We start from the raw sequence: 72,089 nt of genomic DNA, 5'->3' as shown, positions 1-72,089 counted from the left end.
TGATTCGTTTATCTATTCCGATTGTTCTCTACCATCGCTACGTTTCGGAATCAATTGGTACGTTGAAATCCCTTTGTTTTTGATGCCGTTTAGTTCATCGCTTAGCATTCTTGATTTCTGCCGTTTTATGGAAACCTCATGAGCATGGAATTTTGTCAATGATAGGCCCTGTTTAGCTTGGCAAATCGAACCTCATCCCATCTCTGAATCATCAAGCTTGTTGTTCTCCAAACGGTACGTACCAAACTCTCGTTTCGTTGCCGTTTCGATTCCGCCGTGTTCATGTTATGTGGCTGCCGTTTCTTGTGTTTTAGTTGCTTCTATTGATTACGGTTGATAAATAATCATTTAATTGTTTTGCTTTACGGATGCAACACGGTTTCGTTGCTTAAGTTGTTAATCTCGGCTGCCATTATTTTGCTTATGTTCCTTATTCTTGGTTTATGTATAATAGGTTCTAATATGTTGTTACTGCATTTGGCAGATTATGGCTAGAGGGAAATTGTGATTTTGAAATATAAGAGATGGTTAAATGGCTATTATGGTTGTCACTTTGTTTTGCTTAAACCTAATAATCCCTCAAGTTTGTTTATCTATTATTATTGTTTTAAATTTAAACTTTTGAATTAGGAATTGATTTATAAACTAGTAAAGTGTAAACGATAATTATTTTACAACATAAGTCATAATTACTCGGATACTTACATTAAATTTCGACTAATATTCCAATTTGGCTAATTTACAATTTAGCCCCTAGAGTTCTAAAAACTTGTTCAAGTTAAGTTTTATCTATAGGATAACTTTTGGATTGTTGTTTGTTTTATAATTTGGTAAACTGAAAACGAATAATTAAATTTGATTTCGAAAATCAAATTGGCTAAAGTACAGTTTAGCCCCTAATTGGCTAAAGTACAGTTTAGTCCCTTAAACTTTATAAGACTTATTTGATCAAGTTTTCGGGTTGTAACTTAGGTTACTTAATTTTCAAGATATTGAATTCCACTTTAAAATGGATAATTATTTTATTAAAATATTTTAAGTTATAAACTCGGGTTTATAAATTTAATAAGTTTTATTTGGGTTAGATTGTGGTCGCCCGACAAGTGGGAAGAAGCTTGGTAGTTTTAAATAACTCGGCTGACTCACTGATACGGATTTTAACTTGGGTTTATTTAAATTATTTTACGAATCATTCTAAATATATTTACATGATTTGTATGTACTGTATAACTTGGGTTATTTTTGGAATGCGTTTAATATAGATGTTATTAAATGTGACTTGGTATTGTGTTGTGCTAGTCCTACGTGCTGTCTAGTACTCTTTAGAGTTAGGGTCTAATTTTAATTATGATTTTAATATTGTATTTAGACCCGTCGACTGTTCGTACTTCAGAGGCGAACCAGAGTTAGATTGCTTGTCAAGTTTCACGTGGAATAGCAAGCAGTGAGTTTATATCTCTATTTACCTCTTTATTAAGCAAATGTTATATTTTGTATATTTATATGTATAAACAGCTTTCGAACTGTTTTCGGCATTGTGGATTTGATTTGGAACGTGCTACTCGATGGGCATCATCGGGATTGTGTGCGCACCGGTAATGATTATGGTATTGAGGTAGGTTTGAGATACGTCTCACCTTAGTGAGGGCACCGGTGGAAGATACGTCTCCTGAGCTCACTATTTATTAAGTGATAGTCGGGGATCGGTTATTGAGATACGTCTCACCGACACGACAATGGATTTAGAATTGTGGTTTAGGGTTTCATTGATAATCCATAATGAAAATGTTTTATTAAACGTTTTAAAGGTTTTTAACTTAATAAATGTAAATGGTTATATAAACTCTACTCAGTAAATCTGACCCCGTTGTTTTCCCAAATTTTCCAGGTTTATGATTTGAGCGTTTGGTCGATCTCCGTTTCTTCATTCTCGGAGGTTCTTTATTTTATTTCAGAATAAATGAGTCGAACTATTTTTGAACTCTTAGACCGCAGTAGTAGGATTGGTATTTATGCCTTAGTCTTATACGTTTATATCTTAGACTATTGTTTGTTGGATTGGTCCAACTATTACCTTATCGCTTTTGGCATGATTACAGTGTTTATGGCATTTATATTATATTGCCATGTTGGAGTTTATTTGAGATTAAGCGTACTTAAATATATGTTGTTTATATGTACTGCTAGACTAGGTTGGAGTCTCGGTTGCCCCCGAGCATGTGGTTTTATGCAGGTACATTGTTGTGTATGGTATTTATCTGTTATCCGCAAGGCTTGCTACGGGTTTTGGTACGACCATACCCATACCCTAGCGCCGGTCACGATTCATGAAAATGGGTCGTGACAATAATTTTATTTTACCTTTTTCCTTTCTATTTATACCAATTAAATAAATCCACGTCATATAAATTTATGATTTATTTCAAAATGATAAATAACAAATAATGAGGGAAAATAATTTTTTTTAATATTATATATAGTACACGAATGAAGTATATGTATATATTATATTATTATTTTCAGTTAGTATTATAATTAAATTAAGGTTCTATTATATATTTATTTATTAATAAAAAGAGATCATGATATGTATATTTATTTAATAGTCTTTGTAATTTTTTCAGCTACCTACTTAATTAATTATAAAGGAAAAATTAAATTTAGATTATATAATTATTATATATGTACTCTTTTTATATTTACTATTGAAAAAGTATAACTAAATATCATATAAATTTATATTTTATTTTATTTAAAATTTCCTTATAACTAACATATCATATAGCATATGAACTAAAACTAGTATAAACCTAAAATTTTGATGACGGGTTTGATTGTTAAAATAAAGAAAAAACCTAACGATGTATAAAAAAGAAAGAAAAAAAAAACAGACAAACAGAAAAAATTAAATCAAGAATCAAGCAAGCAAATCAATCTTGTCTTTCATCTGGGTAATAATGAAATGACCATGATAAGTTGTAAGACATGATGGCATATACAGTATGACTGTACATGTATTTAATTCGTCCAAATTTCTTATCTAATTTTTTGCGATCAATTCAACCATCCAACTTGCACGAAATATTAAAAAGGTCCAACTTCGTAAAATCAAATCAATTTAACCTATAACTATATCTGATCGGATCAAACATATTCTCCCTCACTCTTACCCTAGAGAGTGTAACACACTCTCTATTAACAAACAATAAAATAATTAAAACAACCCCTCATATTCATTCCATTCATTATATTAGCAATCAAATATCGATTATAACTCTTATATTTTAAAACATGAAAAATCAAATAAATCTTTAAATAAAAGTTGGGGGATTGTTTTAAACTCTTTTAATCTTTTATTTTTAAATTAGTTCTCAAGCAAATTACGTTGAGACCCCTCACATTTATCATAATTCACAGTTTAGTACCTCTTGTTTGAAAATCAAACGATTTGATACCTCAGTTTTGATTTTTTAAACTGTAAGGCCCTTCTGTTAGTTCCGTTAATAATTTAATATTTACTTTCAAACGATTTGATACCTCAGTTTCAATTATGTAAACGATTTGGTACCTCACTTTTAATTATGTTAACGATTTGGTACCTCATTTTCAAACGATTTGGCACCTCACGTTTCATTCCGTCAACAATTTGGTACCTATATTTAACATAAGGGTCTTATAATTTACAAAATCAAAGCCGAGGTACCAAATCGTTTGATTTTCAAAAAAGGGGTAGCAAACTGTGAATTATGACAAACGTGAGGGGCCTTAATTTGTTCTTAATTCTAAATCTAAATTTTCTACCTCGTCATTTTCTTCTTCGTCGTCTTTCCTCCATTCGCAATCTTCATTTCTTCTTCTTCCATTCACCATCTTCGTCTTTCTTCTTCTCTCGTTGCCGTTAATCATTCTTACGCTGGAATCCTTCCTATCGCGTCAGCTAGGTTCAATAATGGATTGTTTCTGAGAGCGGCAGCAGAGGTTCTTCTCCACCGACATCGATCCCCAGCAGCAGCACATATGTTTAAGTGCTAGATGGTTGGAAGCTTCTCGGGAGATGGCCAGTGGCGGAGCCACATGGTGGATAAGAGGGGCATTTGCCCCTCTTATTTTTTTAAAAGTAAAAATTTATTAAGTAATTTCTGTCACGACCCAAATTATTGAGCCGAGACCGGCGCTAGGAAATGGGAGTGGTAGTTCCGAAACCCGTAGCAAGCCTAAAACCACTATTAATTTTTCGCATTTAAAATTATAATATCATATATAAACCTTTTTAGAAAACTCTTTTACATAATATAATTGTAGATATTAAAATAACATATTACAGTTTACATTCAAAACTAACTATTTGAAATCCAGATGTCTATCTAATACTGACATCTACTGACTACTGCAGCTCTAGGAACTCATGCTTGTGCAAGTCCAATGACTTCTGGCACAATGGAGATGGTTTGTCTGATCCGACTCTGCTTACCTGCAAATATCAGAGTGAGGGGTCAGTATTTGGGAAAATACTGAGTGAGTTTGCAAGTTACTTATAGTATTATTAAAATATAGCGTTACACGCTGAATACATATATAAATTTATGATTTAAACAAACATTATTAATTTTCAAAGTGTGAGTCCAACTCACTAGATACGGGGACTTCCAGACTACACCGTAGCCGAGTGCTCACTCGTATCGAAATCATAAAGTGTGAGTCCAACTCACTGGTGGCCCAGCCACTGGTGGGCCCAGCCCACTAGATACGGGGACTTCCAGACTACACCGTAGCCGAGTTCACTCTCGTATCGAATTCATAACATATTATGCATAAACATATATTACCTTACTTCTTAATTACAAAGTCAGACACTCTAGACTGACTCACTAATGATCACACAGCCTATTGACACCCAATAGGTAGTTGGTCTCTTTGGACCGCACATTAGACATTCATCTTCAAACAATGAATACAAGAAATTCATATTATCAAATCTATCAAACAAAACAGCTTATATGAGCAAATCATATAGATACGAGATATTTGATAACAATACTCGTAATATAAGAAAATAACTTTTATACTAATAATACGCGAAAGTAAATTTGCCACTCACAGTGACCGCTATCCAAAACTGCATTATTATAATCCCGCAAGCGTAAGCTCCATGCGTTGTCCAATCACATGCCCACTTCAGCTAAATGACTTGGTAGCTTGTCGGTACGTCAGTTACTTAATCGAGTTACCTATACGTTTAATCCATAAACGTGGGCTTAGTATTCAAACTCCTAAGTTATAAACTTAGGTTAACATAATCGTATTTCAAATACGACTCTTAACTTTGATAATCTCTTAAGCACACTTTTCTTTTAAACGTCCTAGTTTACGTTTTGATATTCAATCGAATCACGATTGATTACGCGACTTAAAATTGTTTGAAATCAAGTTTCCGCGTTGCGTCAGGGCTCTGGAAGCCAAAATCGTCGATTTCCGCTAACGAGGGACTGCACGTTCGTGCAGCAGTGTACTGCACGAACGTGCAGTACGCTGCACGATCGTGCAGTTGCTGTGCTGCACGATCGTGTAGCACTTGCTACACGTTCGTGCAGCCCCGGGGTTCATTCCCCGGGCCATTTCCGACGTGCTACGACATGCTAAATCGATCCGTAACGCTTAATAACATCAAAAACTCAAGATTCAAGCTTAAAACGTCGAATTCAAATTCAAAATCATTAAAACGGTAAAACCGCTCAAAACCCTAAACCAAAACGTCAAGCTTACCTCGATTTGAAGCTTAAAGATGATGGGGAATTGAATTCTTAATCCATCGGCGCGAGAATCACTCGATTTGGACGAGAAACGGCGAAACCGCGACGGATCGTAATCGTTCGTCAAAAACCCTTCGTCTGATACTCTTTCCTTCTCTGATTCTCACCTTTCTTTTTTTTTTTTTTGACGAGTCTCACCTTTCTCTTGATTCTTATATATATGTATTGGTCAAAAGATCATTTTGATTCCTCACTTCTTTAACTCAAACCATTTTGCTTTTAAACTTTCTAATTTAACTAAACGGTTAAATTATTCTTTTATACGTATTATTTATATCCACTTAAATAATACTTGGCCCGAAATTATTATTTTCCGTCAATACTCTTTGAATTGCTATTCTCGAGACTTACTTGGCTAATTTACATTTTGGCCCTTGAACTTTTCAAAAGTTACAATTTAGTCCAAAACGTATCCGCGTCCAAATTTTAAAAGGTCTCCGATTGACCCGAAACTTTTACCACATATACTATAAAACGTTTCGCGGACCTTGGCGAAATAATTTCCATTTTGAGTCATAGTGGCTAAATTACCACTTTAGTCCCTGTACTTTATTTTGCAACTTTCTTAACATACTTCCTTTCTAATTCCAATTCCAACTCTAAAATTGAAATATAACGTTAAATTCTTTGCTATAATCTCTTTTAATACCGATCTACTAAAATTTATTTATCTTACTTTTATCGGAAGGCTTTCCGATATCGCCACTCTGGCGACTCAAAACTGGACACGTGGTCCAATTAGATAATTAAATATTTTGGGGTATTACAATTTCTTTTAACATTTGTAATGTTATTTTGACGATTATTAATTATTGACCCCCTTAATATCAATAAATTTTAAATTTTGTATATTATATGAATTTTTTTCTATTTTTTCCCCCTTAATTTCGATTCCTGACTACGCCCCTGGAGATGGCATCAGCAAAATTTAGCTGATTAAGTTGAGATAGCAGCGACATCAGACGGAAGTAACTATGACATTTGACATCAGCTGCAGACACTCGGCGGCAACAACGACAGTTAAATGTAAACAGAGATGAAATGTTGTTTTTTTATTAGAAATAGTTTACTCTTTAAATACATAAATTGTTGAAATTTATTCTATGAATTTGTTTATCGTTGTTGGCGGCGGTGGTGCTGCGTTTCCAGCAGGTGGTGCTACGTTTCCGGCAGGTGCATGTGGTTTAGGTTTAGGTTTAGACTTTTAATTTAGGTTTAAGTGGGGTGTTTTTTCCCGATAACTTTTGGGATTTTTACCGATATTTTGAACTTGGGCTTTTTTACCTTTCGTGTCAAGTTAAGGAGGTGAATTGATTCTTTGTTCTATTTTTAGCCTCATAATATTTTTAGGCAAAAACCCATTTAGGCTCCTTATACTTTAACACTTTCATTCATAAGCTTCTTACTATTTTTTCTCAATCTTTATGGTCCTCATATTTCCATTGTTTGGATTTTAAAGTCCTTACGGAATTTGACAAGTGCATCTCACTTTCCGTTAGCAAGAGTTTAGGAAAAAAATGCTGATATAATTGATTATCCTTAAGTCTACTAGCCAAGTAGAGGTGGAGAATTCTTACTCAACCTAAATGTCTCTTAAGTAAGATCAATAATTGTAAATAAATTTTAAAAATATAGGATTGGCAAAACAAATCTCAATATTTCATATTCGTAGATATAATCATAATGTTCAAACCATTACAAAATAGATTCCAACCTTTTTTTTTGTAGTCCTGTTGGTGATTTACCGCAAGTATACGGGTTGCCACAAGTAGTAAATGGAATAAAAGTCCGGGTTGTCGGACCCACGAGATATGAGAGGATAAACGAGAATGAAATTAAGACAAAACTCAATTCGTTTAGCACACGACTTTGGATTTCAATTAACATTTACGTAACACTAATTGAAAGTAAAAAGGCAAAACTAAACAATTAACTAAAGAATAAAGCGTCAAACAATCACGGGTCTAAAGCAAGGATTAAAAACGTCTAAGGGTCGCTAGCTATTGCCAGTAGAATTCTAGATGTCGGGGTTGCTATTGGGCATTGGTTCGAGTCGAGCTATTCTAAAGCCTCAATTCCACTCTCTCGAGTCTAAAGTTAAGAAAATCGTATTTGATTAACGAATCAAAATCTAAATTGTATGTGATGAACAACATTATGTTCTAGAGCTGCGGCGTGAGTGAAACTTGTGCGATTAGAGATGGAATTAGCTTGGAAATGGGTGCTAACATAATTTCCTTTGTGATCAAGTCATATTCAAAGATAGTCGTAGACACCTTCACTAATAATTGTTTGTCTTATAATGAGGTTAGTTTGATAGCACAAGATTGTTTTACTTTGACTGATGGTAATATGTGTAAGGGATTTCATGATATAAAGAGGAGATCAAATATGGTAGTTTTCTAAATGAATGAGGTATATCCATATGTAAATTATTACCTACTTATTAGGTGATTTATCAGCTTATTGATTAATGAATTTTTTCATTCCAAAAAATAAATTGATATTTTTAGAGAATAATTTTTTTTGCAAATAAAAATTAGTATTTATATAATAATATTTTTAGAGAATCATTGGGAATGCTCTAATAATAAAAAAGATCAAACGCTTATCATTTTTACCAATTCTAACCAAATATTTTAATTTAATTAATTATAATCTCATTCAAAGTATTTTATTTTAATTGAATAAATCAATCATGCTTTTCCTAACCTATCTGCAATTGGGTGATGGTATTTATTTGTGTTTGTAATTTTATTTCATTGGATAGTTTTGCCTTTATTAGGTCACCATCAGTGTTTAAAAATCGAATCGGTGGCCGAACCGGTTCGGCCACAGGTTGAACCAGTTGAACGGTTCAATGACTGGTTCAACTAGTTTACTAAATATAAAAAAATTAAAGAAAATTGTAATTCGCCGGTTTTTTACCGGTTCAACCTCCGGTTCACCGGTTCAATCCGGTTCAATCTGGTTCAACTAAAAGATTCCATTTTTGCGGTTTTAGACCGGACTACTGGTCGGTTTCCGGTTTAACCAGTTCAACCGGCCGGTCCGGTCTGGTTTTTAAAACACTAGTCACCATTTAATAATTTCCATATGAGCAAAATCATACTTGAATTATTTATTTAGAAATTTGGATACAATTAAAACAAAATCTTTCAAAATATATAGACTATAATAAACAATAATAAATGATTAGGTTAGAATTGCTAAAGGCGACAAACATTTGAGTATTTTAGATTGTTGTCAAAAAAAATCACGCAGTTTAAATTTTGTCATTTTCATGCACGAACTACCATTTTTTTCAAATTCATACACGGCGCTGAGATGACACTCATTCATTGGTGTAAAATGACCTCCACTGCAGCGAATTACACCAAAAGTATACGAAAATCGTACTCAAAAATAGATTTATACTTTTCGAATGAAATGTGTATACTCTTTGTATACTTTGTTCATAATTTTCGAATGAAATACATATATTTTTATATATTCTTTGCATACTTTTTGTATAATTTATTTATAAAATAGAATAATACATTTCTAGTATAATCTTATATATGTAATATAACATATGTATACTTTCTGTATATTTTATAATATTTTGAGACTGAAATAAAATACTTTTGTACAATTTATTTATATTTTAATATATGTTATAATATGATTTTGTGTATATATAGTATTACCTTGTATACTTTTTGTATACTTTGAATATATCGAAGTTACATTATTTTTCATTTCTCTCTCTAACTTCTCTCTCTACCATAAATAACATAAAAATCACAATATTTTGAATTTAACATCGTCGATGGTTTCGCTTCTTTCGACCTCAAGAGTGATAAATTATATTTACTTGAATTGTGTTTTTCATCATATCGAAACTATCCACATATCTCTCTCTCTCCGAATTTAATTGAATATAACACTCGCAGGTGACCGAATTTCCGATCAAGAACAAATTCCTTTCCATCCAAAAAAACAATGACCCCATGTATATCAGCATCGGTGACCGTGCGTATGGTGTTGATGTTGAACAAAGATGGATGAAATTAATTACGTGTTGTAAGAAAGAATTAGTCATTACGTGATTATTATAAATACTGTACTTGATTTAAGTATATATGCAATAGTTTAAATTAAAAAGGTGGTGATCCCAATAAAAAGAGCTACCACGTGTTGGATGTAATTATTTTCAGCTTTCACGTGATACATCTAATTTCCTCAAATTTAGTTTTATTTTTGTAAGCAAATTCGCGAATTAGACAGCATGTATTAACGTAAAATGTATGTTCTTTGTCAGATTATCAAGTTTGATTTTTTTTAATTTTTTTTAAAAAAATTGTAAGTATAACTGTTTTAATTTGCTTTAATAAAATTTAATGAATAAAAAAATTATGAAATTTTCATGTTTAAATGCAATAATTTGAAATCATAGTGCAAAGTCTGAGGAAGAAGGCATGATGGAACGGTGATAAATTCAGGAAATTGCCATATCAAGCCAAGTCCCTATTATTATACTGTTTGGACTGCCACTTGTTCATTGAGTCGTAGCATTCTTTCTTTTTGAATTTGTACATCCAAATTTATGGGTACATATATATATATATATATATATATATATATATATTATATATATATATATATATATATATATATATATATATATATATATATTATTGGAAGAGGAGTGCTCGAATAAGGATTTAAACTCATAATCTAGCCGTCTATTTATAGGGGTCCATTTTACTGCAACATACCTTTTGATAAAATAAATAAAAACAATATCTTACAACAATAATATTAATACAGTTATAAGTTTTCATTCAAAAATAATTTTAAACTTTTTTGACAAAAAAGCCATCTAGAGAAAATTCGAGTAATCAATGTTTCCGCAGGCTTTTTTTTTTAATAGTAGAAATGTATAATTTGAATTTTTGATTCCATATAATCTAAAAAACTAACTTTAAGAGATACTGATTTAATATATGTTCTCATAATTAAAAAAAACTAAAATAACTTGTAAAATAGAATAAATAGAAGAAAGGGAGTTATTACGGGGTGTGTTATAATGAGAATGTGACTATCCATCTATATACAAAAACTCGAACTATACTAAAACATTCTAGAATAATAAACTAGAAAATATACTGGAATATTTTATATATTTTACAATTAATTTTATTAATAATATATTGAAATAAACTATTATTAAAATATTCTAGAATATATATCATCCTTCTTAAAGTCAGGACGGAATATATAACTTATTTTATCCATAATTAATTAAAATATTCTAAAATATATATTATCGTCCTCAAAGTTAGGATAGATGAAAATATGAAAGCTTGATTTTGGATATAAAATATAAAATTTAGTAGTAAAGTGAGGCTTAGTGAATATATAGACTATATGAGGCTAATAATCAACCACGAACCCTCTACTTAGACCTTTCTATCAGTAAATCCCATGTATTTTAAAAAGTTTTTGTAAATCCCCTGTACTTATTGCAGCGGTCATTCACGGCGCTTGTGGATGAAAATACCCCTGCCGCCGTCAATTTAAAAAAAAATTGGCGGCGCCACCTCAGCTGACACGTCACCAAAAATTTAGAAAAAAATTAAACACCCAAAACACCCTTAAAAGAATTTAATCAAATTAAAACCCAACCACACTCAATCCAACCAAACCACTCATCCAAACACACTAAATTCGACCAAACCATCAGGTCAACCACCACCCACCGCCGTCTGCCGCCTGTCGTCGGCATCTTCTCCGGTGGCACTCTGTTCTTGGAAGAACATATGTGAATCTGTTCTTAAGAACATATGAGGGAAAAACCCATGAGAAGACGAGGTGGTCGTCTTCTCACCTGAGAAGATGACCAGAGGCGGCAGGTGGTTTGGGTCGACGAGTGGTTTAGGTCGGTGGGTGGTTTTGATTTGAATGGGTGGTTTTTGGTTTGGTTGTTTTGGGTTGGTTAAATTTTTGTAAGGTGTTTTGGGTGTTTAAAATTGTTTTAGATTTTTGGTGACGTGTCAGCTGACGTGGCGACCTAATTTTTTTAAGAATGACGGTGTTAGGGGTATTTTTATCCACAACGGCCGTGAATGAGTGCCGCCATAAATACAGGGGATTAGTGATATGAAGGTCTAAATAAAAGGTCCATGATTGATTATTAGCCAACTTTCTGATATTTAAAGGACACATGATGTAGCCTAATTGTGTCATTATGAAATAATAACGTACAAAATGGCAATCAAATTCAATTTGAATCAAATTAACAAAAACCATACTATGTGTTTGGTGCGTTCAAAAAATATCATTATGAAAAATCCGCATAACATTTTGATTGTTACAATAAAAAGAAGTTAAGAGACGAAGAAAAAATGCCTACACTTTAAAGCAACTAGTGAAGCATAAAAGTTTCAAAAATTGTGTCACTAAGAGCTCTACGTTCGCCTTCAATACTAGATCTAGAGACAATAGTTGGCCTTTGGCTTTTACTACGATAAGAAATAAGTGAATCACTAAAAAATAAGCAATAACCTGTTATAGATCAACAAAACTGAGGTGAAAAAATGTTAATTTAAAGCTAAAAAGGTAAAAGGAGCCATAATACAGGTTCATGGTAACTTTGTTCCAAAAACTTTATCTTAGTAAACCTTTTCCAAGCTCAGAGGAAAATCAGGCTAATAATCACTCATGACCCCTAAGTTTAGGATCCGTTTACAATAAACCCCCTAAGATTCAAAATCGGTTAATTAGTAAACCCCCTAACATTTGTATGTCTAGCCTGTAAACCCCCTTCCGTTCAAAAATCCGTTAACATCATCAAACATTATTGTTGTGGCATCCAAAAATTTAAAAAAAAATATAAACACTCATTTGCCACGTTATTGAAATTTAAAAACTCTAAAATTCAAAATTCAAAATTCAAAAACCTAACCAACACAATCCAACTCATAAACTCTCCATTTCAACTCCTAACCACTGCTCACCACCACTCTGTCGCTGTTCATCAACGCTAACCACATCATGTCGCCCACCGTCATGAGGATGAAACAGTTCATCCTTAAACAAATCCATTTGGGTTCGTCTAAGGACAAGCTGACCTGCTCGTCCTCAGGCGAGGACCAGTATCTCGTCCCTATGCTCGTCTTTGCCTAAGGACGAACTAAAGGCCGTCCTTGGTGGTGGGTGGGGCGACAATTGGGTTTGATTTAGATTGAGTTTGGTTTGGTCTTTAATTTTTAATTTTTAAGATTTAATAACGTGTCTGATGAGTGTGTATGTTTATTTAAAAAAAAAACTAGATACTGCATTAGTAATATTTGACGGTGTTAACGAACTTTTGAACGGAAAAGGTTTACAGGCTAAACACACAAATCTTAGAGAATTTACTTTCCGGTTTTTAATTTTAGGAAAATTTACATATTTACCTCAAAATAAAAATATTTGTACTTTTTACCTCAACACGGAAAAGTTATAAAAACACCTCACGTTTTCATAGATTTATATTTTTACTCCGGGTTTTTAAAATAAGGCCTAATCACTCAAAAACCCCTCACCTTTAAACTTTTTTTCAATTCCACCCCGACGTTGAAAATTTGTCAATTTTACCCACTTTTGAATTTTCCGTTTTCAATTGTACCCCAATATTTTAATTTTTGTTAATATTTTTACTTAAATGATGAAATCATTCAATTAATTAAGTCTAAACATGAAATTAAATTCTTTTTTATTTAAAAAAAGTACAAATAAGTCCTTTATTTTTAAAAACTAACTAAAAACCATAATCAAATTAACACTAATTTAAATTCTTAATTAATTTAACTAAATTTAAATAAATTTTAAAAATATACAATTAATATATGCGAGACATGAAGAATGTTTTAAACAAATTTCCAAACGCAAAAGACGTTAATTTAATTTTTCAGGGTACAATTGAAACACAAAAATGTAAAATAGGGTAAAATTGACAAATTTTCAACGTCAGTGTAACATCCCGTATTTTTCCGACTAGTTTCGTTAGGCCTAAACGGTACTTTGGGTTCGTTTGAGTGGTTCGACCACTTCGGTTCGCGGTTCGAATGTTCCAAACCTTTTAAAATGTGTTTTAAGGTGTATTAGAAGTAACCTTGGAGTTTGAAACGTTTTCGATTTCATTTTCAAAATCTCAATTTTTCATCGGAGGCAGTAGCTTTTCACGGGCGCGATGATTCATTCATCACGGGCGCGATTCATGTTTCGCGGGCGCGAAGGATGTGTAGCGGGCGCAATGTATGTATCGTTCATGTTTCACGGGCACGATGGAAGTGTAGCGGGCGCGACTCGTGCACTGTTCAGTTCGCTGATTTCTATAAATAGACCCCTTAAGCGACCTAAATTCATTTCTCTCGTTTTCTAAAACCCTAGAACGGCCTATACTCTCTGAAATTCATATCCTAGCTATTCCTAATCCATTGGTGATCATTAGTAAGTATTCTAATCATTTCCTTAAGGTTTAATTAGTGTTTTATCATATAATTGAGTTGTGTGATCTTTAGCTATCGTATGGTTTGTTTGTAGGCTGATTTTGGAATTATATTCTCTGGGTTTTCCATTGATTGTTGTCCTTAATCTATCTCAAGAGGTTAGTGGATTAATCCCTTATATTTGTGTGTTGTGATTGTTGTGGCTCGATTTGAAATCGATACTTTGGGTGGTTTGTGATTATATTCTGTTTTGTGATTGTTTATAATCTGAGATTTCATTCTATGGTGTTGTGATTGTTATACCTTGGATGATTATTCTAGATGGCTTTGAGATTGGTGGTTTCGATTAATGGCATGAAAGAATTGGTTTATAAATGAATTTAAATTCTGTTTTTCTTATGATATAAAATCTGGAAATTTTGTTAAGTTAATCTAAGGTTGTTTTATAACTATCAATACATTGGGTGGATTGGAATGTTTGTTTTGAATTAAAAACTTATCAAATTTCTAGTTATTTTGGATTATAAATTCTGTTTTCAAACTTTATTAAAATCTGGAAATTTTATAAATATGAATCATAGGTTGTTAGATGTCTAATGTTACTTTAAATGGTTTGGGTAAATTGCCTAATTGATTTAGTATAACAAATGGATTAAGTATTTGAGTTAAAACTGTTTTGAGTAATTAATTAAAAGCTGGAAATTTATTTGTGATGTTAAAGAAGGTTGATTTCAACAACTATACTTTGGGTGATTTGAGACAAATGTTTAAAGATAATTTATATGTTTAATATGGATTTCTAAAGGGTTGAATCAATGTTTTGAAATGATTGTATTAATGGGAATCATTTACAAAAGATGAGTTTGGTATTTCAAAGGTTAATTGGTATTTTATGGTTAATGATTTTAATCAAAGATTGTGGCTTTGTTAAATGCCTACTTAGGATGGTTTGATCTTGTTTTAAAGAACGGGAAACTTTGTTTATAAAATGGTTTGAACTTATTTCAAGGATGTTATTATTATCTTAGGTTGTGGATTAACTTGTTTAAACAATATGAGGCATATAAGGTGTTATACGTTATGTAAGGTTTTGATTGAGTGATTTTATTCTCAAGTTGATACTTGTTAATTGTTGAATCATTTTAATTCTATTTAAGGTGACATATTTGATTATACTTTGGGTGTACTTGTCAAGTGTTGGCAAGGTAATTGATTTGTTACTTTGGTGTTCGTGGTAGTATTAAGTTAGGTATGAGTTCTTATTTAAAAATACTTTGGTTTCATTTAAGGATTTATTTAAGACTTTGGTTTTAAACTTTGGTTTATGGATGGGTCGGGTTAGACGTGGTCTTCCGACATGTGTTGTTGAGCTATACTGCAGTTGAGGCTAACACACTACTTTGGGAAATCTCTTTATTTTAAATAAAGTATTTAAGCTATGAAAGGACTTTGGTTTTGTTTTAAAGATAAGAACTCACCTAAGCTTAATTTGCCTAACTTGTTATATGGTATACTTTGGTTATGATAATACGTTGGTTATGTTTGATTACTTTGGTTGTGTTTGGTTGTGTTTGAGATACTAGTCCTATGTGGTGTCTAGTAATCTTAGAGTTAGGGGTTGAATGGATTTTAACTTATACCTTGTTTTAGACCCGTCGTCTGTTCGTGCTTCGGAGTCCGCTCAGGGTTAGCTGTTTGCCAAGATATTCACGTGGATACGCAAGCAGTGAGTTTATAGTGTTATTTACCGCTTTATTAAGTACCGCAAATTATTTTAGTATATCAAATGTTTGTGAACTGTTTTAAGGATTATGGATCTGGATTGAAACGAGCTACTCGATAGGCTTGTATCGAGACTGTGTGCACCGGTAAGTACTTTGGGATCGGCAGACTAATGTCTAGCCTACTTTGGGATCGACGAGGATTTGTTCCCGTCTACTTTGGGATTTGGTGATGATACGTCACACCTACTTTGGGATTTCATTTCAATATTGTCTTCCATAATCAAATATATATATTAGTATAAAAGGATTTGTTTTAAGGTTTTAATCTTAATAAATGTAAATAACATTATGAACTCATCTCAGTATATCTGACCCCGTTGCTTTCCAAACTTTTCCAGGTTTATGATTTTGAGAGCGTTGGTCATCTCCGATCTTTTGGTTCCTCGGAGGTCTTTTTATATTATCAGACTAGTCAACTGTTTCACTTCTTAGACCGCAGTAGAGCTAGTTGTCTTTATTATTATACTTTGGTTTGTCGTTGTGGTACGACTGTTATGTTATTTATACGTTGACATGTTACATTGGATTATTGATTTATGAGGCATGTTTCTAGTTTCGGAATATTATCAATTGGTTGTAATAGAATTGTTATATAAGTTGTTAGACTTAGGTTGGAGTCTCGGTTGCCCCCGAGCATTGGTTTTCTTGCAGGTTTATTTTGATTATATGGTTTTCCGCGAGGCTTGCTACGGGTTTTGGTACGACCATACACATACCCTAGTGCCGGTCGCGATCCATGAAATTGGGTCGTGACAGTCAGGGTATGATTGAAAAGGGGCTAAAAGGTCGGGGTTTTTTAAGACATTAGGCCTTAAAATAATTACCATTTTACCTTTGTTATCATCTGATTAACATACATTATAATGCTAGTATCATGAATTCTTCTGTAATTTATTTTTTACGTATGTTATCATACGGTTATCATAACCTTATCATCTTCGTTATCATCGAGTTATCATATTGCAGTGTTATGATAACAATATAATAATGTATTGATACTGACATGATAATTAGACACTTTTATCCATAGTTGTCAAATCCGAACCAGACCGGCTGGTTTGACCGGAAAAACCGGGAACCGATCATATTGCCGGTTCGGGCTGCACCAAATAACCATAATATTAGAAACCCTGTTTTTTCTTGCCAAACCGGTCGGGTAACCCATAATGCAGCGGTTAACCCGCTACTGGTTCGGTTAGAGAGTGTACAAATCCTCATAAAAAGATAAAGAAAGTGTGGGACTCAAACTCTGCCCATTGATATCTCTTGTGTGCATTGTTAACCACTAAGCTAAATTCTTTCATTTGAATGAAATCTCTATTTATATTATATATATTATATATATTTTATAACTACAAGTTTCATCAGTAAAATATATCCATTTTCTTTGAATTATTATTCTAATAATACGTTATAATTTATAATATATACGGTTTATTTTTTAATAAATTTAAATTATATAAAATATTTGATTCTCCTAAAATTATATCAATAAATATTAAATATACTATTATTTTTAAATACCGGTTCAACCACGGTTCAACCCCGGTTGAATTTCTAACCCTTCATCTTCTGTCTTTACTGGTTCAATGGCTGGGTCGGGTTTGACAACATTGGTTTTATCATAACATTATCATAAATATTATCATAATGTTATCATAACATTATCATATATATAGTATAAAACATTATCATCTTGCTAATATATGATAACGATATGATAATATTATAATAATAATATGATAATTAAATATTATTTTTTAAAAAAGTTTTTTTTACAATATTATGATAACGACATGATAATCAAATTTTCTGTATTTTTTTTTTGTAGAAATTCATTTTTTTCAGCTGAAAATAGTAGTAAATTCTAGGTAGCACGGAAACGGAAACGGGAAATGGAAACGATACGAAACGGACACGGGGAAACGAAAGTTTTTCAAAATGAAGGATACGAAACGTGGGGAAAACGTGCAAATAACAAAAATATAGAGATATATTTATAAAAATATTATCTAAATATTTATGATAATTAACAAAATAATTCATTTTAATATGCTAAATATTTAAAATTTTATAAATATATAAAAAAATATAATATAATTCAACACAAATAAGTATATTTGATGTATTGTGGGCAATGCGAATGTAAAATTATGGGTAACTAGTTAGATTTTTTTATTTGTGGGTAATAATTTTATTTTTTTTACAAATTTTTAATTTTTATTATTTACGAAAACGGCCCGAAACGTTTCGTACGGGTGTCCAAGAGTTTCCGGTTTCCGAAACGTTTTCAAAACGGAAAACGCAACTTTATCGGAGTTTTCGTGCTTCTTAGGTAGTAATATAATTGAAGTGGGCCAAATTTCTGTTTTTAAAACAAGCAGTTAGATTATTATTAAAAAAAATTATTGAATAATTATATGATTGGTGACAAGTCAAGTTGCACGAGTCACTACTGCCACTCCCCTGAACCTTCTGCACTTGTACGATTCAAGTGTACTCTCTCTCTCTTGTTTCTTTTTGATTCCTTTTCTCTTTTCTTTTTTTATCTTTTTATTATGAATTTTTTTTATGACATGGTGCTCTAGCTGTTCTAGTGTGGAAATTGACAAGTAAAATTATTTCTTCCTAATTTGGATATTGTTAGAGAAATAAATGGGTTTAAAATTTTCTGATAAAATTAATTGAATAGATAGAAAAAATTACTTTCATTTTTTTTGGATTAAAATTTATATAGTCTTATGTACTTTTTTATTAGAATTTGCAAAATTAGTTTGTTAATAAATTAAATCTAACAATATTGCATATAGAGAAGTTAAATTTAAAGCGATTGGCTAATAATTCAGAAGGGACAAAAGAATTGGAGCAACGCTGTTAAGAAAAATGTAATATGTATATAGATTAAAAAATTATATTTAGCAAACTCATTTTTTACAACAAATATATATAATCTATTAATTAATTCTATAAAAAAATGTGATAACTTACTCGCATGCTGCAATAAAAATAGCTCTATAAAGAAGAAAAAAAATAGCAACCCCATAATTAAGAGCTCTACCAAAAAAAGGTTTATATTTCTATGCTACTAATAAAAAATTAGCACGTCGACATTATGTCAGCACGTGCCAGCACGCCTTAGCCTTGCATCAACGTGTGTCGGCGCTAGTCAGCTCGTGTTACAAATGAAATAATTATGTATATAAAAAAAAATACTCAAATTATTAGAGATACTGTGTGTGTGTGTGTAAACCTCAATATTAATAATTATATATACAAATGAAATAATTATGTATACAAACCTCAATATTAATGAAAGAATATATTATATATAAAATATATGTGTGCAAAAGTTTTAAATTAAGAAATAAAAATAATGAAATGGGACCATTCTAAAGAAGGGGGAAATAATTACAAAAAAGAAAGGAGGCATGTGATGAGTTTTTCCAATCCAATGAGAATAATGGTACGTACCAACGGGACGGTGTTTGATTATGAAAGGTAAGGTTGTCTTTTTCCGTTTTGTGGGTCACTTTTACAGCCTGTTCCACTCCCCTACTCTATTGTCTACTGCCAACAAAAATTCATTTGGGCCGTTTGATTTCGCTATATCGAATTCGATCAACAGTCATGATGGGCCCTCTTACAACAGCATCTGTCTCATTTACAAGAAAATGGGCCCAATCTTGTTCATTATTTTGTCATTTTACTGTTACTTCTTTTTATTTTTGTTGCTTATATATTTAAGTAATAAGAGTTAATTATAAATTAAATTTTAAAATTTGGTTTCGTAAGTAAAGTACAAATATTTTTAGTTTTAGAATTTTATATATTAGATTTCAATTTAAAATACCAAATACTGATTAAATTTTCATTACATTTGTGCTTATTTTATTTATTGATTTCTCATGTCCACATCATCAAAAATATATCAAAAATTCAATTGGTATTTTAAATTATAAAAGATAAAAACTGATATTTCAAATTATTAAAATTTAAAATGTCAATATAATTATCAAACATGCTAAACTTGGTTGCAATTAAATAAAGTAATAATAATTCATAAATGAAAGAAAGGAAATTGATAGAAGAAAGTGAACTATTTGATGGATTTTGAACTTTGGAAAGACATCATAGGTAATCAATTTTCACATTTTTTTTGTCTACGAAAAATACATCATAGATATATATTTAGTACTTTAAAGAGTGTGCAAAATAAAAAAAGCACATTTTAGGAAACATTATCCATTTTAGACCATTTTTGTAAATTTTCCATAAACATTTTGATATGCTCATGGGTATAATTTAGAAAGTACAATTTATATGAGAGGTTACAATCAATTCATAATGGAATTGAGGATAATTTTTTAGATAAACTCAGTTCAACATGTCATCTGTGAACTGAGTCTATTACCTTATGACGCTTCATTAAAATGATGACAATATTATATTTTTGTTTGTTAATTTTATACATATTTTAACAGTAATATTACTATTGTCGATATTTATAGTTGTATTCCACAATGTGATATTGTATACTTTTCCTTGATGATATAATCTTTTTTTCCAAGATAAAATTTATTAAATATCATTGAAGTATAAATATAAAAATAAAAAGATTGAACATATATATGATTTTGTAAAATCTAACACATAAATATAAAGCAACAAAAAACCATAAAATAATAAATGAAACAAGGTGAATAATATTGTGGGTCTCGCCAAAGTTCATCTTGGACTATAAAAATAAAAAATGAAAATGTTGGTTTTAGAATGATGATTAACAAACTCGTTTGATTAGACCGTTTTATGATTTGATCTTTTGAAGTTTATATTTATAGAACCCCTAACACACATCCCCTTACACTGCGAATATTCACAATACATTTTCGTTGGTATACTGCGGCTGATAATGAATAAACTTTTTAGAAGAAAAAAAACATTATCTGATAGGGGTGCACATACGGCCGGTTCGATTAAAATCGAACTATAATCTTCTAAACCAATCAACACGAAAATCTTCCAGCATAAAATTAAAATCGACCAAAGTTATTTTTTAATGTAAACCGATGCGATTATTAAAAAATTAAAATCAAACCGAACCAAAAACTTATTTTTTTAAATATAGGTCGGCTCGGTTAAACCGGGAAAATATAAAAAGAAAATAGAATTTTCAAATATTCGGTCTGTTCGGTTAATTTCATGTTCAAACCTAAATCCAAACCAAATAACTAAAACTTAAATTTTAAAACCGAATCGACCTTAATTTTAACTGAACTTAATGAAAATTACCGGTTTGATCGGTTTAAGAGATCTGTCCAGAATTTTGCTCTCAGGGAGAAAGTGGATTTAAGTGGCAATATGTTCCCTATACTTGTAAGCAATGAGCAATTAAAACATAAATTAATTTTGTGGGCAACTCAGTACACGAACTTGATGATTATGGACAATTTGTCCCATTTTGACAATTTGCCCTTTAATTTGTAAGTTAATTATATTTTAAATTGGCAATTTGTCCCCTAAACTTGTGAGTTAATTTTCCGAAATGAGTTAATTATCCATAATTGCCAAGTTCGTATATTAATTTGCCAACAAAATTAATTTATATGTTAATTGCCCATTGCTTATAAGTTGAAGGGGCAAATTGCTACTTAAGTCGGAGAAAGTGTGCTGAAACTATAGTAAATGCGGACATGTGTGTAATCTCTTGAATGAATCAGACCCATGAATGTTGGCTGTATGATGATCCCACATTCATGGGTAAATTATAAAATATTGGGCCTGTAGCCTTTGGGCTTTTTCCTTTTCAGCCTTTATGGATCTATTAAACCCAAAATCAAATCTATCATTTTTCAATTATTTATTTGAAAAACAAAAATTACAAATGATAAATTTATTGTCTGATTTTTTCAATTATAAATTTTTGTGTTAAAATTGCATCAAATAAATTATCTTTTCCAGTTCAGTTATTACTTATTATTGTCATATTATATAAAAGGATATAGGTAAATATGAGATGTTTATATATTTAAAATTAAATTAGCAATTTATGTCAATAAAAGTGAAATCTATTATTAATAATAATACTAGATAAAGAAAGAAGGAAATCTCTTATTTAAATCGAATTTATTACATCCTATAGTAGGATTTAAAATAAAATTTAAATAGTGCGATATATGTTAAATTCTTATTAGCTAAATATAAATACTGAAAATGTGTATCAATTATTGAACCTAAATGAATTTCATACTTTCACTAGAGCATAGTTGAAAATTGTGAGATCTATGTAGAAAAGACTTGTCGCTTTTTGATTGAAAATTTTATGAGCGATTATGCACAACACGCGTCATAAGATAAAGGGTGAAGCCAGAGACGGAGAGAGGATAGGGTCAGGCAATGCTTAAACCTACCTCAAAAAAAAAAATAGGGTAAATTAGGATAAATATTCTATTTTTAAAAATAATTTAATTTTCTACCTCAATAAGAAAAAGTTAAAGAAAATACCTCACCCTTTTATTGTTTTTATTTTTTTTACTCTAACAAATATTTATATTATAATTATACCTAACTTTTATTATTATTTTACTCTAGTCATAATTTTTTTATTCTCAAGTGACAATTAATAACAACTGTCATTATTTTTTTCTCTCTCTTTTTTTCTCTCTCCTCTATCCTCTTTCTTTTTCTTCTTCTCCTTGTTCTCTTCTTCTCTGTTTTCTTCGCCATTTTTTTTCTTCTTCTTCTTTATTTTTCTTCTTTGATTCTTCTCTTCTTCTTTGCTGTTACTTCATCGGTCGTCGTCGCTCCGCCATCACTCAACCGTCGCTCCGCCGTTCTTTTCATATTTGATTTTAGTTTTTCTTAAATTCGTGTTGATTAATACAATTTATATTAACTTTTATATCTAAATAAATTACTCTTTGATTTTTTATATTTTAGATCTAAAAATCTGCATCAAAAACTATTTTATGACGAAAAAAATGATTTTCTGCACAAAAAACGATTTTCTGTATAAAAACAGCATCTGATTATCATATGAGTACCACTGCATTATTATAACATTATCATAACACTGCAGAAAAAAAATGATTTTTTTTTAAAGACAACGTCTGATTATCATATGAGTATCACTATATTATCATGTTGTTATCATGACACTGCAAGAAAAAAATTATTTTCTAGAGAAAATAATGTTTGATTATCATATCGTTATCATAATATTATCATATCGTTTTCATAATATTATCATATGATACCGAGATGATAATATTTATGGTACCTAGATGATAATGTTATGATAATATCTATGATTATGTTATGATAAAACAATGTCTGATTATCATGTCAGTATCACTACATTATCATGTCGTTATCATAATATTGCAGTACGATAACTAGATGATAATGAAGTATGATAAGGTTATGATAATTGTATGATAACCTACAAAAAAAAATTACATAAGTGTTTATGATAATCAGATGATAACGGAGTAAAATCATAAATATTTTAATACCCAGAGTAAAAACATAAATCTGAAAAAAACATGAGGTATTTTCTGTAACTTTTCCGTGTTGAGGTATAAGGTGCAAATATTTTCATTTTTGGAATAAATACCTAAACTTTCCAAAAAAATATAAATTTTTTTTTAAATAAATAAATAATACTAAGACATTCTACATCTAATTATTAATAATTATATTTTATAGTATATATTTATTATATTTAATTTTTTTATAATTAATTATTATTACACATGAATTTTGGTCTGAAATGTTTTTTTTTTCTCTCAAAAAAAGTTAAATATGAGGAGAAAATAGTTTTTTTTTTAAATAATTATGGATAAATAACATTTTGGATGAACCTCATGAAAATAATATAATTAACGTTTTAAAAATCAAATTGTACCTTACCTGAAATTTTAGTCTAGTTTCGCCTTGGATGAAACTATTCTTCAAATACTCCTATTCCACATAATACCATCTTTCAAATACTCCCTCCGTCCCAATAGAGCTGTCCAATTTGCGAACTTTTTTTGTCCCACAACTCCTATCTACTTTTAAAAAGGGCTTAATTGCGCCAAAAATCACCAACTTTCGCGTGTTTTTGGTATTTAACATAATCTTTTTTTCTTGGCATATTTAACACAACTTTCATTTTTTTGGCATATTTTTCAATGAGACCATTTTGGATGAAAAACGACGTCGTTTTGAAGGTAAAACGACGCCGTTTTGAAGGTAAAACGACGCCGTTTTGCATCCAAATCAGCCAATTTTTCAAAAAAAAAAAACGCAACTGTGGACAAATATGCCAAAAACTGAAAATTAATGTTAAATATATCAAGAAAAAAATTTATGTTAAATACCAAAAACACGCGAAAGTTGGTGATTTTTTGTGCAGTTATGCCTTTAAAAAGTAATTAACTTTGCACGCACGGGTTTGGTCTAGTGGTCTAAACCTCAGCCATCTGGGCGCTAAAGGTTGTGGGTTCGAACTCCGGCTACGCCCTTTCTTAATATGGAGTGGTTGAGGCTGGGTTGCTGGCCATTATAGCCCGGATTTACCAGGTATGTGGGCTTGCGGGCGGTCCACATCCCGGGATTTGACAATGATATTGAGTTTCGTCTCAGTAGAGTGAGTACTCATCACAAAAAAAAAAAAAATTAACTAATTTTTACACTTAATTTTTTTATATTATCCCTATTTAAAATCCACTAATTGATAGTTAGCAGAGGGGGGAGCCATATGGAGCATAACTGGGGCAGTTCCCCTCCTTAATGCATTATGTCTCCTTTAATTTCAATTTCTGACTAAGCAATTGATTGTAGGAATGGAATAAGCTACATAATTTTTAACTAAGGTGTCATTGCCAACTCTAATATTCTAATTTTTTTTCTGAAAAAGAAGTTAGAATTCGAATACCTTGGAGAGACAGAGAGGAATTCCACCGAAATTTTATGATAAACTTTGTGAAACTTAAAATAATACAGTCATTAAACAAAAGCTTAGCATCCGATGCTGGAAAAACACATTTCCAAATTCCACAGCAATAATTAGACTTTTGTAAAGGTTATAATAATAATAATAATAAAGCAAAATGTATTTATCTATCTGCATTTTTAGCTCTTTTACCGAATATATCATATCTTAAAAATTGTGTTATATATACTTTTTCTTTTCGACTTTTGTTAAATATATTCACAATCGCGCTTTGAAGATGTTATGACGCAATATATACACGCCATTTATGATTAATCTTATATACCAACGTATAGCATCGCGCTATATCAGATGCTCGCGACACATATGATCCAAACTGATTATAGATACTTTAATAAAATTAAAAAAGATGATGATAAAAAATAATAATTTACCAATGAATTATAACTGAAATGGTATAAGCATTAAGCAGTATTCTGTTAGATCGTGGGATCGATTTCTCTTATAAACACTCTCTTTCCCCAATTATCAAAAAAAATATGACAATTTTAAAAGTATGATATATTTGACAAACAGACTAATTATATATAGATAAATATATTTTGCCTAATAATAATAATAAAAGACAAATTTTCCTTTTTTTTATACGTGATTGCTTATGGGAGAAATACAGGATATCTTTAGAATGAGAAAATTGTGACTTTCACTTTGATTAATTTGTTACCTAATTTTTCAAATATTTATTTTGGCCTCTATATCAGTAACAAATTTTGTTTGCTTCCATCTCAAAATGTTTTATGCTAGGTAATATACATAGATATACTATCTCTATTCTAATAGGATATATGAATTTTGGATCTAATACTCCATCTTTTTAGGAATAGTAGTATTAAACTATTTTCTTCCCAATTTTTAATTCATTGAAACTTTAATGAACTATACAAGCTAAATTAATAAATAGTTTATTCTCTTACATTCAATATAAAGATGATAAACTCATATCTAAATAGATAAATATACTCGTATAGTAATCTCTTTTTATAATGCTTTATTTTTATTTTTATTTTAATAATTGGGAAGGGGGAGCGTTTGTGCGGAATTGAACCCAAAACCTAATAAAATAATGTCTAGCGTTGATACCATTTGAACCTCTACACAATCCTAACTGGGGAGAGAGTTGGAAGAACCAGTAGTAATATCATGTGTTCTAGGATAGTTAATAGTTGTTGGCATTTTGGTACAAAAAGGCAGAGGAAGCAACATAACATAGAACATCATGTTGTGTTCTTCCACGAGGACACAATTAATTTCTATGTAAAATTGATACAGTCATGTGAGATTGTTTTCTATCATAATAATAACTTGTGCACATTTTTTTCTTTTTGAGAAAAAACTTGTGCACGCTTATTTGTTGTGATATTAATCATTGGCAAAAAGTGTAAGTATATCCTTAAACTTTTAATGAAAATTATTTATATTTTTATATTTTAATTTAATACAATATAGTTCTAAATCTTATAATATCAAAAGGGCAAAGAGGTAATTAGAAGAGGCGGTACCTAGTAAATAGGGGCGGTATATAATAAATTCCATTAATTATCCTAATTTACCTAAATTAATAGTCGGAAGTAAAGTACTAGCTTTTATTCCATGTATGTAGCTAAACTAAACTTGAATCATTTGATATTAAGTTGGTGATGACATTTATTTTTTTATAAATATAATATAATATTTGATATTCTTTTTTTAAAATAACTAGACTGACCCAATAGAAGTTAGACAAACGTTCTATATAAACAATCAAAAGGCATGAAATATCAATGTCATATGAATAAAAATCTCTCAACTGATGTATCTGTATGAAGTTTTTTTCCTTTCTTTATGGCAAATACATATACAATCCACGCGGTTTGTGGGATCGAACGGTGCACACCAAATACCGCGTAATCTTCCTTAATGATCATAAAAATAAAATTCAACTTTTCTTTAGCTTAACCTCAAATATTTCTCATCAACTACGTCTTTATCTTTATTCTTCCTTTGTTTTTCCTTCTTTAAACTTCAAGAAAAATGTTCTTTTTATTACTAGTCTTGTTCTTGGCTGGTTTTCTAAATCTTTACTTCTTTTTACCTTCCAAGAAATTATATGCATGCCTCCAATCTTTTTTCTTCAAGAACAAGAACTCTTCCAAAGAAGTTGTAAGTACCCAATTGTTAGTTTTGAAAAAAGAAAATACTTCTTTGAAAAATAATGATGAGCTCAAGAGTGTATTTGCTACTTTTGACAAGAATGGTGATGGGTTCATTACCAGGCAAGAACTAAAAGATTCACTCAAGAACATAAGAATCTTCATGACTGAACAAGAAGTTGAAGAGATGGTGAAGAAAGTTGATTCTAATGGAGATGGATTAATAGATTTTGAGGAGTTTTGTCTACTGTGCGAGTCTTTGGCTATGACTTCATCAAATCAAGAAGAAGAAGAATTAAAAGAAAATGATCAAGATGAGAATTTGAAGGAGGCTTTTGAAGTGTTTGATAGGGATAAAGATGGGTTAATTTCAGTACAAGAATTAGGGTTGGTGCTGTGTTCTTTGGGATTAAGAGAAGGAAAAAGAGTGGAAGATTGTAAAGAAATGATTAAGAAAGTTGACATGGATGGAGATGGAATGGTTAATTTTAATGAGTTTAAGAAGATGATGACAAGCTCAAAGCTTAAGCTCTAGTAAGGCCTTTTTAATCTCTCTTGGCATCTCTTAATTAATTGATGGGTGGTGATCATCAATTGCTAAATTATCTAACATTAGTATAGTTTATTACAATTGAAGCTTCTAAATAGACTCTATCAATTACGTTATTCCATAAATTGCATTAGTAAAATTATGACGCATTACTGAATGATGTCGATAATATTATGTAAATAACTAAAATATTATCATCATTCAATATGTGATTTAATAGTTTTACTAATTTATTCGGATGACGTAGTGGATAGCTAGAGTCTATGCAAAAATTTCTTTTACTACTATTTCTTGCAAGCTTAATGCGTGTAATACTTGTTAATTGCATTAGTAGCCTATTTTTACTACAATTGCTTGCAAGCTTAATGTGTGTAATAGTTGTAAATTAAAAGTAAGCTCTCTTTTTTCTGAATTGCAACATTGTATATAATGGATATTTTTTTGTACTTTGTGTTTGATTCTGTATTGTCATTTGTGAATGTTTCTCTCAATCTCAATGTCAATGTCAATGTCGATATATATATATATATATATATATATATATATATATATATATATATATATATATATATATATATATATATATATATATATGTCAGGCAATAACCATTGAGATGGACCAAAATCCAGGACATTGTTTCTTTGGTTTTCTTGACCTCATAGATAAAACAAATATTTTCTTTTTCAAATTTAAACTATTAATTTTATCAATTTTAATTCAATTTTAAATATTTATAATTCTAGCTTAATTCTAAAAATTGCTTAATCAGTATGTAATATGCTACAATAAATTAATATTTTAAGAAGTCATGTGTAAAATTACAAATAAAATAAAATTTTAAAAACATACATATATATAGATTTTCTTAATTCATCAATAAAAATACTAAAATATCTGTGAACTAAAATTTTAAAATTCTTTTCTAATTTACTTTTTTAGATCTATAATTTATCTCCAGTTAATTATTTTATCTAATCTAGTTGAAGATTTGTATCTTCTTCATCCCCTTGATTGGATGAAAACAATGTGTTTTACGTTCAAGAGAGTTCAATTTTTTGCAACAATTAATATCAGAAATTTTAACAGAAATCTCTGAAGAAATTTAGGTTTGCTTGATTTTCACTTAAATATTAAAGATCTAGCTGTGACCTTCTAAATCAGAACCAAAAAAAAAGGTTTATTTGACATCTCTCAATTATTTAATTAGATAGTAAAATTACAGTTTAATATTTATTGATTGTAATGTTTCATCAATATTTTTCGTTTGTTTTCCTTTTTGAAGCTGTATGTATGTTTTTGCCTGATATGAATAATGTTTTCATACTTGATAAAAAAAATATTTTTTTAAATTATTTTTACAAAAGAATCAGCTTTGGTTTTGTAAGAAGTTAGATAGCAAATAGAAGCATGCAAAAGCAAATTAAGCCTAGTGATATAATTTTTCTGGTAGTAGAATTATTTTAAAGTCTATAAGGTTCCAAGTTTGAGTTTCAGTAGTCAACTAAATAAAAATAAAATATATCAAACAATTTTATATATTTTTTAAAATGCAAGAGTTTCAAAAAAACTTATCAATCCCCACCATAGGATTTCTCTTAAATAAAGTCGGATAGACAAAAAATTGAATAAACTTGCTCATTATAAATTACTTATGAGTTTAAAATTATTAAAATGACGGAAAGTGGAATGCTCTTCCTCGTATAAAATAATTTATTAATGTATAAAATGTTGCTTCTTCATTTAATTATAGATATTTGAAGATAATAAATATAATTTTAGGTAGAAGTTTGCCTAACATGATTAAAGATAATTTCCTCAAATTAAATGATTCTATCAAATCATCAAATCCTGCAGCAAAATAGCATAAAATTTTGGCATTCATAAAAGTATAAGTGGCATAAAATTGCAGGCTTAGAAATCAATTTTTTCCCAAAATTTTTATACCAAATAATTTTATTATTAGCTATTTAGATAAAAAATATGCAAACTGAAGAATACATTGAAAATAATTAATTAATTTTTAATTCTACTATAAAGTAAGTAAATTTAATATTAATTGGCTAACACATATTATACATATAATGGAAGTAAATTAATATTCAAAGACAATTATTGTAGAAGAGATTGATTAGGAAGAAAGTTTCCCTGGCTAGTGGAGCAAATGAAAACTTATCATGTGTAAACTGGGAAGGGAATTCATTGCTCCACATGTTAATCATAAGAGTGGGGTTCCAAACCAAAATTAAAGCACACTTTTGTGTTTATGGAAAAAGGGTTATTATGGTCCCTAAATCTGTAAATCAAGATCAATAACTCATTCCTGGCTATTTTAATCATCTAAAGACAATATCTCTAATTTTAGGTGAGTTAACGCGCAAATTGGATCACCACGTCCCTTTTTGTATAATTTGAAATTATTTGACTTAAAAATAATGAATATTTTCATTAATTGAATAAAATGGCTAAATTCGAATTTATTGGTCCTAATATAAAAATTTGTTTATTACGGAAATCAAACGCTTAATTTACATGTTTGCCACTTAACTAAAAACATGTAGGGAGCTAATTCCAATGCGCACGTGAGTTGGTAAGGCATTCTTCTGCATTAAGTGATGAGGTCGCGGGTTCGAACCGTATTCATGTATACAGTTGTTTAAAATTTGGGGTTAAAATTTTATCTCCCACTAGAGTATCCGGCTCGAGTGAGTATTAGTTTGAATGCAAAAAGTTTGAAAATGTCGTGTCACAATTAAAAGCCGTTTATAACATCTCATATACTTATAAAAAAACATGTAGGGAGCTATATACTAAAGCACAATTATTCTCACCCATCAGCATCCTACAGTTGTTTGATTTCAAAATTTATGGCAAACATATTCAGTGATTCAAAAACATAACACTAATATCATACAAAGGAGCAATGGCAATCAAACTGTTGCAAATGAAGCTGATGGGCAACAGATGGAAGAAAATGAAGATCACTTGCTTTAAGATTAGAACCCATGATTATGATAGGTTTTTTTGGAAAGAAGCAATTTGAGGCATTTCTTCACCATCCATTATGGCCTTACCATTGTCAACCGCCTCCTCCGCGGCGGTTACTCCATCAAAATTATTGTTCATATTCAAAGCAAAAAGGAGGATTTGCTTCTCCAAACATTCAATAACATCCCACATTTGGTGATTATCTCATTTCCGAAGATTGTTCGATTCCGGTAATGTTACTAGCCCTATTTAGTTTAAAGATTTAATTTTAGTTTTTTTGCATATTTAGATTAACTTTTTGCTTTTCTCTTGTAAAATCATACATTTAGTTGATATGAGTTTATCGAATTCGTTTTCTTGTTCGTGTTCATTGACTCACCGACCAACTTTCACTTCATTTCAATTTGAAATAACTGTCATTTCGTTTATGAAAATGAAAAAATAATTATTTGTTTCTTTCATGTAAGACCAAAATTTTATATGTTGTACATCATTTCCTTAATATCTATGGAAGTGATCTGGATATTCTTTCAGTACTATTAATGATGTTTTTTTATACTTTATCTCACTTTAGTTTCTTACGTTTAATTCCTGTTTTTTTAGAGTTTCATATATTTATCTGCAACTTTTGTCTAAATGCACAGACTAGTGTGTGATGGTTCATAAATTTATTTTCATGGCAAATATGAATAGGATTTTAAGTATGTAATTTTAAAAAATTAAAAATAAATCTTAAATTTCCCTATTTCGTCACGTTGTTTGATTACTTGAATTGACAATGTGATATAAATTTTATACCCGTCGATTTTGTGCCGTTCTTTTACGTATGTACGTTGCTTCTGTTCGATCATGAATGAGTTTTGCCATAATTGAAAGAGAATTGGGTCCTAAATATGGTTCACGTGAAGGTACTGTTCTCATTTTCCAAAATTTGTCTTTTGATTAATTAATGGTATTAATTATTTAGACTACATGCAATTGACAGAAGTTAGAAACGGGCTCTTTCTAGTAGAGAATCAATTTGTTTTCTTTCTTTATCATATTCATACGCCATAATGTCAAGGAAGTAACAGCGGAGGATCTTCTTCTCCATATGTCTTTATCATTTGTTTTCATAATGGTAAGTGATAACTGTTTTCTCTTTTTAATTAGTTATTTACTTTTGAAGATAATAACTGCTTTTATTGTTAATCTTTTAAGTTATCATCAATTACATGAATTGCCAACAATAAATTAAAACCGTTAGATTTGCTTTTTTATAGTAATTATATTAGATTTGTTGCAAATAATTTCCTTTCTCACAAATCATCCACTTGAATATTATTCAACTTTCGTGTAGTTGCTTCAATTTTGCATAAGATTTTACATTTTTATTTAAATCAGTTTTTTTTAACAAAAAATGTGTTTTTTAATTTTTAATTTTCAATTTTTGAATTCATATTTTATGTATTTCATCATTCATTGCTATTAATCAAATGCACAAATATCTTGAGCTATTATAAGGCGAATTCTAACGAGGATATTAAATATATTGGTGTACTTCGTTTGAGGTTTTGTACTCCTTGTGAGGTTAATGTACTCCTTGTGAGGTTATTGTACTCCTTGTGACGTTTTGTACTCCTTGTGAGGTTATTGTACTCCTTGTGAGGTTATTGTACTCCTTGTGAGGTTTTGTACTCTTTGTGAGGTTATTGTACTCCTTGTGAGGTTATTGTACTCCTTGTGAGGTTTTGTACTCCTTGTGAGGTTATCGTACTTTTTGTGAAGTTATGTACTCTTTGTTAGGTTATTGTATTCCTTATGAGATTCTGCATTATTCGAAATAATGTTTTGGATTAATTGACAATTTTTAGTTTAAATAGTATATCTAATTACTTGTATGATCATGCTACTTCTTATCAAAGTAATTTGATAGTATAATTAGATTATCCTCAAGAGAGAATAACCGTTTCATGAATTAGAAACCGATCCGTATCTATAACCACTAAGTGGTGACAAAATTATTATTTTCTTTTTCAGAATTTGGTACTAAAATTATATGTTTTTTTATTATTTATATATTTTTTTTTTTGGCAAAGTAGTAGTTGTATTAATTTCGGTAAATAGAAGTACATAATGTTTGTGAGAACTAGATAACAGAGATTACAATAATAACTCCTAAAAAGGAGGCTTTAAGGACTTTTTAGCCACTTCATGGGCCATCCAAGTACACATTCGCTTAACATATGAAAGTAAGCGAACGGTATAAAATTATGACTTCTATTATTGATGGAATATCTTTCTTGACTTATTCCAGTGTCTTCGCAACTTCGGGTGATATTATTCCTGAAAGACAATGAGAATTATAATAAGTGATAAAACTCAAAATTTTCATACAAATCATACCAACAAATGTTACTATATTATAGCTGCATCAGAACTTATCTTGAACATTGCAGTAGAGGCTTTCATCAACGTACTTTAACCTCACGCGGAGTACAATATCCTCACAAGGAGTATGAAACCTCACAAGGAGTACTTTAACCTCACAAGGAGTACTTTAACTTCACAAATTGATATAACAAATTTTATGTATAATAAATGAGATTTAAATAGAGTAAAAATATCATATAATTATATAACTATTTAAAAATAATATATAGTATGTAATTTAAATAATAAACTTTATTATAATGGATTTGATTTCAATTGAGTTTTCAATAGTTAGAAAAATTATAAATAAACAAGACAAGAAAATAGTTAATAAACTAAATTCAAAATTTGTTTATCATTTTCAAATGAAAACTTGAAAAATTAGACCAAGAAAATGTAATAAAATTCAATTTCAGAAGAACAACCGATAAAATTAGTTTACAAATGGTTTAATTAAATAAAAAACAATTTGCAAGGAAGGAAAAAATACATACCAGAAAGAAAGTGACAATAAATGTATTGGTAGCAACGAAACTGTGAGATTGTAACAGTGAATTAGCATAATACAGGAAAAGAAAGATAATAACCATACACGGCGGCGGCGATCAGATGCCTATCTACACATGTTTTCGTAGATACTACTGCTGAATTTGATAATTAAAATTCACAAACAAAAAAACAACTCTTCTTTATACACAATTAACCATGTAAAATTAGAAAAGTATAAGAATATAAATCATAACTATAACAGTAATTATGAATGTAAAATTCATATTCAAAAAGAAAAAGAGAAAATATACTTATCTTTTAGTGTTTTTTCCTTACAGATTTGGGGATTGCGAATTACTGAACCGTTTCACAACGATCATTTCGTTGATTATACTCAGAAAAACATTTATGAAATCTTAATTTTTGTTCAAAATCAAAAGATTCCGATATTGAAAATTTCCAATACTTATTACTTGTAAAATAAATTTAAATACATTATTTAAAGCAACATCAAAGATTAAAAGCAGGCAACAAACCCGGTTATTTAGATGTATTATTGTTGATCTTCCATGTTTGGTACAGTAAAGTTGATGGCGGTGGCCGGAGGGAGATTAATGCAAAGGCGGTTATTCAGAAGTATTGTTGTTTGATCTTCGATGTTTGGTACAGTAAAGTTGATCTCCCCCTGTAGAAGATATTTCCAAGGCGGGCGGTTACAAAAATTTATTCAAGATGATTTAAATCAACTAATAAAAAACAATTTAAAGGATAACATATGAAAAGTAAAAGTTAAGAAATCAAATCTGTTTTCTGGTCTCTTTTTCTTCTTCCTCATGATGTACTTTGGAAGATATTAAATTAAAGAAAGTGTTTTTGCTTCTTGCAGTTTAATGGCTGCACGACAGTTTTCAGCCTGTTGAAACCTAAACAAATACGCCAAAATGAATCTGTTGGTCGCATCGATTAATTACCAACAGCACAATCTTCCTTGCCTCCCTAAATTTTTCATTTGTCTTCTTCCCAACAATTTTTTGATTGTTCACGATTTGGTCTGGAACCGCCTATGAATACTATTCCTCTCCAAGACACAGTGACAAAATCATTAGTTCATTATATACAATAAGCAAGTTTTGATTATGAGTTTTGTATTAGAAATAATTATGATTTGAAACATTTAATTAATGCAGGACTATAAAATTAGATTTGTAAAAAAGAGAAAAAAATTACTTATCTTTGTCATAGTTGTAGAAGATTTGCAGACTGAAAATTGTTAAAGCGTTCGACTATGATAATTCCGTTGATATTGGGGGAGTAACATGTCGAAGAGCCATCTCTCAATATTTTTGATTCTTTAGTTTAGTTAATTGGTTTGATGTTTATTATTTATATATTGACTATGTAAAATTAGTATAAAATTGACTTTTTTATTTTAATTTTTTTAATAAAAGTGTAACATATAAAGTGTCTTGAAATTTGAAAAAACATTTTTAAGTATCATTATAGTAAGTGGTTTTTGACAGATCAAATTCATTTGAATTATTATTTACTAATTGGTGTTCTTGATTAATATATTTGTTTTCTCTATATATTTTATTATGAGTTTTTTTATCATAAACATTATAGACGATGGAACATTAACTGTATATTACTAATTTTTTGTATGCTCATGAGAGGTTAAATTTAATGAGTTTTTAATTTATGTCAAAATAAGAAACACGGTTTTTAGAATGTGGGATGATAACAAAAAATAAATTTTCAGAATCAGAAAACAGTTATTATCTATATGTTCTTTATTACCTTTCATTCCCAATATGGGTGATTTTCTCTCCCTATGTAGGTGTTTATTTTTTCTGCTAAACTCCTATATAACACTTATCAATAAACTAACTACTTAATTTTAAAAAATACGATAACTTAATTAAAATAATTATTTAATTATTACTTAAGTTTTTAAAACGAAACCTATTTCATAAGAGGGGCCTCTCAATTGGCCCCTCTAACTCCTATTCTCGGTAGATAAATCGAGAGGACTCCTTCAATATCAGGTATGATTATATTAAATTATTATTTTATTTTTATGAAATAAATGAACAGGTACACTTGGCAAATTCTTTCTGGATAGTTTTTTCAATCTACGCTACTACATGTTACAATAAACTCACAAGGTACTACTATTATCATATCATTTTTACTATTGGTACGTATCTTGATCATTTTTAATATTGTCAATTTATTTTATCGTTCTACCATTTGTTTAACAAATTATTTAAACTATGGTTTATATATATTTGTTAAAATGGTATTTGGATGGCTCATATTGTAGCTACAAAGTCCACTTATTATTATTTGTTTAAAGAATGACTCATTTCCTTCATGGGGTGGTCATTCTTCTATATATTAATATATTGTTATCTCTGGCAAAAAAAAAAAAAAAATATCATACAAAGTGTTTATCCCATACCTCGTTTGTGTCATGTCATAAACTAATGAACTTTTGCGATAAGAAAATTTTTAATTATTGGATTGAGATTTCCTCATATTCAAATGAATAGGATGGGTCATGTTCTCTAATCTACGCCATCATTATAAAATGAATGGTGTAGATTGAATTAACTAAATTTTGACTTTTTTGATTTACACCATCCATTTTGTAATGAATGGTGTAGAGTTAGTGAACATGACCCATCATGTTCATTTGAACATTGAGAGAATCTCAATCCTTAATTATTATTTAATTTTTCCATATGACTAACGCATCATTAGTTTATTTTATAAATGATATGACGCAACGGTTGAATGCAATAATCTTTCTATCATACACCGTAAAATTACTACTTAATCATACTGGTTTGGAATTTAAATCCCAATTACAATAAAACTGTCTTAACTCTTAAGAATCAAGAAGCAGAAAACTAATGGAAACTAGTTTTAACTTTTAATTTTTGCCTTCTTAGGACAAAATAAAAAATAGTCAACTCGTTACTCTAAATCCTATATTAAGTATGTTACTTTCTATTTTTTAGATCAATTACCTTAATTGACCTAAAAATAGAAAATATTGTTCTAAATCTATCAAAATGACTAAAAGTAGATTATTCAACTCCGGATCACAAGATTAGAAACCAAGATGATCCTTTACTCAAATTTTAACTCCTTGCGCTGTTCTAGAGTCGATCATCACCTCAACATATACTCTGTTTAATTTATCAAGTTTAAACGATTTTTTTTTCTTTGAACAAAGCTTAAATGGAATAGACATTCAGATCATGGCAATGCATGATTTACAGACAGAAACATTACAATTACTAATTAGCATAACTTTAATAATCTTGAAACCAAGAAGTGCCCTTTTACATTTATAATCATTTAAATGCATATAAATTATTAACACCTTTAATTTTCAAAGCAACAAATGATTCTGGTACATAGAACGCATTTCAAAGTGAAGCTAGACAGAGAAAGGAGAGATGAAAGTTATGTCTGCAGCCATGCAGATCCAGCATCGACTCAGACCTTATACCACCTTACTCTAAAATACATCCGGGTGAAAACGACCTGGAATTGAGCTGCTTTGCTGAGCCTGCTTCAGGTGCATTGTCAATGCATAGTTGTTCACCTGGCAGACCATCAAATCAAGACGAAGAAAAATGTCAAGTTTCTTAATAAAACAAGGATGAAGGAACAAAAGAAAAGAAAGAAAAAATGAGTGTTTCGTGAGTTAATGAGCTCAACCTCCAAAGCTCTCAATTGATCCTGGTACTGGGATACCAATTGCTTCAGATGCTGCAATTCCTGGCTCCTATCCACAAACTCTTTCTGCCGCTCATGCTGAATAGCTACCGCTCGCTTCAGAATTGCATTTTCCTGAACCAGTGCTTGTAATTGTTCCTTTAACATCATATTTTCCTAAGAAGACACAAAACAAAAGCACGTTTCATGTTTGGCCCTCCGATTTCTCCTCACCCCAAATCATTAAATTTCCAAGTGAACAAAGAAATTGAACGTAAGAACAAAAGGGATAAAAAATAATTAAAACCTGCTGAAAGCTTTTGGCTGCCTCTGCTCCAGCACGTGCGCATATAGACTTCTCCAGTGCTTCTAGTGCCCTTGAAGCACGTGCTCTAGCATCATCCATGTTGGAGGAACTCGTCATTTCCCTAACAAACAGCTCTACCCACTCTGCACCATCCATTGGGAGCTGTGATGAAGCTGATGTATCATCAGTTGCCGGAACTTCTAAGTTAGTTAGTGTTAAACCTGAAACAAAAAATTATTCTGCCATTACGATACTGAATGAGCTACAAAATACAAAATGTCATCTACACTGAGAAGGTGATTCTCATATTGCATCTGATGAAGAAAAGATGAAGTGGATGATGGATAAAAAGTATCCAAGAGATTCCCATGCACTAAAATTAGCGCCTTGTTAGGGCTAACCTAAATTTGTGTAATTACTAAATTGTTTGTAAAATATACAGAGAATCATATATTCTTTACATCTTATAAACGATGGAGCCATTTATACATTCATGCAAAGTCAGGTCAATCCACCTTCATAGGATGCAACATAATTGCAATTTTCATAGCCTATCCAACATTTTCTTGACTGTTTTATAGAACTGCAGCCAACCAATACTAGAATAATAAACCTCCAAGCATCGTGTGTGTGTGTGCATATGAGAGAGAGAGAGAGAGGACACAGTGAGTCTCTATAGATGCACACTTTATCTGAGGCACATATGAAGAAAAACTTGACAGTGTCAGAATATACTTTCTCTTTACAAACTCATAAATAACACAGGCATAATTCATACTAAGTAGAAGGTAAATCTCTCAGGCGCATATCACCGTGAAATTAATGACCCCACATTAAACAAACAAATAGGCTTGGAGCATGCAAGGTGCATAAAAATGCCTTTGGAGCTGTCAACTCTAACAGACATATGAAAGAAACATTACATGCTTAATTAAGCACTTCTTTAATTAAAAGTTGATCAATGTGAAAAAATGTCAAATCAGAAAGTTCTAGAAAATAGAAGCGAACAGAAGGTGTTCGGAAATTGCAGAAACAAAAAGAGTAAATAGACTTATGACCAGGTAACCTCTCTAATGAGCAACATTCTGTAGATCATATTTTTATGAATCAGGTCAAGACACCATAGAGAATATGTAAGAGTAGATCCTACTATATCATTTGATTAATATTAAATGGTATGAATGGCATAAAAAAAGGAAAATGGGGAGTTCAGGGAAAATGAAAAACAAATGAGACTCGCATGAGCTCTGAAGACATAAACAAGGCATGAGAGCATCCAACAAAACCTTGACAAAGGTAGCAATTTTTATTCACCAACTTGAGACGATTAATAATTAATAATAAACAAGAGTTGCAGCAGGCAGCACAACAAATGTGTGAAACATTAGACATCTATCTGCAAATAGAGAAGATCACAACAACTTGCGGCATATGCGGCATAGCAAAAGCCCCATCATAAGTTGAATTAGACCATCAGATAACCTGAATAGCTCATTTCACAGATTAAAGCAAAATATAGTCTTTGATGCAAAGACAGAAATAGACGGACCATATCATGAAAATAAGATGAAATACTCAGCAATGCATACATTTAAATTTAAAATTCAGTTTCAAGATACATGACAGACTCTCAAATTAGTCATCACACCTAAATTCAACGCATACAAATAAAGAAAAAAAATCAAAAGTCAAAACTTACAAAGATAAATATCAGTATATTTTTTGTATGCATAGTTGCATACCTTGTGATTGGAAATCAGATGTTGCAACTACATTAGGATCGACGTTGTTGTTATCGGTAGAAGATCCCAATCGAAGCTCATTTAAACTTCTGATTGCTGAATCCAAATCATCACCGCATTCTTCAAGCGCTCTCTCAATGGTCTGTAAATACCAAAATTCCCAAACACATAAATCAAACAAATTAAAAAAAAAAAATTGATCACAAATGAATTCTAAATAATCAAACAAAAAAATAAAATAAAACGAGAATCGAACCTGTTTGTCCATATCAGGGAAAAGGGCGACGAGTCGATCAATAAAAGGCGACGAAGATTGACTGGTGTTGATGTTATTATTATTGAGGACGAAGAAGGATGAAGAAGGGGATGAAGAGAGGGAAAAAACAGATCGAGGAGGAGATAAAGAAGAAGAAGAGCAACGGATTCTTTTAGCGGCGGTGGCTGTGGAAGGGCTTGTCGCTGTTAATTCTTCAAAAAAAGATCTCTTCCCGCACACTATTGCAGACATAGTTTCTTTCCAATATCTCCTTCTCTGCTCTCTATTTCTTATCCGCTTCCCTTCTCTTTTCCTATTCTCTGTCGGATCTAATCTAAATCTAGAAACCCTAATTTCGATTTTGATTTCTTTCCTTAATTGGGCATGCTCATCTATAATCTATTAATTTATTTGATTTTTTAGGATAGAGAATTAGGGTTATTGATCTAACCTAATTCATTTGATTTTGTTCATCTGCCCGACTCATATTTGATTGTGGCCACCGATGGAAGCTAGGGTCACTTGCTGGTTAATGAAAGCCCTTTTTTTATTAACACGGAAGGAACTTCGTGGAGACTAGAATTTTGGTATTTGGTTTATTTTTACCATGAAACGTGGCGTCTTGTAATTGGTCTTTCTTCCGACTTACGGAACGGTTGCTCTATTTTGAGTCTTTTGAAGTTTTTTTTTCATACTTTGGCAAAAAAAAAAACTTTTTTCATAAGAATTTAAACTGAAATAATCAAAAACTATTGTTATTATTTTTCGGCCAAATGATCAAAAAAAGCCAAATTTTTCATGAAAGTTTTACAAAAATTTAAATCTTTTGATTTTATCCGATTTGTCATGAAACGCATGATTTCGTGTCAATTATATCCAACTATGTAATTTTGCTCATGTGGCGCCTACGTGGCGCTGATGTCAAAGCGCAACATAAGTAAAATTGTGTAGTTGGACATAATTAAAGCGAAATTATGCGTTTTAGGACAAATTGAATTAAATTAAAAGGTTGGATTTTTGTGAAACTTTCAAATCAATGTCTTAATCGCACTAAAAATGTATCAAATGACTAGGTCCATTAGTGAACTGAACTGAGCGATGCATTTTCGTATCTCCAACTATAATTTCAAGAAAAATAGAGAACTATAATATATAATTTGTATTTATATTAAAATTTATTTATCACTCATTTAGAAAATTTCATTCTCTAATGAAGAAAAATTTCAAAGAATGGTAATTATATTAATTAGAAAATTAATTAGAAAATAGTATTATTTAATATTTTGGTCTAATAATAACATAAATTTAAACTTTTACGAATTACAAATTACAGAATTTTAAATTTCTATAATAATGTTCTGACTTCATTATACCATGTGAAAATTTTGAATTCGAACATCCAATTTGTCACAACTTAATTAATCTGTATGTATAATAATTTATCAATTTTATAATAAAAGTTAAAAAATAAATTATTCTAAGTTGTGTAATTCATAATTCATAATCTATTAGACCTTCATGCATGACAAAGGTAGGGGGAGGCAGCCGGGGGCCGCTCCTCTTCCCCATCATTTTTTTGATTAATAAACCAAAAGAGCTTTGATTAAGAAAAACAATGGCTTACAATCAGGCTTTGCTCCTACTACCCTATGCTTAATCTTACAAATTACAGAGAATCTGATTGTTTTGAACACAGTACACTATCTTGATTAGGTCATGCACCTTCAAACACAACCATATTTTCTGCTAACTTCTCTGCTCCATCTCAAATAAAAAAAATTAAGGGAAATTATATTTCTATACAGCAGCTTAGTCTGATCAGGGTACTGTAGAAGACGATAGAGCTTTCATCATTATTAACATTCAAACCAGAAAGGGCTTCCTTCGCAGAAGAAACATCTCCACGGCAGAAAAGAAATAAATCATGGGCAAAGCGAAGATGGGTCCTTGCAATTTTTTTGGAACTTCAAATTATTCCTGTTGCTAATGATATCTAGAAAGATAATCCATTATATAATCTTACAATTTCATGAATGTGCTGACAAGACATTATCAATGATTCTTCTACCAAGAATAAATGCATATTGACTATGATTAACAATCAAACCAACACAATTACTAATTAAGTCCATGATTTATCAGTTAGAGCTGAATAGATTAGTCCATGATTCATCAAACTGTTTCTCTGCTTCATTTTCGTTCTCTTTTTTCGGCTCAATAACTTCATCTTCCAGAACATAATTAGTAGCTAAATCTTCTATTTTAACATCATCATGCATTGACCACAACCTCTTCATCAACTTCAAGATCATAGCATCACCATCGATATCATTTGCAGTAGGATCATAAACAACAGCAAATCTGTCCATTGAAGAAGGAGAATCTGATTGATTTTCGTTTTTTTCCTTTTCATAATAGCCATGGCTAAAAGGCGTATATATGTGACCATTTACTGTTGTCCCCTCTTATACTTTTCATTACGCTAGTGTCTTTATGTATCCAAATAATAATTAGTGAAACATGTGCATAATTCATTTTGGCAACAGTTGGCCGTCTGCTTCTTACTTTACAAAAGAGTTCGTTCTTGATTGTTAGGTACAAAATTTCAGCTGATTTATTCTATATGTACATCATGTTGTCTAATTGCAAATGATTATCAAACTATCCTTTAGTTTTATACTATAAGTCGCCAACTTTGATAACCATGCGACATATAGATAGGTACAGGTCACCGAAAGTAAAATAATAATAATAATTTTATTACAAAATTTAAATATTAAATTTGGACACCCCTACCTTAAAATCATTAACAATCCCTTACTACCTTAAACCGGGTCAAAGTTTATTCTTAATGATAAATAATAAATTAGGAGATTTAAAAGTTTTATTATTTGTCTTTTATTTGAAAAAATTATATTATCTTTTTTTTTGAAAGGTTTGTTATTCTTTTTTTGTAAAGATTTTTGTCATTTATTTATGAAGGGTTTGTGAGATGATGGTTAAATCAAATGCTATGACTGTAGTTTCTGATATCAGATTTCAATTTGCGGGCGATTGAAAAAGTTCGATCGAAATTTAATTGAAGATTGATCGAAAACTGAACTTTATTAGCGAAAAAATTATTGATAATTTTTTATTGTGACAAGTAGATCTGTGAATCAGGCAGCGCGTCGTCTGTTTCATGATAGATCACCAAACTTAATTTTCAAATTTTTCCGAATTTTTTATAAATATAATTGCTTCCTCTTTACTGTAGTGAGATTTGATGAATTCAAAAATAAACTTAAATGAAAAGAGTCAAAACACTATAAGAACGGCCGATAATTACCGTTTCTGGGAAAAAAATGAATGTATTTAATAATGCTAAAAATGTATTGACTAGAAAAAAGACGTTTTGAAATAAAATAGATACAATCCGGTACTTCCAATTAAAGTAACGAGCAAAACTAGTCAAAACATTTTTGCAAGGGAAAATAGTTTAAATTAGAAATGAATTGTATCTATTTTGTTTCAATTATTTCAAAAAATATTTTTAAAAATATATATATTTGCTTGAAAATCTTAAAAGAAAAAAATTACTTTATCTGATGTGTTAAATTGGTATGCTCCACACTGTCCTTAACTATTGATCAACATTTTTTAGGAGCAATCAGCAATGTTGCACAAGTGGCGAGACCAAGTAAAAATATCTGTTTCATGTCAGGTCATCACGAGTGGTACAGTCATTTTTTTGATTTCCCCACAAATGTAACTGCTTTGGATTATTAATAAAGTTTCAATCTTATTCTAAAAAAAAAGGTAAAAGTATATGGCTTCTCCATTTGAATAAAATGATCGCTGGACATCTATCTATATGCCGAGCTTTGATATGATCTTTTGGGTCCTAAATCTCTGAGATACCCAAAATCTTGGCTAAATGGTGCTTAAAAAGAAAAGAAAAACTCACAAAATAGGCATATGTGCCTTATGTACTATAAGGTTCGGTTCAATAGTAGAAACTGGAAAGAGTGAAATGGTTTATGTTAGAAAAATCAAAATCAAATTATGTTTATAAAAGAAATAACCAAAATAAAATAGTACCTAATTTTTTTCCAGTTCCGTACGGCTTTCAAGTTATAATTCGGTTATGTGACTCCAAATGAATTTATAAAACTTAAAAATATTTAAAATCTTTAGTAAGTACTTAAAATTACCTATAATATTAAATGTAATCGTTGAAACATAATATAGCATAGAAATACACCTGGATATTTTCGGAATAGACAATAAATATATATATATATATATATATATATATATATAAAAGATTTGCATCGTACAAGTCATTCCACTCATATTTATTCTTAAAATTTGGATTACTAATGTGTTTCAATGAGTTTTCTATGCTACGTCCATAAGTCCGTAAAATTTAGACTTTACATGATTAAATTTCATTCAAATATACATCTTATTTAACCACAAGACGCAAGTGACTTGTTAAGGCGCTCTCCTGGTTTAAATGAGGCCACAAGTTCGAACCGTACTCAAGTATGCACTCTTTTAAAATTTGAGTCTGAACTTTGCCTCCCGCAAAAAACCTACCAAGCTAGAAGTAAGATTAGTCTGAAAGATTTAAATCCTACAATGCGATATCAAATATTAAAACTACATAATACCACATCAAATGTGATATAAACGCCACAATGAGGGAAGTGGCGCCACATGGTTTTCATATGCTATATTGACGTCATATGAATTCAAAAAATATTTTTGTTACTCATGTAAACATTAAAGTCCTCTCTACAATTTTTACTCTCACTTCTCTCTAAAAAAAGGTCTCTTCTTCTTCATCTTTTAGAGGGTGGGAGAGAATGATTTCCGGTTAACCGGAAAATCATCCTCTCTCCGCCCATATTACAATTATTATAGATCTACTTGTTTTAATTCAATAAATCTTAGTTTAAAGTCTAAGTTTTTGATTTGGGTCTTGTTAATTCTCTTTTTGAAATAAAGTTAAGGTCTTTTATACCTCCTTTGCTTAGATTTCTTAGATCTCATAAGAAATTTTAGTGTTTGTTTGAGCTTTAACTTTTAAAGTCTTGTAGATCTAAGAAATTAAAAAGGTATGGATCTATCTTTTTAGAGTTTAAATGAAGATGAAGATCGAAGATCGGAAATAGTAGGTTTCAAAGGATCAAGCGAATTGAATGGAAGATCGGAAAAAGAAAATATCGACACACCCTCTCAACGGAGTCGTTGTGTTAAAGTTTGGGGATTTATGTTTAGAATTTTCTTTTTTTCGATTATTTTTTGCTTGTATCTTATTGTTCCTATTATTTTATTTTAATATTTGAAAGATCATATAGGATTCATTGTTATATGACTTTCACGTTTTGTAAGTTGAATCTTCATAATCGACTCTATCGATTGGAAAAAAAAAAAACATTAAAGTCATAATTTATAACAAAATACTTTTGTGTAAAAGAATCAATCAAGAGATTTTATTATTACGAATTAAATAAAAAAAAAAGATTATACTAGATAAGAGAAGAAAATTGAAAATCACAATAAAATAGGAATAGGATCTTTGACACATTTGCTTTATTCTGGACCAAAGCTCATCATAAGATACTTTGTTTTATTTTATGGTTGTTGATGGAATGACCTCTCACCAAGCATCCCCACCTATAATTGTAGTAAGTTAGTAACTATATTCAATAGAGAAACCAACCAATCATGAAAATTAATTAATTGCTTGATTTTCCAAATCTATGTAGATAATATATTACTCATATTGTCTGTAGAGAGAAGCAAGCAAGTATGATGATGATGATGTGAGTGCACTCAAAGATGCTCTTTGACCATACATGTTTTCTAATTAGCTTTCATTAAACAATACTTATACATTGAGTAAGAGAGACCAAGAAATTACCTAAATAATTATTAATAAATTTCATTTATTTTAAACCTCTTTGTCCTAATCCCACTGCTTATTGCTACTGACATCCTCCGCTCAGCTGCAAATGTTCCGTAATGAATCCACTTAATTTAGCTAGACAAATAAGTGCCTCAAGTTATGTGCTTTGGTTCATATACACGCAAGGTTTTTTCCTCTTTTTTTCTTTTTGATAGAAATCAAATCTAATTACATTATGTTGTTACAATTGCTGTTTGGTACGTCGAATCCGAAGAGACTGAGTCACAGATTAGATCGCTGACAACTACGACGTCCCTAGGATAAATCAGCCAAAAAAATTTGTTACCATAACAATTTATAAAACTGGGTACCCTTTTAGGTCCAAATCCATAAAAAAAAATTATAAACTCAATAAAATAAGTTCTTCTAAGCAATGTGGGAAAACCACAAAACTATTTATCTTCTCATTTCTAGTAGTAAGACACTTTTTCTTTTATTTTTCAAATCCAACATAATTTCTAACACATTAATAGCTAATGATTAGTAGTTAAATTTTTAAATTTTAAATTGATCTTAAACTACTAGCCTTATTGAAGTTCAAAGCTAAAATTTTAAAAATATATTAGAGTTTTAACCACTTGAACTAAATTTCACTAGACATATACATACATAATTACCACCGGCTATATCACTTTTATAATAGTCAACAATATCATTTCAATAATCGAGAGTTGGTGTCCACATAGTAGAATTAAGTTTTGTTTTCTCAAAAACATGCCAATTGATTTTTTTTAAAATATAAATATTTTAAAGTTGGATTGAATCAAACTTGTCCAGTATAATCATTTGTGATTCGATTTGTGAAAAAGCGATTTATTTTAATTTTAAAATCAAACAAAATTGAAATCTTTATATAAATAATTATTTAGGTCCGACAGGCTAGTTTTTCCTTTCTAAAGATACTTGTATGATAAAGGTATATTGACAAATAAATTCTAATATTTCAACTTTATAGCGATTTAATCTCATTATTTAAAACATTATAAAACAAATTCCAACCTTTCCATTTTTTGTATTTTATAGTCCAAACTGTGTTTTCGGAATTTTTTTGCACACGTGACAATCATATTAGTCTACTAGATGCATGTATTGGCAATATTAAATCCCAACATTTTTAAAAAAATTCAAATAAAATCACAACCTTTCGTATTCACTTTGTAGCCTAAGGAAGGAGACAAAATTATCGGAAAACAAATTGAGACTTCAAAATGAAAAAATAGAAAACGTTATGATTTGTTTTGTAACATTTTGAATAATTGATTAAATCGCTATAAAGTTTAAACGTTAGGATTTATTTTGCAAATACTCCTATGACAAATTGAACAAAGTCTTTAACTGAAGCGGTCAAGTCGTGAGCTTTCGTATTAAATTGTCCGTTACCATGGATAACCGAGTAATGAAGAAGTGAAAATAGGATGGTGACTAAAATTGAACTTACAAATTTTTATATAGGACGGTGAAAAAAAATAAAAGTAAAATAGATCAAATACAAATAAAAAAATGAAAAATATAGGGACTTGAGGATGATTTCTTTCTAAAACAAACATGGAAATGGTATATACTACTCACATGTTCAATTTATAGGTTGTGTAGAGAGTATGTCTCAAGTTTCTTAAATCGATGCTCATTTAAAAGAATCATTATTTTCTGTATTATAGTTTTATTTTCTTCAAAGTCTATCAACAAAACAAGCTTCTTCTTTAAGTAAATGGATGCCCCATATTAATGTTTTGCTCCTTTTTCCAAATTTTATTTGTTAAACTGTTTTACCCTTTATAATAGACAAAAACTTAATAATTAAAAGGATTGATCCCATAAAAAATTTCGCGAATTTTATAGAAAATTTCATTTTAATCACGATTTTTAAAAGTTGTTATATAAAATCATGACTTTTCAAACTAAAATCGTCGGTTTATGAACCGTGGGCACCTCTAGACAAAATAACCAAAAAGGCAATAATTTTAGAAAAACAAAATTGTATTATAGCACTAGCTCAAAGTTGGCAATAAATCCAAATACATTGGCACTTTAGTAATTAAAATAAAATTTCATTTCCAATTCCATTGTCTCCTCTTTGATCCCCACACCAAAAGGTGGTGGAAAAAAAAGTTCTTTTTGTACACTCTGCGATGATGATGCCTGCAATCTCCAACACCAACACCAACAACGCTATCACTAACACTAAACTCAAACACCAAACACTTTTTTCTCTCTCACTTCTCTGTTCTGTTTCTGGGTTTTCATATTTTGACTCAGTTCTTAACCATGGCCAATCTCTGCTCACTACTCTGCAATTACAGTGACAACCCATGTTAAAACTATAGAGCCATAACCCAAAAAAGGAAAACAATTTGTTAAATTTGTTGTTATGGAGAATAAGTGTGGTTGTTGGTCTCTTCTGAAAAGAGGAGTTAGAGGTGGTTCTGGTTCTAAAGAATCTGCTAACATTATCCCTCGTACTAGTCTTGTTTATGATGCAGGTATTCATAACTGTTAATTTTTGTTTTTTGTTTCAAGTTTTTTTGTCAACAATAAAAAAAGAATGCTTCTTTTATAGTTTTATTAGGGTCTACTTTGTTTTTGATTCTCTGACAATAGTTTGTTGTACTATTATTAACTTATTTCCAATTTAAAGTTTGTAAATTTGATTTGGAGATTGTTCATATTTTTGTTATCTTTAGTGTTTTGTTTACAGTTTGAGGTTGATATATAGAAAAAGCTTTTTGAGTAGTGTGAACTTATGGTAAAGTTGGCATTTTTGTGTAGATCTCAAATTGGGGTTTGTTTATGTTTCAAGATTCTTGAGTTGCTAGCACTTGAAAACTGCAGTTTCTCTTAAATTTTTTTGCTTATTTAAAACTGTTTTTTATCTTATATTTAAATTTAGCTGTAAATATGTGTTATTGCTGTTTATCAAGGTTGAAAAGTAAGCAAATTTAGTATGAAAGATTTGTGTTAAATATGGAAAGAGGGCGTCTCACACTAAATATTGTTTATGCAGCTACTGAGACAAGGTATCTAAATGCTAGCAATAGAGAATTATGCCCTCCAAATGAAGCACAATTATCTTCTGAAAATCCTGATCCACCACCAAAAGATAATAAACCTCCATGTCAGTTACTTCAGTTCTCCTTTCAAGAACTAAAATCAGCAACTGGAAATTTTAGGCCTGATAGCATTCTTGGAGAAGGTGGATTTGGGTTTGTGTTCAAGGGATGGATAGAGGAGAACGGGACAGCACCGGCGAAACCCGGGTCAGGAGTAACAGTTGCTGTGAAGAGTTTAAAGCCAGATGGTCTTCAAGGCCATAGAGAATGGGTGGTTAGTATGATATATACCTTTCTTGAGTCAATAGATTGATGTTGAATGAGACAGACGACGACATGTGAATGGTTTGATATTTACAATTTTATTTGTTGCAGGCTGAGGTGGATTTTCTTGGACAGCTTCACCATCATAATCTCGTGAAGCTAATTGGGTATTGCATTGAGGATGATCAGCGGCTTCTTGTTTATGAATTCATGACGCGAGGAAGTCTTGAAAACCATCTGTTTAGAAGTCAGTTTTTGACTATTTAGTTGATTTTCTGTCCTATTTTCACTATTTTATGCTGCCAAATATGTTGTGTATCTCAGGATAGTAAACATGATCATTTTGCTACCTTTTGGGTCTTAATTATCCGAAATTTACTTCTCCATCTTCTTTTCTCCATTTTGTTCCTACTCATTGTGGCCACACGATACTAGTGTGACTATATCTTGTTTCTTATTCCATAAAATTTCGTTTAACGACTCTGTGCTGTTTTGGTTTTATTTTAAATATACAACATTGGTGTACTTCGTTTCATTCTTGAAGGAACACTCTAACAGCATGTTCTTGTTTTGGCGGACTCTGGTTTTGTTTCGAGGAACCTTGTAATGAGCCTAATTAAATATGGTTAAAGCTGAGGATGTCGAAAAAGCTATTTTTTTTTCTATTTTTAACATTTTCTTCAAGCTAATGAAGACTTAATACTTTTGAAATGACTTTTCTTTCTTTACAATCTTTTTATTGTCATGCTTTGGACAACTTTAAGATATATTTAGGCAAATGCTGACATTGACTCTTTAACTTTTGAAGGAACAATACCTCTGCCATGGTCTAACAGGATTAAGATTGCACTTGGGGCAGCTAAAGGGTTAGCCTTTCTTCACGGTGGTCCAGAACCAGTTATTTACAGAGACTTTAAGACGTCAAACATTTTGCTTGATTCGGTATGTGGTGGGTTTATATCATCTAAATAGTAAGTTCAAATCCTTTTTTTGTTTATAGATATATAAATTGCTAATTCTTAAGCAGGAATACAATGCCAAGCTTTCAGATTTTGGTCTAGCTAAAGCTGGGCCTCAGGGTGACAAAACTCATGTTTCTACCAGGGTCGTTGGAACATATGGCTATGCTGCTCCAGAGTATGTGATGACAGGTATAGAAGTTGTAACATAAAAATGTTTGGAATTATTAAAATATTTCTCCAAGGATCTAAAATCCACATTAGAATATTAGGCACTTGGTCAGCAACACATTAGAATAAAAATCGTGATCTGATTGTAAAAGGATTACTGAACAATCTTGACTCATGTAGCTTGCATTATTGTCTTGCGTGAAATTCATTAAACCAGAAGGCATATCTTCATCTAGGGTGATGGATGCTGTAATCTTGTTCTGCTTGAAATACTAAAAAGCTTTTTGTGGGTTTAGATGAAATAAAATTGACAATTTTGGCTCATTTTGCAGGACACTTGACATCGAAGAGTGATGTTTACAGCTTCGGTGTTGTGCTACTTGAAATTTTGACAGGCAGAAGATCAATGGACAAGAAGCGCCCCAGTGGCGAACAGAATCTTGTTACTTGGGCTCGGCCTTATTTAGCTGAGAAGCGAAAACTGTACCAGCTAGTCGATCCCAGATTGGAGCTGAGTTACTCTCTTAAAGCGGTTCAGAAAGTTTCTCAATTAGCCTGCAACTGCCTCAGTAGAGACCCCAAATCTCGCCCGACAATGGATGAGATTGTGAAAGTTCTCACTCCATTGCAAGATCTAAATGATCTCGCCATCTTATCTTACCATTCTCGTCTGTCTCAACAAGCAAGGCGAAAGAAGAAATCTGAAGGAACTCAGCTGCATGCAAATGGTTCATTCAAGAGTATGAGGGATTCTCCCTTGAATACGAGCAAGCAGCGCTGTAAATGATGGACAATCGATTCTTTGATCGAGCCAATTATGAAACCGAACAAAGGTCAGTATCTCCACCTTTGTGTATGGATTTATGCGAAAATTTTATTTCAAGCTTGTGGTAGAATTTTGGGTGTTTTAGTATTTGTTCGAGTCAGATGAGGAATTGGTAATTCAGTTTCTATAAAACATTACACTAGAAAGCTAACCATCCTTGCGATATGCCTTGCTTGTAATTAGATAAAAACCTTCTATTTCTCGAGATAGCTTTATGCAACTACATGATTGTCAGTTGCTATAAAGTTTTTGCTGTATGCAGCTATATACTTGTCTGATTGCTATATTTAGCTACACTTATCTCTTATCATGTAGCTATATCGCAACATATCTTACCTCTCACTCAGGCTCTTATACATATTTCTTAACGGTGAATCTGAACAGTCCTTCCCGTCAAAGTTAATATGTGACTAGTAATACATTTATGTGTGTTGTGTATCAAAAATTATAACTTAAGTATCGAGAATGCCGAGCTTGGATCAGTCTCAAAAGCCGGCATGCTGATGTTCCCGATTTCGAAAGGCATACCGGTGATTCGAAGGCGATTTCTAGATATTTATGTAGAAAGTAACAAAATGAACCAACTTTTGGCTTTAGTAACTATAGAATTCTCAGAATCTATAGAAGCAGCATATATACATATACTATGAATAAAGATGAAAGGCATATATGTCTTTCACTTTAATTAGGGCGTAAAATTCGTTGACAGCATGTTCTTTACTGTCGTCTCTATTCGTATCAGATTCAAACCAGAATCTCATCAACCTTTAATTTATTCTGCAAATCATTTCCCAGTAAAGGGTATCCAGTAAAAAGATTCTCATGAGTCATGACATATGCATGTCGGTAGTGGTTGCAACCATAGTAGAATCTTGAACATAAAAAAAAATCTATTAGTTTCTAGAAACGACACCAGGAAAATTCTCTAGTTGGGTGTGAGCTTTTGCATTAAAGGTTCATTTTGGCTGTTCAGCTAAGTATAAAAAATCAAAAGAGTTTAAATTCATGATTTTAGACAAGAAAATCCGTAGCTTGTCAATTTTGATCCGATGCCAGTGGTGATGATTCAAGGTGTAAATTGATCTAAATGGGTGTTTTTGTCCCAAACTACAAGTCTAGACTCATTTGATCTTTTATGCTAAGTTGAAGAGGCAAAATAAACCTTTATTCAAGCTTTTTGTTACAGCAAAGAATATGGCTCTGCTACCAATTAAGTTGCCTGTATCTTTGTCCTGTATCAGAGCACTCTTGGCTCTTTTCAAGGCAGCAACTTTCAAGCAAGTAGTGATTGACCATACTTAAAAGGCACAATTATACAACATGTTCATCACTTTAATTTTAAGTCATCTAGCAAGTTGCCTTAAGAAAAAATTGGATCTTTTCGTGCATTATCTCCAGTATTATAATAAAAATACAGGTAAAAGTATGTAGATTCATTGAGATATAAAAGAGCAAAGAAGTTACATATTTGCATATCAACCCACCATTTGAGTCTTCAATAATTATATATCCGATTTGATCTATAGAGAATATGCAAGCACCCCGTTGGTACTAACAGCAAACTATGAGTACGAGGTTCAACTGGAGTCACAGTAATTAATAAAATCAAAACAATGAGTAACATAAAAGCAATTTTACACTAGTTAATCAAAATTTTCTTTGCATTGATATGTAAACTTTTCATGACAATAGTAATAATGTATTATCAACAATGAATTTTTTTTTGTCAATTTTTAAGAAATCTCCAAAATTCTGTTCTTGATGTGCTAACAAAGTCTTGACTGCGGTTCCATATTCTGTGGCATTCTTCAAGCTCAGTCAAAATTACAAGGAGCACTCAGCTTTCATTTTAAGCTCACACACACACAAATTGCAAAATTCATTTAACTTTAACAACACAACAGAATATCAGCAACTTAAAAGACTTGTGATAAAGTTTCTTCAATCTGTTTTTTCTAATCACTAATTACAAACACCTTTGAGGCTTTTTACCGTTCACTTTGAAACTCCAAATTACCGGTCATATGCATCGCTGAACTAGTACTGTCATTTGTTGCTAAATGCCTGGCAAAGTAAAGCTGTGTGCACCACAAAAGATTTATCAGTGACAGTTATAGCCAAAATATTAATGAATGGTATATCAAAATATGGCAAACACATGATCAAACATAGACTTATTAAAATTAAAAAGGGTTTTAGAGGCGTAAATTATGTTGCATGGAGATTGTGTTGCGTCATACATTTCAATATCTCATTTATATTATCGAACTTTTAAAATTCCGAAACTTTACATTTCTAACTTCTAGCACTACAACAAATCTGCTCTATAGGGGCGGTTTTTATCAGGTGTAGGGGCGGTTAAAACCGCCCCTACAAGATTCAGCGACGGTTTAACAAACCATCTCAAATACGCCGGTAAAACACTATTTTGGTGTAGTATAGTAAAGAAGTATTGCTCCGGCTTTTCCAGTTTCAAGCATTTCTACTCCATATAACGTACAACATAAATAAGTGTATACTTCATGGATTTTTCTATAATATCAATTTCTGAAAGTTTTCTACTAAAATTAAGATATATTTTTTTTTTTGAATAAAATTGTAGTCGGAAAATCAGGAATTGTACCCGAGCAAAATTAAGATATAACAAGTAACAAATGAGCATAATATCTTTTGTTGAAATAATTTTTCGTTCAAGAATATCAGGAATTAGATTATGTTGAACTAACCTGATCACCGTCATCGATACCATAAGATTGAATATAAGCCTTGTCATTAACTAGCTTTAGACCTTTATAACATAAGCAAAATTGACTCCACACATGCCACCTGCACCACAACATATATATTTATATCAACATCAGAAAATCCATCTTTCTCTAATTAATCATCTCGACAAAAATTAAATTAAATTTTCTAACAAGGGGACAAACTAAAATTGTAAATTTGAAAAATAAAAGCCATAGATACCAGTGAGTTATAACTCAAATGGTATAGCAAACTGCTAGGTCGTGCTCCCACAAACACCCCCCTCCCCAATTATATAAAAAAGCCATAGATCATTATATATCTATGATTAAATCAATACCATGAAATGTTGATATGCATGTCATCGTCTGGTGAACTGTTAAACACGTTCTCAACTGCTTGCTTAAGTTCTCCTACAGTCGCCATCATCGAAACTTCCACCTCTATCGACACGAAGAAATTTATAGAACATACGAAAATAAATACCATTCCAATGATCCATTCTAAAAAGACTTTCAAAAAAACAATGCACCCACAAATTCAAATCGTTTACATATAGTTAATTTATAAATTAAAATGGAAAGAAGAAATTAAAATTACCAAAAAATGAGCCATTCAATTTGATGATGGAGAGCCTGAAATGTTCTAGAGGCAGCCTTTCGTATGCAAAAGATACACAAGTAAGGGAAGGGCACGTCATAGACATTTCTGGAATTCTTTTATATCTGTCTGCAATTTTTCGCCAACAAAATTTAGCCCTAGCCTTTTAATTAACTTATCACCTTATAGTAATATACAAAAGAAATAAAAGAAATAAAACCCTAGGTTACTCCAAAATCATTGTCATTCTCTTTTCAATTTTTTTCATAGAAAGATTCTATATTGTCAATTTAATATGAAAATAAGAAGCAGAAATCTCCTGTAATATGTTAGGGTTAGGGTTTGAATGCATGCAGTACAAATAGAACGATGCAAGTGAACGTGTTTTTTTTGGCAGGGAAAGTGACTTTCTGTTTTTATTGGCTGGCTTAGCGATAAAAATGGAGAAAGTTATTTATGGTCAACTTTGAATACAATAAAATCAAAAAAACTAATGAAAATGTAATGTATTTGCTTTCTTTATAATTTTACCATTCCTAATATGTCAACGAGTTACAACAGATAAATTCATAAAAAAAGAAAAAAAAAAACTACATTTTAAATCTGGCCTGTGCAAGATAAGAAAATTCTCATTAGGGATGCGATGGCATGAATATCTTAAATTATCATTTCCTTTTGTTTCTTATATTAAGAAAATAATAAAATTTTATTAATACTGTTGGATAATTAACGTCAAGATTCGAGATCGAGACCCTAGTATTTATTCTTATAAAAATTAATTTGTTTGCACCTCCTCTTACTGAAATGATAAATGCATTTTGTTAAATGTTAAGAGTACGTATCTTGTTAATTGTATCATATGATGAAGAAATTATATATAGAGCTTCTGACTCTACAAGATAAAAAGTAAGGATAATGCATGGGCAGTAAAATGATATAGAGCCCGTCCTTTGGAAAAAGATTTTACTCGGGAATATAGGATAAATTATGATGAAACTTTTGTTCATGTATCTCGTATTGTTTTTCTTCATACTATTGTAGCTGATAACGTAGCTAGTAACATAAAGGCTGCTTTGTTGCCTTTATGTTACTAACTACGTTGTCACTAGCCATTTTTGCTACGAAACATGGACTTTTGTTTGAAATGGATGTCAACAACTCCTTCTTTGAATGAAGAACTTATTGAAGAAATATATATGCAAACTCCTCCTGGTTATGATCATCCACCAAGCAAAAGTATGCCTTCTTCCAAGTCCTTGTGTGGATTCAAATGGCTCCTAGTGCTTAGTTTTTGAAATTTAGCTCCACCGTTCGTAACCATGGTTTTCAATCCCGTCCTAATGATCAACGCCTTATTTCTTCAAAAAATTAAGCATGGTAACAATATGTTGCTTCTATATGTTGATTACATGATCATTATCGGTGATACTACACGGGGTATTAATCAAGGTCTTAGTCGTCAAATTTGAAATGAAAGGTTTTGGTTGCTTAAGCTATTTTTGGGGTGTCATGAGGTTACTTGATCTTATACAAAGATGATTATATATCTCAATTCAAGCATGCTACATATCTTAAATCTCGTGCTAGACATATTGATTATAATATTTCCAACAATCTTATTGAGGCTAATGCTCATTTTCTACTACATATGGCTTTCCTATTCCTGATTGTATTCTGTACTGCTAACTTGTTGGCAGTATTATTTGTCCTACCGTCGTTCATGATAACTCCTCGTATCGCATCTTATGCAACAACTCTTTGTATTCTCACTACGTACATTAAATGGACTCTATTTCATGGTCATCTACTTATGAGCTTCTATGGCTCCGTTGGTTGCATTAGAGTATGTGAATTTCTTCTTCATCTACTACTCTTATGCATTATGATAATCGAAATGCTACATAATGATGTATTTCATGAACGGATAGAACACGTCAAGATTAATTGCCTTGATCATGTTCGAAATCACACAATTGAGCGTCTTCTCGTGTCCTCTCAAGATCAAAGTGCTCACATATTCACTAAGGCGCATTCTGCTCTTCCATTCGCAATCTTATTCCAAACCTGAACTTTGGTTCTCACCCATCTTGAGTTTTAGAGGAGATGATAACATGGTATATATTAGTATATTCTAAAAAAATCCAAACCTTTATATTTTATCAGTTTTATTTTTTACAATTATATCCATTTTGAATGTTTTTTTGTAATTGTTATCAAAATTTTGAGTTTTATGTTTTATTACGAATAGTTTTTTTTCTAAAAATGTCTAATCTCTAAGCTGACTTAATATGACGTTTGGTCGCAATTAATAAAAAAAGACAAAATGAACTTATCTACCCATAACTATTGAATTTTGTCGAATATACCATAATCTTTGAACTTTACCAATTTGATCTATCATTTATTTGATTTTTGCCAAATATATCCAAGGCTCTTTTAAATTTTGCCAAATATATCCAAATATATCCAAGTCTTGGATATATTTTGGCAAATATTGAATAAATGACGGATCAAATTGGCAAAATTCAAAGATTATGGTATACATTTGGCAAAACCCCAATAATTATGGGCAGATAAGTTCATTTTGCCATAAAAAATGCAAAAGTTTGGATTTAAAAAATAAAATTTAAAATTTTGGTCATAATGCAAAAAAAACTTCAAGTTGGACATAATAGTAAAGTTAAAAGATTTGGTTGTAATTGATAAAAAATGCAAAAATTTAAATTAAAAGATAATTAGACCTATATTATATTATTGACTAATTAATCACTAATTTGATTTTTCTATTTTTGTTCAAAATGTGTATATATAAATAGAAAATAGCACTCTTGTTATGATACACAACTCATAATAATCTTATTATTTTCATTTCATTACTAAAACTAGTTAACAGGGTGGTTAGATACTTAGATCCTTATCATTATAATTGGTTTTAATATTTTTATTATTATTATCAATGTGAACACCATAACATGACAAATTAGAAAAAAAATGATATTAAATTTATGGTACAATGTAATTATCTATCCGCATTCTTATAACCGGTTTGGTAAACATATTATGTTTTTAATTTTTTTATCATATATATCACTAATTTTTTCGATTGTTTATCAAATATTCACTAACGACTTGGAGCTGATGTGGCACGATATATATATATATATATATATATATATATATATATATATATATATATATATATATATCAGGTAGGATGAATTTTCTACATACATATGAAAATATAACATCATACCACAACAGTTACAAACTGGTTGTGAATATATTCCACATATATCAAATATGTGGTATATATCATAATTTTAAAAATCTATCATGTTTGATAAAGAGGCTAAAATATGGATAGATTAATATATTTTATCTTAGTATAATAATTTTATACGAACAATATTCTATCCTAACCGATGTAATATTATTTTATTTGTTATAATTTTTTTTCAAAGGTATATAATCAAAAATAAAGAAATGAAATTCACCACATCAACTGGCATTACGCCAAATTGAATGCTCATAAAATACAATTTTCATTTATACACTATGACAACATAAATCATATGTTTACAATTTGATGAAAAGGGCCAGATGAAGAAGAGAAAACAAGAACCATGAAATTAGGAAAAGAAAATGAAAAGATGTTTAGAAGCATGAAATAAAAAGAAAAGTAAAAATAATTAATTAACAATAATGTGCCGACACACCAATTGATATATATAATGGAAATCTATCTATCTATCATTTTAGAAGCTTCATTGGCATCCAGCAAAGCGCATTTTCTTTACTCCATAACTTTCTAGCTACTCAGGAATCTGGATAATTGATTTTGGTAGTTATTATACTTTCCATAATTTACAGTTTGGTTATCTAAATTTAAAACGCTATAAATTGGTTACTGTAATACATTTCTAGTGACTTCGGCATGTTTCTTATGAAATTCGGTCAATTTATATCTATATGTCTGCCGGTTTATATTTCAATTCCCTCTCATCTACACATTAGATATATAAACAAAAGACACCTCACATTTTTTTTTCATATCATATTCCCCATTTTTAAAAACTTGAAATTTCAGAGTGAAATTTGGATAAGTATAAATTGGCCAAATTTTATTTAAAACTTTGTTTGAATCACTAAAAATATAGTATTTTGTCAATATATAACTTTTAGAAATTCGATAACCAAACTGCAAATACGGAAAAGTATGGTCAAAATCAATTATAGTATGGATTTTGTATTTATCTTTATAAACCAATAAAAGTAAAGGTTAGAACATTACCCTGATCATCCATACAGCCGGACTTGAAGCCATTGCTACCAATTAAGGGATCAAAGACTTGGTAAAGAGATGCGATCCATCCCTTTAGTTCCTTGTCCACTGGAATTGGAATTCGATCAGTGCTCACGGGAAAAACCACTATATCTTTTTTTATTATTAAATGATGATTATATTAAGCACATTTTTTAGATCAGAAATGGCAAAAAAACTGAGAATATAACTTAAGAAATACAACAACTAAATTTTAGACTTCGATTTTGCCATATATGAATAAAAACATAAATCTATCTATGCAATCCTCTTTTACATATAGGGTTTATTATGCTAGATAAATAAATGTCAATGCAATCAACATGCATATATACTTGAAATAATCGATCAATATGTTAAGTGAAACTTCAATTACTATAATTTTATTATCTCTAATGCACATTCGCATGGAACTATTTATTGAGATTGAAAAGTAAACAAATACAAGTCTACCATGCACCCCTTATTCTCAAATTCTTAATTAATCAAATAGGACTTGACAATGATCCGATTCTAGACTTTTCACTCATAAAGAGTCTAATACTATGTTAAATAACTTTATTTTATGAATACTATGTTAAATAACTGATCAACCTACGTTACATTCTGAATTAATTCAAAGCTTGAGCGTAGCCCCATCTAAAGTAAGTTAAAGCTAAAAATAGAAGCTAATTCCAACCTAGCAACTTAGAAAAACAAATTAAAAACCCTAAACTCAAACAGTTCAAACTAATTAGAGAGAGCAGTTTTTGCATACCTTTTGTCTTCTTTACAGAGCTGAGGCAATGAAATAGTAGCCACGGTTATAGTTAAAGAATATGCAAAAAGGGAATAATAAACGAAAAGTGATATTGGCGCGGCTCAATCTGAGATCGTCTTTTACAAACAAAAATGTGTAAATTCGTCTTCGGATTGAACCTCACCAACATCGCTTTCTATAATCCAACAACACCAGTTATGCTAATAATAAAGATACATATTCATATATATTGAAAACCAGATAATATTAACCTAAAGGAGTACAAATGAACAAGTTTCAGATTCTAAAAAATTATATATATTGAAAACCAGATAATACTGGATTGGATTGGCACCACAAACCACTAATTTACTTACCGACCAAATGTGCAAAAGTAATTATAAAGACTGTACTTTGAATAAAGAATTCTAGATACGGTCCCTTTTTTTGCAATTTTAATTAAAAAGCACAATAATAATGTCTATAATATTTCGAAAAAAAATTGATTAATTTTCTTGGTGGGTGGAGGTGGTGGTCTTGTTGGTGGTTGTATAGTGAAGTGATGAAGTGGGATCTTGAAATCATTATTCTTTTTTAATTTTCTGTTCCATGAACTGAGTCAGATTGATATCAACCCACTTTTACAGCTAATTATGTATATTCTCTTTATCTACATTCATCCACTATGATACTTCATAATAGAGAATATTGCAGAAAATCAGCATCATGCATCAAAATTCATTGCCTAGCTCTATATAGCTCAATTATGCAATAAATAATATAAAATAAAAATAAAAATAAGGCTTTCATGCATCATTTATACATAAAAAGAAAACCCTAGTTCCTGCTTTTGCCCTAGCCGAAGTGGCAGATTATTATCTAGAATCAAAAAACAAGACTAGTAAAAAAGTGAATAGGATTCAGAGATATTGAAGATTGGAGAAGATGAAACTCAAAATCAAAGTTCAAAACACACATATATATAAAAGAGAAACTAGTAACTACCTTGCTAGGGTTAGCATGTTGATAGAGAATTATAATTTGAGAGATTTATAGAAATAGAGGAGAAGATTTAGAGGGGGAGAGGCAGAGAATGTATAAGGGTTAGGGTTTTGCCTCGGGATGAGACAGTGAAGGTGAGTGGAATGATGTCAAAGGGAGAAACTTACTTTTAGGGTTTCTCATGCTTAATTTCTACTCAAATAAATATTCAAACGCATGCACTTCAAATATTCCTTAACTAAAAAGAAAAAAAAAACAACAATTACTCCTTTTCATTGTACCCTCTTTCTTCCTAACATCAATTATTATCATTATTTTAATAATCCACCTTTTTAATTCATGCTTTGCGTTTCATCATTAAACTAATTACTTTTAGTTTATAAATTAAATATATATATATACCTGAAAACAGAATAAGATAGTTGGATTATATGTAATCATGCACATATTTAAGTTTATATCATATTCAGTGATAGAATTAGAATTTTTTTCTAGTGCACGACTTAACTTCTAATCTACCTATAAATTTCCGGTAGCTAATTAGGCTTAACATTCATCTATTCTAAATTCACTGTAAATCTATTTTTATTTTAAAAAAAAATTACCTTTAATTTTTTAAAAAATTGACCCCATCCTGGAATGGACTCTACGCTGCTTAAGGGTAGTTCCGCCTCAGGTCATATGTTGATTTTAATTTCATCTTTGAGATCAAGAGATTTCGATTATCTGTCAAAGCAAAAATTACTTAAAAAGGATACAAGAATTATTATAGTCAGTAAGAATAATATTGTAGCTAGTTTAGTCATAGGAGTAATTATTATTTTTATGATATTAGGTTGTAATTACTAATTCTCCCGTAATTTTTTAAAAGTCAAATGTTTACTTTTTGATATTTAACTAAAATTTACTAACACCTCTTTCCGTCAGTTAAACAATGTTATAATAACAATTTCATAAATGTTATCACTAGTTAATTATAAACAGCAAAATTCATAATTACTATTATTGTTGATAAGATATAAGTAACAATATAAAAAGTTATTGCTATTATTTTCGGAACAGAAAAAGATACTACTTACTATCGATTCTAATATTCTTAATTTGTACATGTAGAAAAGATTGTGATTAGAGTAGGAAATGTAGTTGGTAGTGCATAACCCATCAACAATATATAATAATCGATATGTAGGAATAAAAGGCAGTCAAAAATCAAAAACACACACACATGCATTTCTGTAAAGAGGGAGAAGAATCTGGGAAACATGAGTCAGAATGTCAGCAAAAGTATTGTCCATAAAACAAACAGGTTTGGGTTTCGATTTGGGTTTGGAAGAGTACGTACAATGTTGATTCATAATTTCACATCATATTTTATTACTATATTTCTTTATTTATTTCAACACAAAATTATTAATTATAGTGGCAAATAGGCTAATTAGCCAACATCACATAGCGGAGACACCGGCGCTAAAGAAGCCCTGCCTTGGGCATGCATTTGGAGACACTCTTCTTGGATTTTGCTTTTATTTCTCTTTTCTTTAATTTTAATTATAATCGACCCTTTCTTTTTTATGATTTTGGGAAGTGTAAAAGACCCTTTTATTATTAAAACTAAAGGGTACTTTTGTTATTTAACCCTTTTTGTTCCTTTTGATTAAAGGAAAATTAAAAGTGCTCAAAAATATTGTTTTCTGTTTTTTTTTTATCAAAGATCAAATATTTGGTTGAATTATACAATCTATAATCGGCTTAATACATAATTTGACCCCTGAACTTGTACCCTTTTACCCATCTAACCTTCAAACTTAACGTCTCACCTATTGAACCCCTGAACTTGTTAAATAACCCGATTTGACCCCCGAACTTGATAAATACGTAAACATTGAACCCCTCCGTACACAATTTCTTCTAGAACGTTTCAAGTGACAGGTGGACACGAAGGGTTCAATATTTGCATATTTATTAAGTTCAGGGGTCAAATCGGATTATTTAACAAGTTCATAGGTTCGATAGGTGAGACGTTAAGTTTAGGGGTTAGATGGGTAAAAGGGTACAAGTTCAGAGGTCAAACTATGTATTAAGCCATCTATAATCCATCTACAATCTATATAAAAGTGTATTACCATGGAGCACATCCATCCATGAATAAAAATATTATTTTACCAATTTATCGGCTTTAATAATTAAAAAAATTCTTAATAGAAACCACTAACACTTCTATAGGCATAAATATCGACAACATATCTTTTCAATTTTAACTATTAGAAACATTCTAAACCTAATCAACCGTTATAAGTCTTCCCTAATTCTAATCAAAATATAACATTGTAATTTTTAGAATAACATAGAGTTTTTTTATATGTATTAGTTTAATTATGTTATTGATATGATTTTTGATTTTTGATTCTATATTTAAATTATATAAAACATATATCATGATAAAATATAAAAAGAAAAAACTATGTGCAACAATCTCAAGTATAAATCACGATAAATTAAAAATTAAAAAAATCACGCTCAACAATCTCAAATATAAATAATAAATTATTAGTTAATAAATTACAAATCACAATATTTATTTATTAATAAATTATATATTAATAAATTATGTTAGTTCTTTTAGGATTTATGGTTTATATCACACCTAAAAAAATTAAATAAATCAAAAGTATAATTTTAAATAAATAGTAACAAATAAGTTCATCAACATACATATTTTAGGAATTGCCATAAATAGATTAAAAAAATTATATGCAACTAATACATGTTTTACTTTGCCCTCTTTGTAAGGTCATATATATTATCTTATTTTATTATACATTTAATTTTATATTTAAATAATATCAAATATAAATTATGATATATACAAAAAAACACATGCAACAATCTCTAATTATTATAAATCACGATATATATAAAATTTAAAAATCACATTCAACGATTTCAAATAAAAATTATAAACCACATACGTGCAACGCATACACAACAAACTCGTTTAGGTAAAAATAATAGTTTTTTCATAATTATTCTATTTTATATGAAATATTTACATTGGCAGATAAAAATTTATCTCTTACCTAGTATACTAAAAGTAAATATTTTTATTTATTTGGTATTTTTACAAAAAAAAAATATTTATTAACTTTTAAAAAAGTCAATTTCTTACTTAAAAAATATTTTAAAATATTTTAAAATAATTTAAAATTTGCTAATTTAAAATTTAAAATTTAGAAATAAAATAAGTATTACTAAATTAAAATTTTATAAATAACTTTAAGCTATTTTTAAAATATCTTTGATTTTAAAGTCTTGTGACATAAAAAAAAGTTTAGGAATGGAAATGAATTTTATTTTTAACAATTTCATCATTTGGCCAACTCATTATGAACTAACGGGGATGTTAGTGAATTTGATCAACTTAAAAATTATTTTTTACATTTTTAAAATTTAAAGATGGATTTAATTAATTAGATCTTTCTTCATAGAATTTGAGTCATTATTCCAATATATTATTGATATATAATAAAAGAGATTCTAATTTAAACCGTCTTGGTCAGATTACAATCAGATTGATAATTTTAACTCTTATTTACCTACTATTTGTTTTTTCTCTTTAAATTAAAACTCATGATTCATGATTTAGGGCAATAAGTTCGCGTGCCAATACCAATTAAAGATTCCTCCACGCCTTAATCTATTTACATTTTTTTTTCATTCATTTCTATCTTAGGAGGACTTCTTCTTCTTCTTCGTTTAGACTATATACTATATAGTGATGAGGTCAAAAGCTACATAGTTAATATACCTTTCAACTTTGGCTTTTACGTTTTCTGCAGGTGTGTCTCATGAAAATGATGTTCTATATAACTAGTTTTTAAAAGGGCCATGCATGTGTGAAGATGAAACATGTACATAAAAAGAAGAAAGTATTTCTTTGATGGATTTTTTTTAGGCTTAATACATAGTTTGACCCCTGAATTTGTACCCTTTTACCCATCTAACTTCCAAACTTAACGTCTCACCTATTGAACCCCTGAATTTGTTAAATAACCCGATTTGACCCCCGAACTTGATAAATATGTAAACATTGAACCCCTCCGTACACAATTTCTTCTAAAATGTTTCAAGTGACAGGTGGACACGAAGGGTTCAATATTTACATATTTATCAAGTTCAGGGGTCAAATCGGATTATTTAACAAGTTCAGAGGTTCGATAGGTGAGACGTTAAGTTTAGAGGTTAGATAGGTAAAAGGGTACAAGTTCAGGGGTCAAACTATGTATTAAGCCTTTTTTTTTTATGTAACCAATCTAAACACAACTAATTATTAGAGTAAACCCTTTCCAAAACAATATGCGTAACCAATCTAAACTCCTTCTTCATCGGTTATTTTCAAAGGTCCGTCCTTCGGATTCTTAAAATGCAGCCATAGCGAGAGTCCTTTGTTCCTCTTTCTCTGTTGAACAGTTACGGAAGGGCAACTATCTTTGTTTTTTAATACCCAACCGATTTATTAAAAGTTTTTTTTCAAAAAATCAAATGAGGCAGTCGGTTTGGTTGGTTGTTTAGATTTGGTTAAACTAAACTTTGTTACCATCAAAATGGAAAAAGAATTGGAAATAAAAATATATAATTATTTCAAATCAAAGTAAATTTGTCAGTTTCATTTCCATTCTATTTTGCACGCTCCTACAAATATAGGACATGATATAAGGATACAAAGTTTATTAAAAATATAAAAAACAAAATGTTAGATATAATAATAATGAATTATGACAATATTTTAATTAAAATCATATCATATTCATAAAAAATTAAAATTTGAAACTTGTTATTACTATTTTTCAAATAAAATAGATAATAAAAAAATTAACTTAAGTAGGAAAACAAACAAAAATTAAGTAGGGAAAAAATGATTAAACTTACTTCTTTTTCTTTTAATATTCAAATTTCAACAAAAGCTAATTTTACCTCCTAAACTTGGTACAAAAGAATAGCAAAAGTTATACACCATGAATTTGGCATTATGACTCATTTATCCATTCACCTTTATATTGTCCATAATTTTTTGCCATCTCGGCACTAATTTGTATATAATGCTCCAACCATTTTATGGCACCTCATATGAAGGGATAAAGTGAGTCAAAATGTCAAATTTGTGGTGTTTTTTCTTAAAATCATGAACTTTCCCTAAATTAATGTTTATATTAAATTCAACAGGTAAAATGAATTTTATTAATTAAAATTTCTAAAATGTTTCCAATATGAAAATATCGCTTCCTATTAAACCAACTTGATAACTAAATTTTGAGGGAATAAGATGAAAAGGTGAAGGTCAAATTAAATGATGGAATTTTGCATGAGAGAGTTTTTTAATTAAAGATAGATGGACAAAGAGACATCCATGTTCTACTCTTGCTCAGATTTTGTTAAACCTTTAACGGACCATGTTGGCCTTTTCTTAATCAACAAAGCAAACATACTTTCTTAAACTTAAATTATTTCATCTATTAAATAAAATATAACTTCAATGTCTTTCTTTAATTTTCTTTGTCCCTCCCTAGGGTTTTATTTCTTTTAATGTACACATTCGATTTGATTAGAAAGTTATATTCTTGATTTCTCTGGTAATTATACAAATCAATTGTGGCTCGGCTATTTTAAATTTTAATTTTATTTTATTTCAAACTTTGAGATCTATTCCAAACCAATTAAGTTGTTTCATGTCCTGTAATTTAGTGTTTGAATGTATTTCTTGTGGATTATCTATATCATAAAATGCCACAAAACTAGTAAATTCGCAATCTCTTTTTTATAAATTATATAAAATCAAATGATTAGATAACTTTCAAATTAAAAAAGAAAAGGAAAAAGGAATCTACACATGAAAAACTATAGTGCATTTGTCAAATATATTATGAATAAAAAAACTTACAGTTTGATCTAGCAATTTTAAAATTTATGTCAAATATATTCAAACAAAAAATAAAAAAAGATGACAAGCTAGTCCATAATCGGAAAACAACTAAAAAAAACAAATCATCCATCCAATTTCATCAAAATTTTATACTATAATGAAAATAATTATTACTATCGAAAGTTTTTTTTTTCAAATATATACTAATTTATTACAAAAATAACTTAATATGTTAAATTACTTTTATCAATTACATATATAATTTTTTATTTACTTCTTGAATATAATTGAGTTACAATTACTTTAATTCTTATCTAAACCGAATATATTATAAAAGACTATAAATTATAAGATAGATTTTAATTAGATATAGTCAAGTATCCAATAAATAATTTAGAGCATATTATTTTAAAATCCCTCATATATGTCATAACTCACAATTTGATCCCTCTTATTTGAAAATCAAATGATATTAGGTTCCTCATTTTTGATTATGTCAACAATTTAGTCTATCCGTCTATTTTTAATGTTAGTCAACCAAGTCAAAAGATTTAGAGATAAATTAGTTTCAAATTTGAAGGATGGAATCGTAGATAAAAATAAAAGTAGGGGACCAAATTGTTTTTTTCTAAATTAATTTTTTGTGATTTAGTCGTTTAACTCAGTCAACTAACATTAAAAATGGATGGAAGGATTAAATCGTTGACGGAAACAAAAGTGAAGAACCAAATTGTTTGATTTTCGAATAAGAAGGACCAAAGTGTTAATTATGACATATACGGAGACCTTTAGAGTAATTTGCTCAATAATTTACATACACTCATTAAAGATTTTTTTTTAAAAAAAGATAGCTCTCGCACACAACAGTTTAGCTTGAATTACGGATCAAGAATGCAAGAATATATATTGAAGTGAAGTTGAAGCGTTTGAAAAAGAAAAATCATAGGATGATGTGAATGTTTCAACGATGCATAGCAATTAGGTGAAGTTCAGTTGTCAGCTTGTGGAGACAACAAAGACATTTCCCTCACTACGAACTAACTCCAGTTGCTTCAATCCTCTGTCCACACATTATTCTCCTTGAACCTCCCATTCAAACATTTTCAAGATAGCTAGTGGATATTGAGAAAAGAGATATTAGGTTTTCACTTTTCAAAAGGACAAATTCTTGCCCGGACCATAAAAGGAAATAAATTTAGGGACTTTTTGACAAAAATTAAAAAATTACTATTAAACAGCTAGTTTAAAAATTAACCTAATAAATGAAAATAAATTTAAAAAATAATTTTTTTTTACCTTAAACTATCACCACCGTCAGACTACCACCATCGACCATTTTCAAATTGCAAGCATTCGCCGCCGAACTACCGCCATCGACAACTATCACACAACCGTCGGTTACTGGATTTTGGGGACCAACCGGTGGGATCAAATGATTGGAAATAACGTGGATTTTTTTTTTAATTTACGTGGATCTTATATTATCGTATTCATGAAAGACATACAATTTTAAAATTGATGGACCGACGTTTCCCGAATTTTGATGGTGATCAGGATGATATTGATTTATGGGAATTTTATATTGTTTGTGCGCTCATGTTAAATCAATAGTTTAAAATTTAGATGATTTTGACGTGAATTTAGGTGGACCTATATAAATCTTATATTGTTGTATTCTTTCTAAAAGTTTTTTTAAAGCTTTTTAAACCTCCAATAGCTGATAGCTGTTTTGATATTTTTAATTATTTGGATAAAATTATCCATACTAAACTATATTGTTTTTATACTATATAAAAATATTTTTATTATATTTAAATACTCTAATTATTTTAAATTATAAAATTATCTTTTTTTTTATATTAGTATAGCTATAATTCAATATTTTTTTAAATAAATCATAAGTTTATCAAAAAAAAATTAAATAAATTTAAATTAAATGTTGTTTCTTATGAAAGAAACAAATTTAATTATTTTTATTAAATATAATATAATATAATCTATTTATGATTTAATAAATAAAAATAAAAATTATACTCTTAAGGTCATTTTACATATAAACAGCAACAATTAGTTAAATTTCACCAAACACGTATATTCTATTAGCTATCAGTTACCATCTAACAACTACCAGCTATAAGAAATAACTGAATCAAATGGATCCGATTTGGACTTTACGTGAAACTAATATTATTGTATGGATATGATATTTAATTCAAAACTTTAGATGAATTTTATATAAATTTTAGATGGATCTTAGTGGATCTTATATTGTTGTATTTATACCATTCAAAATTTAGGCAGATTTTACTGAATTTTTGGGTAATATTCATTTAAGGTGGATTTTTAGTGAATTTCTTGGTAATCCGAAAAAAAATTGATCTTTAAGTTGAATGTAAAAATATAAAATCTACCAAAATTTATATAAAGTACACATAAAATCCACTTATATATAGTTGTATAAGTATTTGGTCAATACAATAAAATAAAAGTCAAAAGTCAAATTTAACTGGTCAACAATTAATCGGGTCAACAGTTAACAGATTGTCGTTGGTTTGCTGTTGGACAACTGCCGGATCATAGCCGAAATCCGGCGACCAGCCATCATCTGCCACCGCCGGACTGCCACTCCTAATTTCTAGTGAGAATAATAATAATAATAAAGCAGGTTAGAAATGTTTAAAGGTCATAATATTGGACACTACTGCTAAAAGACTAAAATCTGTCGGTAAATTAGTTTTCTGTCGGTAAAAGACTAAAGTCCGTCATTAAATTAGAGTTTTTTTGTCGGTAATTCTCTTTTTTCTAGTAGTGGTAATGCAATAATATTTTTACAATATTTATGTAAATAAATTGAAGAAGTTGGTTTCTTCTCCTTAAACAATATAATTAATTCACCAGGTATATTGATTGTATAACATGTATCATTAGATAGACCTAGTCCACCACATCATCCGTTAACTAGCTTATCACATTATCACATGTCAAAAAAATAGTGGTACTATCGTAATTTTTTTATTACTTTTTTACACTTTTGAATAGTAATATTACGATAGTGCCATTATTTTAATGACGTGTCATAATATGATAGGTTTAGTTTATGGATGACGTGGTGGACTGAGTCTATTTAAGAATTTCTCCATTAGCAGATAAAAATAAGGGAAATTTTTAGGTAGACTCAGTAATTATATGTGATGAACTCGATGTATACAATAATGGTTTTTCTATAAAATGTATAGGTCCAACTAAGTAAATATTAAAAAAGATTAATTTCGTATTTTTAAAAATTTAATTGATCATATGGGTCCGGTTTAGATGATATTTTCTTTTTTAAAAGAGAGATTGCACCAGAAAAGAGGAGTCACAATATTTGATGCTTAATGATCCCACCTGAATAATCCCACCCAATTGAAATATTTTGATATATAATTGTGTGTAGGATTTACTTACACAATGAATGCTTCTAATATCTCTGTCAGATTGTGTAGATGCTTAGAGTATGACATTTACCAGAGTTTTACGGGCCATGGGAGTTTGAATAGACCTTACATTTTCAGCACATGAAATGAGTTATACATACATGATCATCTCTGCAATTGCTTGTTTATTTTCATGGCTAAATCCATTTTGGAATCTCTAAACTATACAATTTTGATTTATTAGATTTTTAAATTTTTATTTGGCTTCCTAGGGTCTCTAAATTTTCATTTTATGGTTCATCAAGTCCTTCCACTTCCATTTGGCTTTTTCAGATTTCTAAACTTTTATTTTTTTTGATTCATTAGATCCTTTAACGGAGATCTATTTATGGATTTAATGAAGGGAAAAACAAAAGTTTAGGCAGCTACGAAGCAAAAAATGAAAATTTAGAGATCTGAGAAAGTCAAATAAAAATTGAGGGACCTAATGAACCAAAAAATAAAAATCTAGGAACCTGAAAAGGCCAAATAGAGATTGAGTGACCTGATAAATCAAAATCGTATAGTTCAGGGACCTCAAAATAGGTTTAGCCTATTTTCTTTTATAATTGTTGGACGATAGAAAAAGAATGAAAATGCCCATATTGGAATTATATTAATCATACAAAAATACCTCAATTTTCAACTTTTTTTATTTATGGTCCCACATTTTAAAATCTTCAATTTTAAGTTGTTTTTCAATTTTCAGTTTTAATCATAACCATTTATTTAAATTGGAGTGAAAAAAATTCAAAAAAATTCTTCATATTAATCCATTTTTGAAATTTTGTATGATAAAAATACAAATAAAAGCAATATAAAAGATGTATTTGAATTCTTTTTTAGACTCCAATTCGAAAAAAACGACTATAATCGAAACTGAAAAATTAAAAAATAGATTAAAATTGAAAATTTTGAAAGATGGAGACATAAACGAAAAAACTCAAAATATGGTATATTTTTAAATTATTAACGGTGTTTTTGGATGACTAACCATTGAAAAATTGATAATTATTTTTATAAAAAAAAATATTTAGAAAACTAAATAACAAAAGTAAATTTATTTTAGATCGTTCATCCATAGCCTAATCTATATAACATGTAGAATGGAAACACCGGAACGTTAAATTGTAAAAAAGAAAAATTATAAGAATAAATTAGGCACAGTAATTTTTTATACCACATTAATCATTTTAATAAATTTATCTCTAAAATAAATTTGGACATATTAATTTGTCAACAATTTGAAAATTGAAATAATATTTCAAACCTTTAATTTAAATCTTATTTTGTAATTTTAAAAATTAAATCACATAACTCTTCCAAAACTGAAATAAAACATCAATTATTAATGGAATTAAAGACTTGTAAAAATAAAATTTAAAAATAGATATAATTATTTTTTTGAATATAGTTGTCACAATTTGTAAAATTATTGAATTAGGTTCAAATTATTTTTAAAAATATATTTGACAAATAGATCAAAATTATAAATATAAAAAAGCATTTTTTCGATAAATTATAAATATATAATTTTAAACTCTTAAAAGTATTTATAGAAAGAGAAATGAAATGTAAGAATATAAGACTCACAAAATTTTGTACAAATATATTTTTCCCTTTTTAGGAGTAGATGAACATACCAAATCAATATGACCAATTAAGTGTGGCTCAAATAATATATCCTACTAAATTCTATAATGAAATCCTCCTTAGAAAATTCTGGAGCCCCAAATAATAAAAAAAAACAAATCAATAAATGTGCAAAAATCAAATTAGACTGAAAAATCAAACCGGACTAAAAAATCAAACTAAACCGAAATTTGTTGTTTGATTCGGTTTTCGGTAAAAACAGTTTGGTTTGGTGGGTAATTTAGAAAAATTTGGAATTCGGTTAACGGTTTAATTTGCAGGTTGTAAATCCAAAATAACCAAAAACTGACCGAACCGAACTTTTCAAACTTAATAAAAAAAATTGACTTTAAATTTAAATTCCGGTGCTTTTTTTGTTATTTTACCTAAAATTTTAAGATTTTTATTTAAATTTTGAAAATAAGTCCAAACCGAATTTTAAAGCCAATAAATAAACTACGTTTTAGTCGTAGATTTAGACAATTTTGGCACAGTCAGTTTTGGTTGATTCAAAACCGAACAGAACCAACCGATGATCGCCACTAACCATAACATTATTATCATGAGAATAATAAAGGGCCAGCCAAACATCCTTGTTCCTCTCATAGAATTTGAAAAGCAGCTCGACTAATACAGACAATCTTTTTAATTATCTGATACACAAAATTCTATATATATATATATATTACCATTGAGAGAGATTCTTAGATAGACTCATTCTACCACATCATCCGTGGACTAACCTATCATATTATGACACGTCATTAAAATTATGGCACTATCGTAATT

At 29.8% G+C, this 72,089-nt stretch overlaps 4 protein-coding genes and 2 long non-coding RNA genes across 6 annotated transcripts in view; 3 read left to right on the top strand and 3 right to left on the bottom strand.

Annotated features, from left to right (window-relative positions):
* The window catches only part of LOC126666275 (uncharacterized), a 927-nt gene extending 433 nt beyond the window's left edge, over nucleotides 1-494 (top strand). Inside the window, exons 2-3 of the long non-coding RNA XR_007637844.2 lie at nucleotides 1-57; nucleotides 166-494. The exon at nucleotides 1-57 is cut by the window's left edge and continues 19 nt beyond it. This is a non-coding gene — a long non-coding RNA (uncharacterized LOC126666275). The remainder of the gene's footprint in view (nucleotides 58-165) is intronic.
* Nucleotides 495-26,847: 26,353 nt separating this feature from the next.
* On the top strand, nucleotides 26,848-28,191 carry LOC126667656 (calmodulin-like protein 3). The gene has a single exon (XM_050360684.2). The coding sequence runs from the start codon at nucleotides 27,077-27,079 to the stop codon at nucleotides 27,728-27,730; it is 654 nt and encodes a 217-aa protein (XP_050216641.1). The 5' UTR covers nucleotides 26,848-27,076; the 3' UTR covers nucleotides 27,731-28,191.
* An 8,737-nt stretch (nucleotides 28,192-36,928) lies between these two features.
* On the bottom strand, nucleotides 36,929-40,181 carry LOC126665155 (uncharacterized). Its single transcript, XM_050357868.2, has 5 exons — nucleotides 39,667-40,181; nucleotides 39,411-39,552; nucleotides 37,669-37,889; nucleotides 37,365-37,538; nucleotides 36,929-37,248 (listed from the first exon to the last, which is right to left on the bottom strand). Exons 1-5 carry the CDS (start codon nucleotides 39,916-39,918, stop codon nucleotides 37,162-37,164), a joined length of 876 nt encoding a protein of 291 aa, XP_050213825.1. The 5' UTR covers nucleotides 39,919-40,181; the 3' UTR covers nucleotides 36,929-37,161.
* Nucleotides 40,182-47,666: 7,485 nt separating this feature from the next.
* Nucleotides 47,667-51,183, top strand: LOC126664466 (serine/threonine-protein kinase PBL34-like). Its single transcript, XM_050356857.2, has 6 exons — nucleotides 47,667-48,102; nucleotides 48,624-48,943; nucleotides 49,045-49,180; nucleotides 49,742-49,875; nucleotides 49,961-50,084; nucleotides 50,396-51,183. The coding sequence occupies exons 1-6, from the start codon at nucleotides 47,991-47,993 to the stop codon at nucleotides 50,848-50,850; spliced, it is 1,281 nt and encodes a 426-aa protein (XP_050212814.1). The 5' UTR covers nucleotides 47,667-47,990; the 3' UTR covers nucleotides 50,851-51,183.
* Nucleotides 51,184-52,653: 1,470 nt separating this feature from the next.
* LOC126679205 (U11/U12 small nuclear ribonucleoprotein 25 kDa protein-like) lies at nucleotides 52,654-54,697 on the bottom strand. Its single transcript, XM_050374189.2, has 4 exons — nucleotides 54,235-54,697; nucleotides 53,975-54,077; nucleotides 53,616-53,715; nucleotides 52,654-52,967 (listed from the first exon to the last, which is right to left on the bottom strand). Exons 1-4 carry the CDS (start codon nucleotides 54,338-54,340, stop codon nucleotides 52,878-52,880), a joined length of 399 nt encoding a protein of 132 aa, XP_050230146.2. The 5' UTR covers nucleotides 54,341-54,697; the 3' UTR covers nucleotides 52,654-52,877.
* Nucleotides 54,698-57,723: 3,026 nt separating this feature from the next.
* On the bottom strand, nucleotides 57,724-60,503 carry LOC130015003 (uncharacterized). Its single transcript, XR_008789909.1, has 2 exons — nucleotides 59,313-60,503; nucleotides 57,724-58,624 (listed from the first exon to the last, which is right to left on the bottom strand). It is a non-coding gene; the product is annotated as an uncharacterized LOC130015003 (long non-coding RNA).
* Between the last annotated feature and the right edge of the window lie 11,586 nt (nucleotides 60,504-72,089).

The sequence above is a fragment of the Mercurialis annua genome, linkage group LG1-X (assembly GCF_937616625.2).
Source record: "Mercurialis annua linkage group LG1-X, ddMerAnnu1.2, whole genome shotgun sequence".
Taxonomy (NCBI): Eukaryota; Viridiplantae; Streptophyta; class Magnoliopsida; order Malpighiales; family Euphorbiaceae; genus Mercurialis; species Mercurialis annua.
The sequence above is the reverse complement of the archived record's forward strand: the minus strand, read 5'-3'. Positions and strand labels throughout refer to the sequence as shown.

Coding starts and splice junctions, on each gene's coding strand:
- LOC126665155 (XM_050357868.2), bottom strand. CDS start 39,918: ATGTCTGCAATAGTGTGCGGGAAGAGATCTTTTTTTGAAGAATTAACA. Junction 39,553..39,666: donor TCCCTGATATGGACAAACAG/GTTCGATTCTCG, acceptor TGGTATTTACAG/ACCATTGAGAGAGCGCTTGA. Junction 37,890..39,410: donor ATCTGATTTCCAATCACAAG/GTATGCAACTAT, acceptor TTTTTGTTTCAG/GTTTAACACTAACTAACTTA.
- LOC126667656 (XM_050360684.2), top strand. CDS start 27,077: ATGTTCTTTTTATTACTAGTCTTGTTCTTGGCTGGTTTTCTAAATCTT.
- LOC126664466 (XM_050356857.2), top strand. CDS start 47,991: ATGGAGAATAAGTGTGGTTGTTGGTCTCTTCTGAAAAGAGGAGTTAGA. Junction 49,181..49,741: donor TGAAAACCATCTGTTTAGAA/GTCAGTTTTTGA, acceptor TAACTTTTGAAG/GAACAATACCTCTGCCATGG. Junction 50,085..50,395: donor TCCAGAGTATGTGATGACAG/GTATAGAAGTTG, acceptor CTCATTTTGCAG/GACACTTGACATCGAAGAGT.
- LOC126679205 (XM_050374189.2), bottom strand. CDS start 54,340: ATGTCTATGACGTGCCCTTCCCTTACTTGTGTATCTTTTGCATACGAA. Junction 54,078..54,234: donor ATTGAATGGCTCATTTTTTG/GTAATTTTAATT, acceptor TCGTGTCGATAG/AGGTGGAAGTTTCGATGATG. Junction 52,968..53,615: donor GTATCGATGACGGTGATCAG/GTTAGTTCAACA, acceptor TGGTGCACACAG/CTTTACTTTGCCAGGCATTT.